Below are 72,089 nucleotides of genomic sequence, written 5' to 3' on the forward strand. Positions count from 1 at the left end.
CTGGAAATGAGGAAAATACAATCTAAATACAGCCACTGCTCTGGGCAACAGACACTTAATAATCATGATTGCAATGGGCCTCACCCTGTCAATGTATTAAGTTGAGAGTAACAGAGGAAAAAGTAGAAGCAACAAAGATAATCAAGCTTCTGCTTTGCATCGAGGGTGTCATTACTGTAACTATAACACGACGTCACAGCTTTGCATCGAGATTGTTTGTGTAACTCACGTGCGACAAGTAGCTCACAAACCTCCTAAGTGTAGAGGTAGAGGAATTGTCACAACACTACCAAGAATATTTTATTTTACTTAATTTAATTTAATTTTATTTATGCATACAAGAGCTGGGGTACAGGCCAGAGATGCGGGGGGTGAGAGGATTCACCAGAGACAGAGTGGGGAGCAGAACAGGAGGATCTACTAAAACACACTGCTGAGGGGAGCAGGAGAGGTCTGCTGCGCCATGTGGGTTGCTCCCTGGCTGGCTGGAATCAAACTCACGCTGCATGCGGATCGCTTCACAGTGTGGTGCTCAACACCTTGTGCCACCAGGGAGGCCTCTCAAGAAGATTTTGACTCCTTGAAATCTAAAACAGTTTTCAAGACTCTATGTTTGCACCAGCAAAAGTGGATTTCCAGATTTGTAGAACTTTGCAGACTTATAACATGCACCATGGAAAATGATGGGCTAGAAAAATAAAACCTCCTGAGAATGGAGCAAGGACTCATAGAAACATAGACAGGGTCAGTGAGCTTTCTCCAAAAAGAGCAGAGCAGGATTAAACTACAAAATGTCCCCATTTTCAAGGTAGGGACTGCCAGGAGGATTTGGGGATGCTTGCATACCCTCCTGCTGTGGTCTCCTTTTCTTCCACTCTCTGGTTGAGAAGTTCTTTGCAAAGGTGGAAGGGGAATAGATGACTTCCTTTTTTACTTGTAATATTGGAACTTGAGGGGGCATGTTCAGACCTGACAGGGACCTGAGCAGGGCTTGGGCTTAATGAACTATGAGAATAATGTGTGAGGCATGAAGGATCTGACTTGACTCTCCTGGGCAGGTAGGAGTGGTTTCTTGCGAGACGGAAAGAACGAAACCAATTTCTTGACAGTGACCAGGGCAGACTATAAACCACATGCATGTTTTTTAGTTCTTCTTGGATACACAGTTAGACTCTCTTTCCACCTTCCCAGCAACTCACCAAAGGAATGTGAGTAGAAGTGATATATTTCTATCTTTAAGCCTGACCCATTAAAAAATAAATCTCCCATAGATAATGTCCAATTTTCTGCTTCCATCTGTTAGCTGCATGTAGAAATTTCAAAGAACTTGGAAGTAAGTGGAGCCAAAAATGAAAAGAATGTGGTTCCCAAATATTCTCAGTGATGCCAAGGCCCCTTGCTAACCCATAGTTGACAGCAATGTACACTCTCCAGCAGAATGAAAGCATTTTTCAAATGTAATTAAGTCTCTAATCAATTGACTTTAAGTTAATCCAAAGGGATATCATCCTGGGTGGGCATGATGGAATGACATGAATCCTTTATAAGTTGATCTAGATGTTAGCATCTCTCTTTCCACTGTTGACCTTAAAGAAACAATCTGCCATGATTTCTACAGACACAAAGAAATAAAGTCTCCCAACAACCTGGTGGAGTGTAGAAGCAGCTCCTTCCCCAGTTGAGCCTCCAGGTGAGAACACACCTGTTTGACATCTAATTTCAGTCATGAGAAACCATGAGCAGAGGGCCCGGTTCATAAGTCAAACTTGTGACCTACAGAAATTGTGATATAATGAATACCTGTTGTGTTAGGTTGCTAGTTTATGGTAGTTTAATATGAAACAACTGAAAACTAGCACAGTTACCTCCATAACTTACATCTTAATTTGGGGACGGGCAAACACAGGTCACTAGAGTCTTGTCAAAGTGAAGAATTGGTTTCATTTTCTGAAACCAATCAGGAGACTTTCAATTGAAAAGAAGCCCCTGTAGGTAAGTGCTTCTATTGAGTCTAACGTATGAATTTTTGGCTTTACCTTTAAAAGTTTACCACAACTATGGATCAGCTGAACTATAATTAGGTACACATTTTTCTTTATAACTCACATTTCTATTTACTTAAATCATATGAAGATAGCATAGCTTAGTGACACCAGCAGTAATAAAGGAGAAATGCCCAAGTTTCAGTTCTTTTTTTTTTTTTTATATAGAGGTATGTTTTTATTTATTTATTTGTTTGTTTGTTTTGTTTTTTTGTTTATACAAGCACTGGGTACAGTCAGAAGCGCAGGAGGGTGAGCGAATTCACCAGAGCCAGAGCGGGGAGCAGAGCAGGCAGAAGGACCGAAGTACACTGCTGAGGGGGGCAGCGGGCGGCAGGAGAGGTCTGCGCGCCATGTGGGACCCTCCTCTGGTGGCCGGGGAGCGGCCGGGGATCGAACTGGCGCCGCAGAGGCCACAGGCAGCTTCGCAACCCAGCGCTCAACCACTGCGCCACCGGGGAGGCCCAAGTTTCAGTTCTTAATAGTAAAATTTTATTTCTTCTTGTAAAAGATTCCAAAGGTAGATATTATTCAAAAATGTTCCCTATGCAGCTGTCCTCCATGACTGGATTCAGGATCTAATGTGTTCCAACTTGTGTCTCTTTGGTCTTCAACATACAACTTCCAAAATCACCCTGGTGCTCAGTTCCATAGCCACCATCTTGAAGAAAAGAGACCCAAAAATCATGCATGAGAAGTGCCAGGGTACTAGCACCGTGTGTTTCCTCTGTCCACAGTTCCATTAACTAGGCACAGGCTATGCCTAGTTGTAAGGAACCCAAACAAGGTCCTGATGTCTGAGAAGACAGGCGTGGGGAGAGAAGAGAGTGAGTTTGGTCATCAACTAACTTTCTCTGCATAGAAGAGGAAGGTCTATTGTCATACATAGAAAATTAACTCATTTAAAAAATTAGAAACTAAAGTGAAAATTAAACTAATAAATAATTGGTAGCATCTAAAATCCTGAGCTCCAGTTCCTCCCTGATGGAGAACAGCAAATCTAAGCATTCTTTTTTCCTGATGTCAGTTGCCCTGAGACTCATTATCCTCAAGCCCTGTCTATTGAATGAGTTTTAAAACAAAAAAGAAAACATACATTTTACTGTAGCTCAGAACCTCTATCTCTAAGGATAAAGTAGATCCAGTATCTTCTCTCCCCTTGATTACACACTTAAACTACCTCCTTCCCCCTTTCTCCCCCACACTCAGCAGACACACCTGGGAAAGTCCTAGTGTGAGTAACAGTTCTCAACCTGCATCCCAGTGACCTTGCATCCCAGGTGACATTGGCAATGGCTTCACACATTTTTGATGGTCACAATTAAGGGAAGGGATAATACTTACATCTCAGGTGTAGAATCCAGGGATGCTGCTGACTATCCTGCACTACACAGGAAATCCTCTCCCTCCAGTAACAAAATAAGTGTCCCTAAATACCAAAAATCCAAGTGCCAAGATTGAGAAACCTGGTACAGAATAAATATCCATTGATTTAGAAGTCCCTGGGATGCATTTGTACAGGAAAAAAAACCTTAATTATAACCTGTGTATCAGGCAATTTTTTATATTCAGCGATAGAAGAGTGAACAAGGCGGTCAGATCCCCTTCCTCGCAGTATCGAGTTCTGCCTTATCATACATGGGGTTCTCTACCCACCTGAAAGTTGAGTTCCTCACCTATGACATGCAGGTGATGCACAGGGCTCACATGGAGCCTCAACAAGACAGTGAGGTGGAAGAGATGCTAAAATCATACTCTTCATGTTTCATGGAGCATGCATTTAACAGATGCTGCATTCCAAAGTGAATAGCAGACCAAAAACTACGGAAAAATAACTGGTGATGCGACTATCACACAATGTGGATATGAAAGAGGGCCTGGAGTAGTGATCCCAGAGGGATCCCCCACGATTGGTGTTTGGGGAATGACCTGTGGGCTGCTGGGACTGTGCAGGGGCAGGGGCCTGACGAGAAGGCCTAAGAGCACAGTGGGGTTGACCTGAGTCTGCAGTTCAGGTGGGACCCCAGGATGAGCACCACCCCCTTTCTCAGGATGTTGGGGTAACTGTGGACTGCAAGATCAGACCGTGACCTCTGGGAAGTCACCCGCTCCTTCTGAGACTGTGTGCGTGACTTAAGCTGTTGATAAAACAAGTTCAAGAATGTAGGCTAGGTCAGGCTCTAGTGAAGAAACCAGCAAGTCTACAATGTCGCACTGCAAGTCTGATTTCTTCACATACAACATGTGTGACTGGGCCTGCTGGGGTGTGTGTGTTGGAGAGGGCTCTGCTTCACACACAGGAAATCTCACAGACAGAGACTCCAGCTCATCATAACCATTTCAATACACGATTTAGAGCTTCCGAGGCACATAAAGGAGAGCTGGGGCATCACACACGGGCTTTTATCAACTGACCTGGAGTCGCACAAATGGCACAGATGGCTTCTGATCATATCCCAACAGGCAGAATTCACCAAGATGGCAGTAACTCAGTCCTACAGGAAGCTGGGAAGTCCTGTTCTCCTGTGTCGCCAGGGAGGGCGAGATGAGTGAGTGCTAGTCAGCTTTCAGCTTTCCCAGTTCTAATTCACCGGGACTGGACATTCTTAATGGCTGCCTTGGCACTGGCTTGATACGCTTCAGGTATACCCAAAGACGCCAGAAAAATGGGGACAGAGACAAGATTGCCAGCACTACATAGGCCGAAAAAGAAATCCATGCAAAACACAAAGCTGTTTTCTCATTAGACTCCAGAAGTGTCTATCGCGTGCTTGACTTTACTGTAACACAAGTAAATCACTAAGTGCGTGGAGTCCCTCCCAAGGGCACCACAGCATGCTCCCCCTTCTTCCGCTCTCATTCCCTTGCACAAATAAAGTTCCAATACCTTTCTAGCCTCTGTATGGTAAAGGTAACATCATTTCTTTAGCACCTTCTAGATGCCAGACGCTTTGCTGAGACCTCTTTTCATCTTACAGCGTCTTACAGATGGCACCACATTCCCACAGGGGCTCATGCAGAAGATTCTGCAGAAGATGGGATTTGCAGAGTCATTATTTCCTGGGTTGATAGTTGCACTCAAATAGTGGGCAGACAATATCGCTAATAAGAAACAGAGAATGCTGTTTTTATATCAGGACAAATAGTATATTTTGAGGCAGCTTTAGCCTTGTAAAAATACAATTGATATACAGAAATCACACATATAGAGCAATTCCACCTCTATGAGTCTGGGCATTGACTCACACCATGACACCATCACAACAACCAAGGTAATACACCTGTCACCTATGTCTTATGTGGATTTTTGTTTTTGCTTTATTTTGCAAAGACTTGCTATGAAGCTGATCCTCTTGAACTTATTTTAAAGTGCTTAATACCATATTAGCATCTCTTGGTATTATGTTGTACAACTGATCTCCTCAACTTATTAATCTTGTGTAACAGAAACTTTGCAATCACGGAAAAATCACTTCCATTTATCACTCCCCAGGCACCGCAACCACCATTCTATTCTCTGCTTCCGTGAGTTTGACTATTTTAGATTCTCATATAAGTTCAATCACACAGTATTTTTCCTTCTGTGACTGACTTGTTTTATTTAGCATAATGTCCCCTAGGCTCATTCATGTTGTCATAAATGACAGGATTCCTTTCTCTTGTAAGGCTGAATATCATGCCATTGCATGAACATTCCACATTTTCCTCTTCCATTCATATTATCATGGGCTATTGAGTTGTTTCCATGTCTTAGTTGTGTTGAATACTGCTGCTATGAACACGGAAACACAGATGTCTCTTTGAGATCCTGAATCGATGATTTTGGATATGTAACAGGAAGCAGGATTACTGGATCATAGGGAAGTTTTAGTTTTAATTTTTTGAGGTATTTCTAAACTGGTTTCCAGAGCGGCTGTCCCACCTACAGTCTTACTGATACTGTGTAAGAATCCCAATTTCTTTACATTTTTCCCAGCACTTATCTTTCTTGAAAATATCCACCCTAACAGGTGTGAGATGATAGCTCATCTGCATTTATCTGATGATTAGGGATAGTGAACATCTTTTCATGTACCTGCTAGCCATTTGTATGTCTTGTTTGGAGAAATCAATTTTTTAATTGAGTTATTTTTTATGTTGAATTATAGGTGATACTTACACACTTTGGTAAGAAGACTTAATGTGAAATCTATCATTTTAACATATTTTAAAGTGCATGATGCACTTGGTTATTCACCTGTAATTAGATAGATGCTTTACAAATATTTTCTTACAATCCATCTGATGCATTTCCCCCTCTTTTGATTGTTTTCTTTGTTATATAGAAGGTTTTTTGTTGGTTTTCAGTTTGATGTAGTCTCATTTGACTATTTTTGGTTTGCTGTCTACGCTTTTCATTGCCAAGTCCAAGAGAGCATTGCCAAGGTTGATGTCCAGAAATTTCCTGCTTATTTTATCTTTGAATAATTGTACAGTTTTAGGCTTTACACTTAAGGCTTTGACCCATTTCTGAATTGATTTTTGTGAATTGTATATATTAGGAGTCCAGTTTTAATATTTTGCATGGGGATATCCAATTTGAACTTACACATCAAAAAGCTTAAGAATTTTACAAAAAAAAATGATACAAGTAATACACTAATTCAACATTGTTGCAGAATGCAAAATCAATGAACAGGAGTTATTTCTATGTTTTAATAAAAAAAAGAACTGCCAAAATTCAAATTAAGAAAACAATCTTATTTATAATAGCATAAAAAGAATAAAATATTTAAAAAATAAATTTAAGAAGGTAAAAGATTTATGCCCTTATGTTTTATAAAACACTGACAATAGAAATTAAAACAGACACATGGATTTGAAGAATTAATATTGCTAAAATGCCCATATTTTGCAAATAAATCTATTGACTCAATGCATTCTCTATCAAAATGCCAATGACATTCTTTACATAAACAGGAAAAAATCCAAAAATGTGTCTATAATCACACAAGACCCATAAGGCCCATTTGATCTTGAGAAAGAAGAAAACTGTAGGCATCATCCTCTCTGATTGCAAAATATATTACAAGGTGACAGAAATTCAATCAGTATGATACTGGTACAAAAGCAGATCTATAAACCAATATAACAGAATAGAGAACCCAGAAATATGTATATATATAGTCAACTGATCTGCAACAAGGTAGCCAAGAACACAAATGGGGGAAAAGATAGGCTTTTCAACAAACATCCTTATATTTGACAAGAAAGCATTATTTGTGGAGGACTTTGTGTTTTTGATTTTTCAGCTCTTGAAGGAGAAATGTCAGAAAATCATTTCAGTTTCTAAAGGGGAAATCATCTTTGAGTCACTGAAAGAAAATCATATCAGACAGTAGGCATGGGACCTTCTGATGAACACACAGGGATTCTACCCTTCCAGGGCTGTAGATGAATTCTATATTTTGGGTAGAGGGCAATCAGATTGTTGGTATTTTAAGATTAAAAATATAAAAGTTGCCTGAGTTCTACGACTCTGACTCTCTGGAAAGGGAAGTATATAGGGGCTTAGGATCTACAAAGACACAAATGATAGTCCCAACAAGCCCAGACTTGGGGAACAGTAAGTGACTTGCAGAAAGGTATGAGATGCTGGGTCAGTTTCCTCAAGTCCACGTCAACCAGACACAACATGCACTGGGGTGTCCTTCCCAGCTGTCTCCCCCCTGCAGTGCCATCCCAATCTCCCTGGAGCAGCTTCACTAAATCTCTCCTCCTGCACTGAGCTTGCCTCAGTTGGAGAAGTGTGGTCACTTCTTTAGGAGAACAGATACACTCAAAAAGTATTCCTTCTCCTAAGGTTTTAGGGGAACCTGAAAGGTGAAAACTTTATTTTAAGATATGGAAAAAAAATTTTCAGGAGGAAAAGGAAATTGTCTAGAGAAGAACCATAATATGGCTCTTGAAAGTCTCCCAGATGAAAGTATGTCAGGACCCGTGTCAGCATCATCGTGCCCTGCACTCACTGGGTTCTCTGTGCCATAAACTTTACTTCATGGAACCTTCTCAACAACCTTTTGATGCAGATGTTACTTTAAGTTTTGTAAACAATAAATTTGGCCCACACAAGGTTTAGCAAGCCTTTCAAAGTTGGGGTGCTAAACCCAAGTGGAACTAAGAGCCAACATCTCCCACGTCCTGTCTGTTCTCCTGGTCAGTCCTATGAGGCTCCAAGGGCGATGCAGCTTCACATCACAGCCCCCCCCCCCCAGAGTGGACTCCAGAAGCCCTCCGTCACCTTCCCGCCTTCACAAGGGAGCTCCCTGACACTCCAGAAAGCTCTTTTTGCTAGAGGGGAGTGATAATTTCTGATTCATCCCATAGAATTCATGAAGGATGATTTTAATTCCAGGTCAAGCAAAACAGTTTCTGTAAAAAGCCCAAAACAAAACAAAACGTGAATGATCATTAGTGTACTGATTGCTTTGAATCTCTCCAGAAACAAGGCAGGCTATAAATAAATACATGAGATAATAGAAGCCATAAAAATAATACAAGGCGCTGAGACGAGTAGAAAGCTGTGTTTTCTAAACCAATGTCTCGTAGGACACAGAATCAATGACATTGTCCTTGAGGGAAAAAAAGTATCGCATGGTTATGTAGTTTGGTAAATGGTCTGAACTGTGAAATGCATGTTGCCATTATAAGGATGCAGAGAGGTGTGGTAAGACTGTAGTTAACTTGACTTAACCCAGTGTTTTCGAACTCATGCATCATAGAACCCTCCTTCTTGTATAATAAAGGACACTGATGAAATATATTGGGCTGATGTTCTTCCTGTGAAAGAACATAGGAAATGCCAAGGGATTTTTCTTTCTCCCTCAGCCCTTTGCTCAAGACCCTTTATGTAAAGCCACTAAAACCCGCCAATCTGCCCTAGACAGTCACTCAACAAACTCCGTAACCCAGGTAGGAGGGCTTGATGGCCTCTGGATGTCCTTTCTCCAGGCCACTTTCCCTGAGTTTTTCTGCTCAACCTCACGTTAGTTACTCTGCTTCTTTAGCGGAGCTGTTTTCCTGGACTCAGTTCTTGACTTAGCCTGGTGGCTCATCTGGTGGGTCCTGCCCTCGGGACTCTGGGTGAGGGGCCCCTCAGCGGGTCTCTGGCTGTGGATATCACATACTGGCATGCAGGTCTTCACAGAGAGACCACACAGAACTACGGACATGATGAGAACAGGCAGTTATGTTCCCTCTGTTGGTTGTGAATTCAGCCTTGACAAACGGGCATGTCGTGTGCATGACAGGAGGAAACTGCAGGCTGGACAGAAGGGCATCTAACAGAACCACACCTAGATTTGGGGTGCGGAGGAGACTTCAAGGAGAAATGGCACATGCTTCAGAGTCAGAGGGAGAACAGGAATATTTAAGTGAAGGACATCGGAGTGGAACACGGTGTGGCTGTTTTAGTCAGATGGAACCACGTGGGCAAAATTTCCATGCTGAGACATCCCAGAGGGCAGAAATAAGTCCCTCGCACTGAAACGTGTGGCTTGAAGAGCTGAGTAACAGGGAGTGAGGCTCTGGAGGAGAGGACAGAAGAGGTGGGCACTGGGCCAGTCACTTGGTCCCTTGGCCAGGCCTGCCTCCTGGGCCAGTCCTCGCCTGAGGAAGAAGAGGAGCCATCAGAGACCCGAGCACTGCTAGACTGAGCATCAGTGATACTTTCACGGCTTAAAAACTGTCCTTGCGCTCCTCAGCCAATTTAGTGAAGTCCCGTTGCTGTTCAGGAGCCCTCACCCCGCTGCTCAGAACAGGAGCAGGAGGGAATGTAGGGGTGCTGAGGCCAGAGGGGTGGGAACTATGGGGGCTCTATGGTAAACACTGTCCCCGGCTTGCCCTCACCCCACCGTCTCATCTGATGCATAAGGTAAGTGCTAACATACCCGTTTACATCCGAGGATGCAGGTAACGAGGCAGGTCCAGCAACTCTCCTAAGGGTATAGAGATTGGAAATCACAGTTAGAGCCTAGATGATATTGTAAACCAGTGTTACCTCGATTTTAGATATATGATGACTTAAAAAAAATTCCAAACTCTTATCTACAGAAAACCCACCCTTTCTATCATGCTTTCTAGCATCCTCTTTATCAAGCATGTTGGCTTCCTGGTTGGTTTATTAGAAGCAATGGTGGTGATGTAGTAGCATGTAACGCTGATTAAATGTCTTCTTTGAACATTTATTGGGTGCTTTATATTCATCTCATTTAAACCTAACTACAGCTTAGTTTGCTTGAAATAGATTCAAGAAGGTAATTTTTCTGAGGCAGGGGGTTATGATATGGAAGAAGCAAGATTACCATTTAGGTTTTCCCAAGTCCAAATGCACGTTCTCGCCATCCAACAGCAACGTTGCATTTCTTAAGCTGAACTAGCTTGAATTTTCTAGCTGAAAAAATTTTGACAATAAAGCAGCTTCCCATCAGAGACCTGCAGGGTGTGATGCAATTGTTCATAAGCGTGCAAATCAGCAGAAGGAGAGCAAAGTGCAAGAGGTCCCCACATCCATTCTGGGTTTATTTTACTTCATTTTAAGGTAGATAATCATCATCCCATTTATTCTAGGCACTTTTGTTGATGACATACTCATTGCCATAAAACCTGAAAAGTAAGATCAATTTTATGAGCAATTAAATGGGGTCTATCCAGAGGTAATTAATTTTATGATGGAGGTTGAACAAGGTGATGGGAGAGCCTGTTTTAGATGCATTGATGAGAGGGAGGTAGAATGGCTCATCAGCTATGAAATAGTTTCAAATTACCTTGCTTTCAGGTCATTATTTATTTATTAAGGCTGCTGCCCTGTTTGCATGATGAAGGGAGAGCTTATTGTTATCCAGAGAGTCTAGGGAGTGAGCCACACTAGCTCTTGTGAGTGTAACAAAAACCTGGGCTATTAAGAAACTGGACTTTGTTATAAGACAGATGTCCTTTGATCTACAATTGAGGGGACAATGGAGCCATTTATCAGTGAAAGGAGTTGGGACTATCTGAACACAGGAAATTGATAGCAAACAGCTGAGAAACAGGTGCTTGGAGGTTATGGCCCTAGTAGAATAAATTAATCCGTGCATCTATTTAACCAGTATTTTCTGAGACTTTCTATATGCCAGTCACCATACTGAATATTGGGGATTCAAAACAAAATTAGACACAAAAATAAGGGAGCATGTGAGTCTGTGATAGAAACTTTGTTTCTCCTTGGGGTGATTCAAATAGTTTTCTTTAAAAAAAAAATGCCCTTGAATAGGCTTGCCCATCTTGAAATCCAGCAGTTACAAAAACCGTGAGTAATGGGACTGGCTTCCGAGGCTATTGATAACACAGCCTTTGTCCTTAGGAAGGTGTCCCTGACACAGAGAAAGACAAGTTTAATTGTATCACCAGGGACACTACAGCACAATAAAAACTGCCAAAGGACATTCACTCACCATAGTTTATTGGTGTTATTAATCCTTCATGTCTTCATGAATTCTCCTCGTCACTGGCGTGTTCAGGTACGGACAGAACATGGACCTGAGTCAAACTAATCTGTCCTACCCTCACTGTGATCTTGGGCAAGAGATTTAACCTTGAGGGCCGTCCTCAAGCTCCCCTGCAAACGCTTTGTGGTTGCAGATTTTGAGTGAGACAAATTCAACCCAAATGGCTTGGGGGAAAACAAAGTAAAAATAAATAAAAGTTTCCCAGGGTCGCACAGCTGAGATGTCCAGTGGACGAGGGTTTCAAGAGCAGCTGTGTTCACACTCACACATATGCGCTTCCTCCATCACTGGCTCGCAGGCCTCTGTTTGCATTATTTTTCTCCAGCAATGCTTCTCAGGTGGTGGCTTGTGGTAGGGCCATGTTACATTGTCTCTTTGCTGAGAGTCCCGCAAGGATAAAATCGCTCTCTCTGACTTGCTCAAAAACACATTTTCTGGATTCACTCTGATATAATCAATTTGGGTCTGATGTGCCGTATCAAACCGCTCACTATGATTCCAAGTTCTTGGCCATATGTCCATCCCTAGACAGGGGGATTGGAGGAATTCTTGAAGAATCCCATGGATGTGGAGAAAGTCATTTACTCAAAGGGAATTATGGTTCTTGCTTTCAAGAGACAGACATAATTTCCTAGGCAGACACATAGAGTCTGCTGTACATGTGATTTTTTTTTTTTTCCTTCAAATTGAGACTCACAAAATTGTTGGGAGAATTGGTGTAGATGTGTACAAAGTATTTTACTCTGTAGGTAGCACTGAATAGGTGTTCAAACAATACATTATCTATCTTCTCTTTGAAATGGAAATGTGTTGTTTCAGGCCTTTTTGTCTCTTCAAACTGGTGGCAGAAGGTTTTTGGTTTGATGTTCAATAGATGTTCTGAGACTCATTTTTCATGTATGTGTGGGTTCCCCACAACAATTCTCAGGACACCAGCTGGGTTTCCTGCAATCCAACTCAATTATGACACTACCTACCTGGGGGTTACATCATATTCCACAGATCAAGTGCTCAGTCCTACAAGTCCCTCCCTTGCCCCCACATAGACTTTAGCTGATAGTGAAAAGCCCAGACTGCCACCTGAGCTTCTGGCCACTGGCTCTGAATGAGGAAAGTTTCTTTAACAGATTTGTTGAGAAACCTGGATATTCACACACACACACACACACACACATATATAAATATATATATATATATATATATATATGCAATCATTATTTAATAGCCTACACACAAATGAACTCAAAATGGATTAAAGGCTTGGACATAGATCTGAGACCACAACACACATAGAAAGAAAACAAAAGTAATGCCCTCCCACACATCAACAGCAGTTGGGGACTCAAGTCCAACAGCAAAGGAAACAAGAGTAAAAATAAGTAAGTGGCGGTATAGCAGATTGAAAAGCTGTTGTATAGTGAAAGAAACCACGACAATTATAAAAAGGCAACCCTCTCAATGGGAGAAGATATTTGCACATCAAACATCTGACAAGGGATTAATATCCAAAATATGTAAAGAACTCATTCAACTCACAACAAAAAACTAACACTCCAATCAAAAAACTTGCAGATGATTTCAAAAGATACTACTCCAAAGAAGACATGCCAAGGGCCAAAGGCACATGAAAAGATGCTCACCTCCAGTTATTATAGGGAAATGTACATCAAAACCAAAATGAGATATCAACTCACCTTAAGAATGGCTGACAGCAAAAAGACTGGAAACAACAGGTGTCGACAAGTGTGTGTTGAGAAGGAAACTCTCTTCTACTATTGATGGCAGCATAAATTGGTGTAGCCTTCATGGCAAATAGTATGGAGATTTCTTAAAAAACTAAAAATTGATATGACCCAGCAATCCCACTCCTGAGTATTTACTTAAAGAATGTGAAAGCAGTAATTCAAGAAGACACTTGCACTCCTGTGTTGATAGAGCGTGGATCACAAGAGCTAAGACTGGTGAATGACCTAACTGCCCACTAACAGACTGGGTAGAAAATGTCATTGTCTATAACTCAATGAACTACTTACTCTACCTTTTAAAAAACCTTGACTTTTGCACCAACATTGATGGAACTCAGGGGATGATGCTAAGTGAAATAACTCTGAAAGTGAGAGACAATTGCCAGGCTATTCCCTGACATGTAGGTATCCAAACCAAACAAATTGATAGATCTTAGACTCTGAAAAATATGGTGGTTACCAGAGGGGGAAGGTCAGGGGGCTGGAGGAAAGGGTGAAGGATCAGTTTAATAGTGTGAAGGGCACTGGAACTTTGGTGGTGGGTGAGGGATGTGAAGCTGTACTGAAATCTATAAAGTATGTAAATCAAAATTTTATTAAAACAAATAAAGAATCCTGGCCTCAGAAAGAAATCCTTCACAGACAAGAACCAGATCCTGCCTCCCTCTGTGGCTTGTTGCCTCCCACTTGTAGGTGCAGACGTGAGGACTTAGCTCTGGGGTGAGCAAGTTAACATGGCACCCAGTCAGGAGGAGCCTGCTGATGAGGAAATCCAGCCCATGAGTCCCAAAAGCAAACCCAACCTTGAACGTCAGATTGAGTCTGCCATTTCGGCTTACGCCATGTCTTTGGTAAACTCTCATCTGAATTGTTTCAACTCTATGAGTGGTTAATACCAAACATCCACTCACAGTCCAGAGCATCAAAGAAACAACACTGCCCCCCAAGAGCAGCGAGAAAGAAGAGACAGTCAGAAGCTAGAGCCCCGAAGATACTGTCTTCTAAGGAAAATCTTTGAGAAGGTTGCTGCTCATTGTCAGAGATGTGACAGTTCCGTCAAGATGTCTTTGCTGATTTTAGAGGAATTTTGTCCTGGGACTAGAAACTGCTTCCTTTTGGGTGATTTGCTAGTAGTGGGAGAAAGGACGAGCAGGGGAAAGCCTGCAGCCTGAGGCAGGCACAGAGAGCCAATCTAAGAAGTCAGTAGTCGGGAGCTGAGGGCATGACTCAATAACCCCAGACCCCATTTCTACATGCTCCTCTCATCTGCAGCCAATGAACATCACAGCCTGAATATCCTGTCTTACTAAGAATGAATATGCCTCTCCGTAAGCGTTTTTGTCAATTCCTTTAGGTGCTAATCTCCCTTCCTGTCACGCATAGGTAGCAAATCATTACAGAATTATGATCTGTGAGTCCAGAGATGTATAATGCCATTTGAGCAAAGAAAATACTGAGAACTGTTTGCTACTTACTGGGCAGGATTATGGTGTGCAAAGGGGTTTTAAGTATTTAGATGTCTCAAAACTCTAGGTGAGGGTTCATCAAGGTCAGTAAACTAAGGAAAGCTATTCATACAATGTCACAGGGGGCAGCTCTTGACAGGATATTAAAATCAGTAGCTCCACTGTCTCTGTTGCCTCTGAAAGAATTTTCCTCTCTTACATCTCTTACCTCTAACATTCTACTGATAGACGCAAACGGTCAAGGAGAGGACAGGGAGCAGTAGGTAGAGAAAGATGTGTCTTCCAGGGTGAATCTGAGCTATGCAGTGGGCCCCTTTTGTGGACTTACTGAGTGTCATCTTCTGTGTTTGGACCTTGAAGAGAATTAGCGTCAGATGTTGGCTGGGTGATCATCTCTGAAGAGACAGAGACAGCTGGTAAACCCCAAGGCCAGCCTTTCTCAGTCTTTTCATCCTTCTCACTTGGCACATCCATTCTGTCCCAAAGCAGCTTTTTACTCAGTGCCCTCTCATTTCTTGCTCTAACTTAATCTCACTTTTGCCCATTGTCCTCTCTACTGCTAACGCTGGCTTCAGCTGCCACTCTTATTTTTCTGGAGAACAGCGAGGTCTTCCTCTTGGCTTTCCTCTGCCACTCTTGAGACACTGGGTCCTTAGCTCATTTTTCCCAGATGGGAGGTGGGGTCTGTCCTCTGTGGGGTAAATAATACCTACCTCTTTCTGCACTGCACTTTAACACAAAATGTGGCATGTGGTTAAAAGTTAGGAGCATTTGAAAAAAGCAAGAAAATGAGACTCGTGATCAAGAGAAAAATTAGTCAACCAAAGTAGCTTTGATGTTGGCCCTCATGCTGAAATTAGCACATTTTAACTTCAAAATAAGTATGAGAAACATAGTAAACATATAGTAGGAAAAGATGGCTTGTGTTAATAGAAGAAGAATTTTAGCATAGAGGTGCAACTAATAAAACAATCAAATGAAATGCTGGAAATAAAAACAACAATGTAATATTATCTCCTTTGCTTCAAGGCAGCCTGGGTAGCTCAAAGGAGAGGACCGCTGGGTCTGAAGACAGTAAACATCAGCCAGGCGAAAGCACAAAGAAAAAAGGGACATTTAATAAAAATGAACTCTAACATCCAATAATAGTTGTGGGAAAATATTAATGACATGACACACATAATTGGGCTACCAGAAAGACAGAGGAAGAGAATGGGAATGTTTCCAATAAATTTCCAAAATTTTTGAAATATATGAACTCACAGAACCATGAACCATGAAGCTCAGCAAATCTCAAGCAAGATAAGGACAAAGGAAATCACACATATGCACCTCATAATCAAATTGCAATGTCTTTAGAGTGCTGAAGAAAATCAAAAGGTCAACCTAGAATTATTTATATAGCAAAATTACTCTTCAAAAAGGAATGCAAAGTGAAGACATTTTCAGATAGACAAAAGGGGAGAAATTTGTCTACAGCTGACCTCAACTGCAAGAATGCAGAAAGATTTCATATAAAAGGCAGATCAGCAGAACAAAATAAAATAACAAAAGGGACAATGTGCCTTTTACTACACACATGCAACACATATAGACATGCATAAAAACACACAGACACACCACACACACATACACACATAGACACTACTTATGTGCACATATGCATGTGCACACCCAATACAAATGCATGCACGCATACAAACACCACACACACGCAAAGGCAGATATGTATTCATGTAATTTCTTTAAAGATTAGTGACTTAAAGTTATCCTATCGGTGATATATTGTGAGGTCAGAGCTTAACCTATTCAAAAATCAGTGTGGGAGGAAGGCTGAGACATGGGAGAGACAGGGGCCCACCAAGGACACAAAATTAAAGAAGCACTCACCTTCAGGGGCATATTGTTTCCCAGGTGCCTCTCCCCTTTCCCTGGTACTGGCCCTGGGGTGGAGAAGGTAAAATGGAACTATAGCCAAGATAAGAATCTTAGATTTTTCCTAAGTTTTTAAATTTTTATTTAAAGAAGAATGTGCTCGGGTAAACATGCATGTAGTAAGATCTAGAGCCACCATTAAAGAACAGAAGAGGCATTAATAGTAAATCAATGATGTCACAGGGAATACCAGCAAACAAAACCTCAAACATGGGAGGTTGGAATGGGGATGCAGAGAAACAAAGAGTAAACGGGATAAATAGAATCCAAACAGATGACGGGCTCATGGGCACATTAATTAACCTACATGCCTACAATGGCAAACATGGAAGATGCTCATGAACCCAACAGCATGGACTTCCTTTCTGAAGGCTAATCAGGCTGTCCCCACTGCCAAATGCCCAACTTGTTAGCAATGGAGGCCAAAATGAGCCACCACGATGGCACCATTTTTCAAAAGACTAAATATCCACTTGATGTCAAGCTGATGGCATTGGGCCATCCTGGAAGGGCCAGAGGTTAATTCTCAAAAGAATACGTATGTAGTTTGTATCCAGGCATGTTTTCTGCCCTTGATCACTGCCAATATCGAGTGCTTAATCCAGACGCATGAACTCCCACAGAAAGTCAGAGTAGGGGAGTCACTTTTTGAAGAGGAGGTGTGGGAGGGGCCATGATCAAGGGATCCAACGTGATAGTTCATATCGCTTTCTGACCAAGCTGCTGGCTGGTAGGGCTCTGGAACAGCTGGCAGAAGACACAGTCCAAACATTAGCTCAGAGGCAAGTCTCACAGGGTGCACACGACTCCGTACCCCAGTCCACTGAGTGGCGCTGTTGTCAATGGGAAGGGTTCACCGAGCTCAGGAGCTAAGCTACCAGAGCAAGAGGACATCACTTACCGTCACTCCCAGTGATCGTGCAGTAACTGTGTATTTCCCCTCCCTGCCATCCTTGGCTCCTGAATTGGAGGTCCTGGACCTCAAAGGGAGCACCCCTCCACCAGGGCCACGGCATAAGCCTCACTTAATTAAAAGCTATGACTGCCACGCTTGCCTGGCTTCTTGTAAGGGCAAGAAAAGGAATCACCACCTTGGCAGCAGCAATGGACAGGGGTCATTAGGACGGTGTCGGGCACAGGGGGGAATGTAGAGAGAACCCCAGTGAGCCATCTGAGTGCTTTTTTGTTGTTCCTTGACAAACTGGATGGGCATGGCAATCCCAATCTGCTGAGGGATGATGACCAAGGGTTTGTGATGAGGGTCCAGATTGTGCTACTAGGGATTCCCTCAAGTGAAGGTGGGAGATGAGTAAAGAATCTAGAATTAATAGAGGAGAATGGTAATGAATGCCTATCAAGGCTGGGATCGAATGGTTGGTGTGGATATGCTTCTCAAACTTGCCTCTTCTAAGTTTCTCCTCTGACAGACAACTCTGTAAAGATATTTTAGAAATCAATTAATCTCCCGCATGACTTTAAAGATAAAAAATGGGAGAGTTCCTCCATGGATTTGATGAAGAGTTGCTGTTTAACTTCTCCTTCTACCTGATCCTGCTTCTTCTTCTCTATTCCTTTCCTAGATGTGATTTTTAATAAGCATTTCATACCAAAATCTCATTCTTTTTCCTAAAGAAACTAATTTCTCTGTTGTTGCTATAACACAATGCCATATGTTCAGTGACTTACGATGATACACAGTCATTATCTTACAGCTTGGTTGGCCACACCTCTGACACAGGTCTTACTGGGGTAAGGTGAGAGTGCCAGATTGGCTTCATTTCTAGATGTCCTGGGGGGGGGGTTGTTCCTTTGCCTTTTAGAGGTCATCTGCCTTCCTTGGTTAGTAGTCCCCTCCCCCTGCTTTTAATTCAGTAACACCACCTCTGTGTCATACTCTTCACTGCTAACATCTCCCTCTCCTTCCAAGTGCAGCAGACAAGGCTTCTTTATGTTTAAATACCCAGATGTTGTATCCGCCCAGAGAGTGTAGGACAATCTCCAAAATCCAGGTCCATCTGCAAAGTCATTTTTGTCATGGAAGTGATACACTTACAGCTTCTGAGGACTAAATGTGACCATCTTTGAGGGACCAATACTCTGTTGACCACAGAACCAATAATCTTCCAATCATCTTAGCTTTCACATTTTTTAACTTTAAAATTATGTGGGAGATTAATTGGTTTCTAAAATATCTTTACAGAGCTAATAAGTCAAGGACTCAGGAGCTTTGCACACCCCTCCCCAAGTTGTACAAATAGCTTGATATGGTGCATATGGACTTTTATCTGAAAATGGGATGATGGCTGTGAACTTTCTCCAAGATTAAATACCACTCTAAACCATACTCAACATCTGTCAATGATTCAAATAATATTACACAATAATTAAAGAAGAGCAAGTCATCATTGCATGAGAAATTCAGCTTCAAAGTCATCCTACACATATGAATGAAGGTTGCATGAAAAGAGAGGCATTTATACTGTTAATGTTACATCTTTATGGCCAGCTTTTACAGGCTCCTCACAGAGCTCCAGTAGTGACTGTACTTAGCATTTTACATAGATTGGTTAACCTTGGTCTTTTGAACAAGCCCGTGAGATATTCACTTTAATCATCCCAAATTTACAGATGAAGGAAATGAGATTTTAAAAGGTTAAACAATTTGCCTAAAGTTACATAACTGATATTTATACAGGCAGTCTGATCCCAGCATCCACATACAACCTGATACTGTTTCCAGAACTTTCATGATCCTAAGAATCTACTAGAATTGTGTTAAAATGAACACAGAGACAGTTTCACTGCCAAGCATTTCTCAATGCCTACTTTATGAAAACCTTCACAGCTACCAATGATTCTGATTTACCTGTTCAGTGTTCCTTTCCATACCATGGAAGTACTAGAAAATGCTCAGGTGATGTTATGTCATTAATAAATAGTTTAAAGCGTGATTCTTTGGGTATTAAAGCCCAATACAGGTATGAGAGTCTTAGGGAGAAACTCTAAAATGGCGGACATGGGTAAAATGGCAGGTGGTTCCATTGGGGAGAAAAAATAGCTCTTTTCCCAATGGGCTAAAAATGATAGCCCATTCTTCCCACATCATTGACTCAAAAGACTATAATGAAACTATAATGATCCATCATGTCAGGGAATACTACTGCTCGGGGAGCACTTGATCCATGAGCTGTTGGCACAGTGTACCATGAGGAACATTAGGGCCAGCTTACCCACATGCAGTGTTGGGGAGTCAGAGCTCCCCAAGGATCAGCTTTTACCTGCTAATTATGAGGGCTCCATTCCTGGGACATGAAGTTATGGTAGGTGCTTATCAAAGAGGTCACTACCCTATTTGTATTTGTGTGTGTATGTGTGTGTGCATGTGCTGGGGGTGTGTGAAGAGTGGAGAGACAGAGAAGAGAGGGAGAGAGAAAGGAGAGGAGAGGACTGACAGAATTCTATTAAAGGAATTTTAAAAACTCCAGAAGTATCCACCCTGACTTGTTATTGTTAAGTGAGGTCAATCAACCCATAAGTGATCATTAGGGTGAATTGGATATATGGGGCAAAAATTCACCCTTGGTTCATGTGAAGAATGTTTGTGTCCCCCAAACCTAATAGGTTGAACTATCAACCCTTACATGATGGTGTTAGTAGGATGAGTTTAATTATCCTCAACCAAAAAAAAAAAAAAAAAAAAAAAAAAAAAAAGATAATCTACTACAAGAAGGTTTCCCTGCTATTATAGACTTTGAGCTCCTAGACACACATTTGAAGGAATTGCTGTGCCCACTGTTCCTACTCCTCACCTGACCTCCCCCCCGAGGTGGTCACGCCGGTGTGTCGCTAACATGGCCTTAGCAGTATCAGTGACGGTGCCATATCTGCTGACTGAACCCCCCCATTCCATTTGACTTGATCCGCAGCAGATTTTGACACACGGACACACTCCCATCAGCTGGTTTCCAGAAGACTCCCAGCTGTCGGTCTACCTCACTGGAAATTCTTTTACAGTCTCCTTCCTGGCCCCCACATGCTGGAAGACCCCAGAGCTCAGTCCTGGCCCCACTTTTGTCATCCCCTAAATGACCTTGCTCAACTGTGTCCTTAGACACCACAGATATAAGGCTTGGAGTTAGCTTTCCTATCCAATCCAGGACTTTCCAATATTTCCAAACCTGCATGTGACACCTCACCCAGGCAGCTCAGAAAACAAGCTAAGAATTATCCTCACTGCCACTCCCTATATTTACATACACCCCACATGCAAACTAGCAACTAGACCTTCCACTTATGCCGTATCGTCTCTCACCTGCATCAGTGCCATCATCTTTGCGTTGGCTCCCTGTCGTCACCCCCACTTTATAACAAAGTTCCAGAACATTCTTTAAAATTATATATCTTTACATGCTTTTGCCCTGCTCAGAATACTTGCATTATAAGACTAAAAATCTATAAATGTGTTTTATCCCCTTAAATAATCTTACCCCTTCCTGACCGCTTGCCACCACCCATCTCCACACTCTGGCCACAGTAGCTGGCTGCTCAAACCCAGAAGTGTTAGGCCTAGTTCCACACCAGGACCTTTGACATGATGTTCTCTCTCCTCCACTTCGTTGCATGGCTTACTCCCTTAGTTCACAGATTTTGACAGAAATTTCGGCAACTTACAAGCCTACTCTGCCCACCCTGTTTAAAGCAGCTTCCTGCCTCCTGCTGTCCTCTCCCTCTTGAAGCCACTAGCTGCTTTATTTTTCTGCAGTGCAATCATCTTTCTTTGAAATGATAACATTTATTGAATAACTGATATAAATGTTTATGAGCGTATTATTCTACTCCCAACTCCCATAATCATGTGCGCTCTAAGAGAACAGGCTTTTGGTTTCCCTTCTACATGTCCATATACTTAGGGCAATTTGGACCACAAGAAAGGATAGATAAGATACACAAATGTGTGTATACACAAAGATATATACTATCTGGAGGGTGAGATTCATCTCCTTACTTATACTAAAGGAATGAATGAATGTGTAACTCCAAGACACTGGGTGTGTGGAGGTGAACAGGCTGAGCTCCAGCCACGCTGTGTTCCTGCCTGACCACTCTGGGTTCCTCTATCAGCTCTAGACATCAATCAAGAACTCTCTGGGCTGCAGCTAACAAGGAGCAGACCTCTCTGCAACAACAAGACCTTTCAGAATCAGGTCTCAGTGGGCCTTTCTGAAATAACACAGATACAGCGCCGTAAAAACAGCCTGCAGAAACAGCATTATAACTCTCTTTACAACCAAAGTCTATCACAGGAAATGCCGAGCAAACACATATAAATAAAAATGAATTTTCAGATTTATCTGCTGAGACTGTAACAACCTAATAAGACTTCCCCAGCAAAAGCAGGGCAGGAGGGGAGGATGGAAGCACCTCCACGTCTTCTTTTCAGTCCACTTACAAAGGCCATTCCTCCTTACTTCCAGCGAGGGTTTTTGTGATCACACACAGGGAGGTCTAGCTGCCTTTGATTGAGGGCGAGAAGGGGAGGAGCCGGGTTGCTGCCTGGCACAGTGCAAGTTGGCCTGCCTCGCTTCCAGTTTGAGACCGAGGTAGCCTCACCTGCACACCGAGCCATCAACAGCTTAGAGGAAAAAACACTCTGAATTATGTGACATGTGTGTGCACACGTCCGTGAGTGCGCTTACGTCATAATCTGCTTACGTCAAGAAGACATTATACAAACTAGTGGCATTTGTTGTCAGCTATTTTTTGCTTCATTTTTCTTTTCTTTTTTTTTCTTTCTTTCTTTTTTTTACAGAGGCATGTTTTACAGAGGCATTATTTTTTTTTATTATTTGTTTGTTTGTTTTTTGTTTATACAAGCACTGGGTACAGTCAGAAGCGCGGGAGGGTGAGAGAATTCACCAGAGCCAGAGCGGGGAGCAGAGCAGGCAGATGGACCGAAGGACACTGCTGAGGGGAGCAGCGGGCGGCAGGAGAGGTCTGCGCGCCATGTGGGACCCTCCTCCAGTGGCCGGGGAGCAGCCAGGGATCGAACTGGTGCCGCAGAGGCCGCAGGCAGCTTCGTAACCCAGCGCTCAACCGCTGCGCCACCGGGGAGGCCCTGCTTCATTTTTCTTAACTCTACACCCTGATTCTAATAACTAGACTCCAGTCTTCTCCTCTTCACCTTTTGACCCCAGTCTCCAGGGTTCTCATGATACAGACAAAGGGCCTCCCTGGTGGTGCAGTGGGTTAAGACGCAGCACTATGAAGCTATCCACAGCCACTGCAGCATGAGTTCAATCCACGCCTGACCAGGAAGTTACCACAGGGCACAACAGACCTCTCCTGTCTCCCCACTGCTCCCCTCAGCAGTGTATGTCAGTGGATCTGCCTGTTCTGTTCCCCACTCTGTCTCTGGTGAATCCTCCCACCCCTGCATTTCTGGCCTGCACCCCAGTTCTTGTATGCATAAATAAATAAATCTTTTTTTAAAAAAGATACACATGAGATCTTACCCTTAGAACATTCATTCTGGGCATGGTTTGTACATCTGAACTACGGTCTGGAATTCACTTCTGGGCTTTCACCCTTCATGCCCAGTGTCTCCTCCTGGAAGTCGCTGTCTCTGCTCTACTGCAGAATCCAGCTTATATTGATTCACGGAGAGAGTACCCATCCTGAGTAGTGATGGTCTAAGGTACAGTGCTGAATAGAGTAGGTTTTCCCAAGCCATGGGTTATTCTAGAAAAGAACAAAGTTCTGGGGTCAGGGAGAATTAAGGCAGCTGCAGTGATGGGCCATCAGTACATGGCATTTTGGAAGCTGTTTGGGAGAAATAGAAAATGTTGAGTAGAAACACAAGGCCTGGGGCAAATCCCTGAGTCTGTCGGGCTGGGGCAGGGGCAGCAAATGCATGATGGAGGCAGGAGAGAGAGTGAACAAAGGGGTGAAGAACCAATGAACATGAGTGGGGGACCCCATAAACTGAATTTGCAATGTATCCTGTGGCATCTGATAGGCCAAGGGCAATGCTTGCATCCAGGGATTTAACACAGCCCCAGCCACTGTGAGAACAGATTTGGATGAAACTAATAAGAAATCTGACAATTTTAACGTTGCTATCTCTAGCAAGACTTTTATTACACACAGCGGATTAGGATTTCTATTCAATACAGAAGACTGAGCTGACAGGACAATTTTCTTTGTCCAAGCCAAACCAAATAGTTTGCTGGATCAAACCTAACCAAAATTTATTATTTTTTCATACATAAAATGAGCTTAATCCAATAAAGGGATGAAAAGCAAACACTGGTCAGGCGATAACAAAACTCAAGGACGCATGATGCAATCAGGACCAAAATGCAAATTTCACGCTCGGGGGATAGATTTTTAATATCCAGAAAGGTCACAAAGTCCAAGCCACAGTCCCTGGGTGCCCAGAGCTATCTGCTAGAGGACAGAAAGCAAAAATGCCCAGTCTTTATGTGAAATAGGGACACAACCTCTGCCCACTGGCTCAAAAAAGTGGCAAGAAAACACAGAGGGCTACCTCTCAGGCCCAGACTCAGACCCAGCTTCTAAGGGCACGTAACCTACACAGAATAAATCACTTACAAATTGCTCTGGAATCAATGAAATCCACGCACTCCCAACTCTCTGAAGCAGGTAGAGACACACCCGTCTCATTGGACATTCCGTGACTTGGGGCCCAAATGATTCTCCAACGCGCCTGCTACCCACTAAAGGTGAGCTCCATCAGTAAGTATAAACCCCAAGGGAGCAGCAGCACCAGCAGGGGCCAGTGGCAGAAGGAAGAACTACACATGATGCACAGTCAGCAGGTAGGTATTGAGTGCCGACTGCATACACATTAATATACTCTGCACAGCAACACACTGCAAATCAAGTACGAAAACAACCCTCTTTGTGCAATGTATATTGTCTGAAAGATGCTTGTTAATAAACATACAAGCAAGAACTTAGAGCTGATGAATTATCTGTAAATTATTTGCTTCCTCCAGAAAGTCCAGAGACTCAAAAATTCAGAGAAGCCCCAATTCTTCAGTGTCTTTATTTATTTTTAAAATGAAAAGTTACCATCTTCTGTATCATTTAATTACAGATCAGTTCTGTGCATCAGCCCTGATGCCTGGCTTTGGCCATCACATCCTGCTTCCATCTCTAATCTCCTCTTGCATTTCAGGTGAAGTATGCCCAGGAACGCAAGTGCACACAGTAGGGTTAGCCAATCTGTGTCTGAAGCACAACGCTCTACTTCGCAACTGAAGGGCCTTAGGAAGTTTGCTAGCCCACTATACTATTTCCAGCAGTTTAAAATGTGGGTCTCAGTAGACAGGGACTCATAGAACAGTTATGATTTATCCATGTAAAGCCCTAAGCAGTGTTTGGCACGGGGTAAGTACTCCATAATCGTTCACTATCATTGTTATTGTTATCATTGTTGTTGTTGTTGTTGTTATTGTTATTAAACTGTTTTGGCGCATATTGGTTAAAACTTACCCATGATAAACACAGATGATTCCTAATTATTCGTTCAAAGGATGGGATCCCTCTCAAATTCTTGGAAACACCACCATTCAAAGTCTTAAATCTTTACAACTCTCATGAAATGCTCTTCCTCCCCTTCTCAGACAGCTTTACAAACAGAATGATGTGTTTGTTGAAGTGATGGGGGATAGTAAGGATTATTCCAGAACCTGAATAAGCAGAAGGGTTCGATACATTTTGACCAACAATTTAACTGCGATAGAGAACAAAATTGTTCAGACACGTGCTTCGGAACGATTTAGGATCAAACGCCTTTGAAATGTACATCCATTCTGTCCTCTAATACCTCCTGAAGGTTGATTAACTCACTAAGCTGGCTTTTATGAGAAAGCCCCTGCTATATCTGTGTGTGAAGTCATGCTGAAAATGACAGAGTGTGGCATTAGGGCGGTTAATCTTACTTTGTGGCTGTTCGATGTCAGTAGAATCTGATACGCCGAGATGTGACGTCGGGGCCAGTGAGGACCTCAGAGGACGTGTGTAAGCCCTTTCCAAGATGCCACGGACAACGACGATGACGACAGTGATGATGAGGCTCCAATGCCAAGGAAAATGGCTATTTCCAACTGAGACATGGAGCCATTGTCAATGACGTCAGAGGCAGACTCTAATGTATCCATAAACTATTTTGAAGTATGGCAAATATTATCTTCCCCTTATAATTCAAGGAAGTAAGACTCCGGAGATTAAGTCACATTATCAACAATGGGAAACCCAAGGTTGTAATTCAGTCTCTCTGATTCCAAAATTTCTGCATGGCCTCTTGCTGTAAGATAATCAAGTCTAGGAAGTCTGTAAAAAGATTTTCTCTATGTTACCCCTCTTCAGTTAAAAAAAAAAGTGATAGTAAGTGCAAGAAAAACATAAATATTATAAAAACAGATCTTAATAATAACGTACCTCCACCTGAAAAATTGTTCTGGTGATTCTGGTATTTCAATGGCGTGTTACCTGTGCTGCTGGGTTTCACAAACACTTTCCACAATGTTCACATGAGCCTAATGAAACAATGTGGCTTGCCTTAGGTGTTCGCTGTAAATTAATTTGACAGCCAGTAAAAGTCATTAAAAAAAGAAGAAAACTCTAGCTTCTAAATTATGATGGGCATTTATTTGGAAACTTGACAACACTGTTTGAGCATCTGGAGGACACACCCTGATTATAGTTTACAACTGTTTAGCCAGCTGTTTCATTCTATGGCCCCTGGCTGCTATCTACACTCATATCTTAATCATTTCTGAGCTTTGTGAAAAGATCCCAAGAGGAACAAATAACAGGACCACAACAATGTTGCCTGGAGGCTGTCAGACAAGCTGTATGTAGAATCCTGAGAGGTCAGAGATGAAAGAAACTTAAGTGATTTTTTAGTTCAACTACTTCCTTTTACAAATAACAAACTGTTGCCTAGAGAGGAGATGTGAGCTGTTCAAGGTCACTGTATTAGTTAGGATAAGGCCAGGTTATGGTGCAGCAACACAAAAGGTCATATTTCTGCACAAAAAAATATTTATTATTGGCCTGTTATATTGCATGACCCAAAAATAGTTAACCAGATAGCCAGACAATAACCTCCCACAACATGGGGTTGACAACTGTATCATGGTAATAGTAGCACAGAGCAGATTGTACCCAGGTCTCCAAATTTCTTGCAGGAAGAAATGCTCATCCCTTTTGCTTCATTTTATTGGCTAGTTGACTTCCAAGGGTGAAGAGAGATGCCTTGCTACTCAAAGTACATCCACGGACCAGCTACATCAGCAACTCCAGGGAGCTTAGAAATGCAGACTCTCAGGCTCCACCCCCATGACTGAATCCAAATCAACAGTGAATCCAGGTGCTTTGTGTGTCATGCAACTGCCTTCTCGAATTCTGTGACTCACAGGGGAGGCACTGTCTTGCCTTTGAATGGTGTGGTGCATACAGTATGGGTCCTAATTGTTACAGCAAACTTTTTTTTAAAGAAATTCCTCTCCAACATGTGGGAAGGTTAATTCTACGGACTAGGTCCTCACCTCAGGAGGTTCAAGTTGACTTGGGTGCCAAATTCCTGTGTCGAGAGATTAACACAAGAACAGTGCTTCTAACCAGTTGCAGCAGGTGAGTAAGGACATGAGTGAGGAAGGAAGCAGTGGGGTGGTCCTGCCAGACCACACAAGACTAGATCCGCCTGAGACTCCCCACTTGACTAAATAGGACAGGAATTCAGAGGAAATAAACAAGTGAAAGGTAAGTTGAGAAGAAGGAATTGAGGACATCGTCCACCTCTGGTCCCAGGCAGGCCTGGCCAGTTGCTCAAAGTCCTCACTTACACCAGCCAATAAATCCATGTAAATGCTTAAGCTTGCTTTCATGGTGTCTGTGTCTAGGACCTGAATGGCTTCCAGCTAACTCTGCTGGGTATTTTATATTTCTGTCCACTCTGGACAGAGCATAGCTGGGACAGTCCTGGACAGCCTTTCCTGACACCCCTTCCATAAACAGAGATGAGTGTCCCATGTCTTTCCGTGGTCTTCTGGGCATGCCTCCTCCAGGACAATTAGCACCCGCCACAACCCCAGCCTTCACCGGTGTCTTTCCCACTGGACAGCATGTTGACGAGTGCCTGGCTTCTAACAGGCACTTAATAGATTCTGAATAAGAATTCACTGGGAATAATGTACCTGCGTTCTACACATACAGAGAATGTGTTTCAAATCCTTGTGAAATGTTCCAATTAGAGGCACAGGCCTGGATGGTTAAAGGATACAGTCTGAGGAATGTGACTATCAGGGGTGTTGCTGTTGTATGAACGTCACGGAGGCCCATGACACACACCTGGATGGTCCCGGCCATGACAAAGGTGTGTACGGGCCCTTGTCTACACAGTTCAGCCTTGACCCAGACCTTCTTAGGCCACACGTGACTGTATTTCAGCAGAATTGGACAAATTCTCCCGGGCAGGTCCAATAAAAATAAAGGAACAATGTAATCACCCACTCCTTTCAGCTTCATTAAGTAGGGAATTGGAGGTAAAACTGAGAAGCCAGACATCACTTGGGAATTTGATACATGTCTTTTTAAGGACTTAAAAAGAACAATTACCAAGACAGGGTCCCGCAGTTAAAATGAATCTTAATTGAATCGGTCTGGAAAGAGAAGCCTGAATTCGATTTAAAGGGAAAGTTTAAGGGATTCTTCATAATTAGGTAAGTTAATTCAAAACATTCACAGTCTAATAGTTTCATCTACTCCTAGGGTAGGGATGAGAGGAAAGAAAGCAAATTAGCCAGAAGCGCCTCTGTCTGCGCTCTGTCTTGCTTTGGCTCCTCTCCTCAAAGGGTTAGGACCAGGAGTGGCAGAGAGACAGGGAGACAGGAGCCAAATGGTGCCTCACCCTGGAGACTGGGTGATGAACATCAGAGAATTAACAGATGCTGCATTCATAAAGCCAGAATCAATTAAAACATCTAAAATTATGTTAAATAAAAAGAGAGTTCGGTGATCTTCGCGGGAAGATCCACCAACCCCTGGAGGAGTCAAGTCCACTCCCACTCTACCCTGCCCCACAAAATGAAGCTCTGAGAGAAGCGGCAGCGGGCAGCCCCCAAGATGGCACCCACCATCCCTGCACTGAAGACCTTGTGTGGTTCCCTCCTCCAGAGCCCTCGTCTGGGATTGTCGACTCACTCCCAACAATGGCCTACAGCTGAGTGGACAGGATACTGCTTCTAACTAGGGGATAAAGATGGAGGCTTCCAACTTAGGCACTTTCTCTCACTCTTTATCAACCCTCTGTGGGAAGCCAGCCTATAACCTGTGGGAGTCCTGGGGAGAGACCCATGGTGGGGGATGCAAGCCTGCAAACAATCGGGTTCGTGATGTTGGAAACGGGTGTTCTCTTGTAGATCAACACTTTATTTATTTTATAGATATCTTTGTTTTTTTATTCTATTTTTATTTATATATATTTTACATCATTGTTCATTTTTAAATAATGTTTGCCCCCCACTACCTGGTGGAGTCCCCATAGAGTTTCCTTCCCCAATGCACCCGTGTGCACCATCACCACAGTCCCCTGTGCTCCTCCCTGTTCTCCCTCCCTCCCTCTGATCCCTCTCCCTCCTCCTCCCCTGCAGGATGTCTCTGGTTTATAATTGTCTGTTTGTTTTTGTTGTGTTGTGTTTTGTACTGTTACTATTTTTCCCCTGTCTTATTTGGATCCCCTATATTCCCGCTATAAGTGAAACTATCCAATATTTTTCTTTTTCCTTCTGGCTTATTTCACTGAGCAAATCCCTTTCAGCTCCATCCATGTTGCTGTGAATGGCCTGAGTTTATCTTTTTTGATTGCTGAATGTTATTTCATTGTGTATATAGACCACATCTTCTTAGATCAAGACTTTAAATGAGACCACAGCCTTGCTTGAAAGTATCACTGACACCTGATGGACAGGTGCCCAGTGACCTGAGCGAGTTAAATGTGAGATCACAGATGTTTGTTGTTTGAAAGGGAGACACTCTGGGGTAACTTGGTACATAGCAATAGAGGTCTAATACAAAGTGTGAAGACTAAAAGGAAACTTCAAACTACATAAGTTGAGCATCCTAACTTGCTCAATGGCCAATCCTTGTTTTCTGTGTTTGTCTTAAAAGGGACATGGTGCCACGTGAAGGGAGTAAGACTCAGCAGGACCAGGACAGAACAGATCTTCCTTTCCGAAGGGCTGCATGCCTGACCGTGAGCACATCTGGACCCCAGGCTGGAATTGAAATCCTTAGACTTCAGGAAAATGCCATAGCCTTTGGGAGAATCCGACAGAGATTCAACCCTAGTTTCATTTGGCATAAGCTATAAAACAAGTTTCTTAAATGCCCTGAGCCTCACTCCCAAACATGGAAAGAATTTTAACACCTCTCAAAGTAATTCAGAGGCTCTACTGAGAGCATGGAGGTAAAGTTCTGATGTTTGGTGCTCAGTAAGCACTCTGAACATCTCATTACCTTCTGGCTACTTGAGTTTAATGTCAGACATATTTGAGATGGTTCCCCTTGACTTGGCAAAGTGAAGTCCAGGTAGCTGGTAAAACATTATTTCTGAGCATGTCTGTGAGGAGTTTTTCAGAAGAGATTAACATTTTTGAATTGGTGAATTGAGTAAAGGAGACATTCTTTCTAATCAGTGGGCATCACTGAGTCCTTTGGAATGATATAGGACAAAAAAGCAGAAGGACAAATCCACTCTTTCTGCTTAAGTTGAGACATCCGCCTGCCCCACCCCCAGACACTGACATAGATGCTCATGGCTTTCAGGCTCACCGACCCACATCGCAGCTTCACCGTCATGACCAACCCCAGTGTCAGGTCTTCAGACTGTGAACCACACCACCAACTTCCCCGGTTCTCCAGTTTATAGGTGACATGGTGGAACTTCTTGGCCTTCAAATCTATTTGAGTCAATTCCTATCATAATCTCTCTCTGTCTCTGTCTCTCTTTCACTGTCTTTCTCTCAATAAAGGTAAGTATCAACTAGGTAGATCAGATAGATAGATAGATAGATAGAGACAGATTTCCATTTCTCTGGAGAACCCTGACTAATAGAATATGTGACTACTCACAGGACACTACCACTAGGGTTAAAAGCCTGGAAGAATGTAAGGAAACTACTTTCTCCCATAATGGACTAAGGTATTATTTAATTTTTTTTTCTTTTTTGTTCAGAAAGAATAAAGCAATTGAAAAAGTAAGATTGAGCAAGAGCGGACACACACATCTCTAAATCCTCAGAAAACTATTATTGATATAAAGAAAGCATTTTATTTTTCAGTGATCAGAAGGTGCCGAGAAAGATGCAAGTTGTAAACACACATCTAAGCATATGTACATGTATGAATGCATGTGCATGCATACAGGTGCACGTGTGTGTTGTAATAATAACACAACCCTGGATCCAAACAAGAGAGTGAACATTGCATTTCTGGAGGATGCGTCTTTTTAAATACAGAAGCTATCTGCCTAAGGCGCTGGCTGCTTGCATTTATCACCCTGGAATCAGGGTACCAGCAACTTCTAACAGACATTGTGGAATTATAGTCAAACTAAGATATATGTCACCCGGTAGCTCCTATACCACATTGCACCCAAAGTAAAAGATTTTGTCTTGGGATCTCACCACTGGCAGCCTCTTCCTCACCGCTTGGCTCTCATGAACCCTTGCCAACAGCCTGGCCTATGTTGTTCATGCCCCTTCCTGCTATTTCTTTCTTTCTGCTGCGGCTAACTAATTCCATGCAGGTGCCATGGTGACCTTCGGATTTCCTCCACATGAGGGCATGCAAGGAGCGATAAGTGGCTATGGAAGAGCAAAGATGTCAGAGTGGTTGGGGAGGATAGGCATTTGGCTCAATCCCATGTTTGATTTCCACATAGAAGAAAACACAAAATGTTCCCTGACATAAGCTTCAGAGATATCTTTGCAAATTTGCCCCCAGCAGCAGGGGGAAATATGTATATATAAACAATTGGGACTGCATCAAATTAAAAAGTTTCTGGACAGTGAAAAAGGTCAGAACTAAAATGAAGATACACCCCACTGAATGGGAGAAAATACTTGCACTCTGTGTATCAGACAGGGGACTGACAGCAAAGAGTTACAAAGAGCTTATACAACTCAACAAAAAGAAAACAAGTAACCCAATCAAAAAACGACCTAAATAGGCATTTGTCCAAAGAGGGCACAAGAAAAAAAAAAAAAAGTTCATCAACACTGGCACAGGAAATGCAAATCAAAACCACAATGAGATACTACCTCACACCTGGGAGAATGGCCCAACTCAAAAAGACCAGAAACAACTAGTTCTGGTGAGGAGCTCTCTCACACTCTTGGTGATGCAGATTAGTCAAGCCTCTATGGAAACCAGTGAGGAGGTTTCTCAAAGACTGAAAATGGATTTGCCCTACAACCCAGAATTTCCACTTCTAGGTATCTGCCCAAAGAGCCCATAAGCACTAATTCAAAAGGAAACCAGCACTCTTATGTTTATTGCAGCACTATTTGCAACAGCAAAGATATGGAAACAACTTAAGATCCCAAAAACAGGTAAGTGGATCAAGAAGATGTGGTCTATATACACATACAGGTGTATTATCAGCTTTCAAGGACTGGTTTCAAAGATTGTCTTTGTCTGACACTTTGTTTGGTTTTTCTCTATTTTACATACAAGTGGCATCATTCAGTATTTATCTTCTTCCTTTTGGCTTATTTGACTTAGCAAATCCCTTCCAGCTCCATCCATGTTGCCACAAATGGCATGAATTTATCTTTTTTGAGCACTGAGTAGTATTCCATTGTGTACAAATAGATTTTTTTTAATCAAATACAAGTACTCTCACTTTTGTGATAACAATAAAACCCCTCTCAAAATGATCAAATAATGCAGAATGTTACCTCCTCTTTCCCCCCAATAACATCATCCTCATAAATTAACTTTATCTTTGCATGTGTTCTGTAAAGGAGGAAACACACCATGAGTCCTCAGTAAAAAGAATAAATAGATAAATAAGTAAATTAACACTGTTTGCTGCCTTGTAAAAAATAAATAAATAAACCAGTTTCCTGCATTTTATCACACAAATGCACTTGAGTATGTCTCTTCATTTCTTGGAATGTCCATTTCATGGATTTACCAAGACAAAAAGCAGAACAGATATTGATAACACTGCTCGAGGTAAGAGCTCTGTAAATATTAGCTCTTGTTATGGTTATATTATATTGTATTTATATGTAAATCAATTATATGCATGTATCCCCATGAGGTTATTGAGATAACTGAATAAAATAACCTACATACTACAGCTGCTATAGAGGCAGACACATTTCAGAAGCTTGATAAATTATTTCCATTTCTTTCCCTTAGTCTCTGAAACCCTCCAAAAGGATAGAAATTTATGTCACTGTAACTAAAATAAGAGAAGTGACTGGTCCAGAAAACCACCCTGTTTCCCTAAAATTACTCCAAAAAAGCTGCAGGAACACTCAGACAACCTTCACATTTTTGGAGGGGCCCTGGCAGTGCCCTGTTTTCCTAGAGCTTTCCTTGATATTCAAGATTTTTTCTCTCTTTAAATTTTCCATTTATTTTAAAATTATTTATTTAATTCAGGCAATGTTGGTTTACACAGTGCACAGTTAATCGGTTCCCATCTCTAAAAATGTCCGTTATACCATACCCAGCACTGTAGAACTCATAACCTCCGCCACAGTCAGGGCCCCTCCTCTCACTGTGTCCTTCCTCACCCTCCCCACTTGGTAGACTTGGCTCTGCAGTCACATTTCTAGGCCTTGTTTTGGGTTAGCTTTGTCAGTTCCTTTGCTTTGTTTTCTTCATGTTTCATATAGGAGAGAAATCATGCAGCATTTGTCTTTCTTCTTATTTTGCTTTCTAGTTCCACCCATGTTATCTCAAGTAGCAAAAGTTCATTGTTATATCTATCTATCTATCTATCTATCTATCTATCTATCTATCTATCTATCTATCTATCTATATATATATAGAGAGAGAGAGCTGAGAAGTACTCCACTGTATACATGTACCACGTTTCCCTAGCCCACTCACCTGTTGTTGAGCACCTAGTTTGTTTCCATATCTGACTACTGGAAATAGTGCTGCAATGAACATAGGAGTGCATCTATCTATTTGAATTAATGTTGCTTGCTTAGTTTAATTCTTCAGATCGCTCCCTAGCAATAGAATTGCTGGATCACATGGTAGATCTATTTTTAATAGGTTAAGAGACAACACTGGGTTACAACACCATTTATATTTTATGGGTATAGGTTCACACACCAACACCAAAGCCCCAATAATCCCCATCATAATCCTTTGGGGCACCCTCTTCCCCTTTTCTTTCCATCTGCACCCAACATCCAAGAATATTATCATCCAACTTTTCCTTCTGAGAAGAATAAGAAGAATGAAAATACGGCCTCCCTGGTGGCTCAGAGGTTGAGCGCTGGGTTGCAAAGCTGCCTGCAGCCTCTGCAGCACTGGTTTGATCCCCGGCTGCTCCCTGGCCACCAGAGGAGGGTCCCACATGGCGCTCAGACCTCTCCTGCAGCCCGCTGCTCCCCTCAGCAGTGCACTTCGGTCCTTCTGCCTGCTCTGCTCCCCGCTCTGGCTCTGGTGAATTCTCTCACCCTCCCTTGCTTCTGACTGTACCCAGTGCTTGTATAAATAAATAAATAAATAAATAAATAAATAAATAAATAAATAAATTTTTAAAAAAAGAAAGAAAGAAGAATGAAAATCAAAACAAAAAATAAAAATAGCAAATAGAATTAGCCCCAAAGTTTTTCCCATCCCCATCTTACCTAGAACAAAATACACTGAGATTATATTCATTCAAAAAACCTTATTGAGACAAAGACCAATCTGTCCACCAAAATTCTTTGTTTCCAGCCCATGATGTAGTGATCTTGCTGCTGAAAACAACAATCCCAGATGCCTGTTGTAGGTTGGCACCTGCAATTGAGTTCTGACTAAGGGTGGGAGCTTTTTGTATCTTTTCCTCACTCGACCCATGAACACCTTCTTCACCTGTCTGCCAAATGGATGTTCAAACTCAGTGTAATCTTGAAAAGCAAACTTTTAAGATGGCAAATTCTTTCTGGTCTGGGTTTCCAAATAAATCAGTAGGACAAGTTACCATCACCAACAAAAATTTCAGTGCAGCAGTGATAAATTTCTGTTTTTAGGCCATTGAGATTCTGCGGTCTGTTACAATAGCTGATGTTTGCCTTTGTTAAAATAACAAACACTGACAATAACACATATTGTACTGGGAACCTATGAAGACTGACTATAAAATGATGGGCAAAATAAACACACCCTCATGGAAACTAAACATGGAGGAAGAAAACATAGTTCTAAAAGTGAAGGTGCCCAGATTAGACCATCCCAAGATTCTCAGAACTGGTCTCCTCAAAATGCTACCTCTGGGTTGCAGAGTATTTGAGTAGAGAGCAATGAGGGCCCTGGAGGCTGAGGAGAAGTTCTTGTCTTCCTCTCAGTCTTTCTGCCATTTTCCTGATTGAAACCATTGCTGTTCCTGTATAATAAGCTAGAGGGATGTAGTTTGGGGGTATCATTCAAGTGTAAGTTTGTAAGCATGTCCTCTCTGAGAAACTCACCTTGTTTTCCAGAATAAAGATGAAGTCACCCCCTCCTTTTCATGTTAAGCCCCCCTCCTTTGTCCTTGCTGCCTCAAGACTCTGGCCTCCTCCTTTACCTCAGGATTTAAATTCCTGTCTCCCCAGCTGAAAGTGGGGCCTGCGTAATCATTGAGCCATGTGATTAAATGGATTGTCTTCCTCTGCTCACCCATCTGAGGTTACCAAGATCAGAGGGATGGTTTTCTCTGCACCCCAACACCACCACTGCACTTCATACAGTGTCTACGTGGTCTGATAATCGGGGGGAATCTAGAGTATGGATGAAGTTGTCCTTCAAATCAGGAAAGCAGCCTTTCTGGACTTCTAGGCAGTGAGCATATTCAGAGCAAACTTCCAACCAGCTGGTTTTATCATCTATGTGCAGAATGTTAATCACCTCACCTCAAAAGAGCCTGATCCCTCCAGCATCCTCCTGCTACCATCTGACTTCTGGCTCCATCGCCTAACTGAAGGTTGGTCAAGAGGTATATTATTCCATTGGCATAATCCAGTAATGGCCCCAAGACCAAAGTTGGTCCTGTAAGCAACAGTGCTTGGAGGTTGCTGAAAATGTTGAGAAAGAGACTCTTTCTTTTCTAGCTATTCAACTGTAGGCTGCAGACTGACATCCCTTTAAAGTCATCTTTCTACTACATTAGGTCCGGTTACCCAAGAGCAAAGTCAATGCATAGAGAAGCAGGGCTGAGAGAAGAGAGACAGCCACTCCATGATGGATTTTCGGATCTATAAGTCAATTTCCCCTCACCCAACTCCCCCCCTAAAACAGCTTGAGTTCTTTGTGTCAGAAATCCATGTTAATATAATCTTACCTATTATGTTCATTCACAAGTCCATGTAATACGCTCTCTTCTTGGGATATGTCAAAGCCACAGCAAAGCGCAGAGGAAAGAATGCAGCTTTTACTCCATCGTTTAATAGCTCTGTGAACATGACGGAGCCAAGTCCAAGTATCCCGTTATTAACGCGTGGCTAAAACTACCAGGACATACAGGGCCGCCGGGATGAAGCGTGAAATTGCTGGTTTGGGTCCTGACATGGCGGAGGGAGCTGTCACCGTGACCTAGATGCTCCTCTTAGAAATCATGCATGAAAAACGTTCCTAAAAAAGTGAAACATGTAAGTGAACACAAAAGCTTAAAGGGAAAAGGGGGAATATGGGGGTGACAGAAATGTGCACTTTAAGCTCATGAGCTGATCCTGAAGTTTTCAGGGTCCAGAGGTGGAAGGCACAGGGGCCAAGGCAGGGTCCTTGACCCCAGAGAAGGACAGAAGATAATTCGTCTTCAGTAATTATCCCTGATGTTTAGAAAATTACTGATATTTTGAGCCTATCCCGCAAATTTACATATTTAATTCTTAGAATTGATAATCATTATTTTTAAAAAAAAAAATTGTGTAGAAGAACTGGAGTGTAGGCCGGAGATGTGGGGGCACGAGAGGACTCACCAGAGACAGAGTGGGGAGCAGAGTAGGCAGATCCACTGAAATACACTGCTGAGGGGAGCAGAGGGGAGACAGGAGAGGTCTGCTGTGCCATGTGGGTAGCTCCCTGGCTGGGATCAAACTCAGGCTGCTATGGTGATAGAGCTGAGACTTAACCCCTAGGCCACCAGGGAGGCCCCCGATCATGATCGTTTTTCTACAAAGTGTGATATTGCTCATCAGTTAGCCATGGTGCTGATGTGATTTCTCCCTTTTGGTCTTTATTCTATTTCTCCTTCTCTCTCTGGTCTAGCCATGGGGACAAGCATCCCCGGAGCCAGCAGATCACTGGGTGTGGGGGTGATTATTCCTGACTTTCAGAAGCATTCATAACATTCTTTATAAAAGAATTATAATAGAATTATTTAACTGCTTTATTTTACTTTTTACCTTTTATTTTAACATGTGCATTTAAGGCTGTACTTTACATTTTAACATCGTGATCCACATTCACTCAGTTTGAAATATTGTGAACTTTCTATTATGACATCTTTTTCAACCCGTCTATTTTTTAAATTTCTAAACGTTTGCACAGTTGGGCTTTCTTTTGTATTACTTTCTAATATTATTACCTTGTGTCAGCAGCATGTAGATTTTAGGGTACCAACTATGATTTGTAATTATGGAGGCTTGTGTTATGAGTTGGCATATGATCCATCAGTATAAATGCTTCATATTAGCTCAAAAAGAATGTATGTGCTTTATTTGTCTGGTGTGAGGTTTCCTAAGTATCCACTAAGTTTGTTACTTGATCAGAGGTTGGTGAACTGTGACCCCCGGGCCACATGTAGTGTATAGATGAAGGTCATTTTGTGTGTGTCCTGTGAGTTAAGAATCTGTCCACATCTTTAAGGCATTATGTATTTGAAGGGGGAGTAGACAGGGGAGGAAGATATATATTTAACTATTATAGAGACTGGATGTGGTCTGTAAATTCTAAAATATTTATAGGAATATTTTTACAGAAAACGCTCGTCAATCTCTTTTATTGGTATTTTTTGTTTGCTTGATTTATAATTTTCTTACAAAGACGGGCTGGAGTCTTACAATGGAATGCTTTAGTTAATCAAATGTCATTTTCACTTCTACTTTTAGAGTCCGTGTTTTGAAGTACTCATAGGTCCTGGATTATAATATCTTTCTGGTGAATTATTCATTTTATCATTTATAAAGGTCAGCTTTATCCATATTAATGTTTTCTGCATTCATTTAATTAGTATCTGCCTTTCCTATATTAAAATAAAGCTGGTGTCCAAATATTGATATCAGAGGTAATATTCTCCTAAGGAAGAATTTTATTGTGGCCATTAATGGGAGAACCTTAGATTTTGGAAACATCACCTCAGAAAAATTTGGGGAGTCCTTTGCACAGGTGCACCAGGTCTGCGATGAGCTCCTGCCAGTGTGTTGGTTTAGATGACCGAGCAGTTCAGGGAGGGTTGCACCGGAAGGGTCTGTGGCCTGGGGTTTCACAGCATGTCTCAAGGAGCTTCCTTACTTTTTGCCCCACCCGGAGGTCCCTCTCCCTTGGCTGCTGAAAGCATTTCCTCGGTCCCCCCTCCACGTGGCATTTGCTCTGCTCAGGCTCTCGGGGTACACAGGAAACTCAACTCTGTTCTCTGGTCAAATAGTCCTCTGTCCTTCTCTGGGGTCAAACCTCCAAACCACAAACAGCCTTATGGGATTGAAAGGTGGATGGAAGGGGAGGAAGGTATCCTACGGAGACACCTTAAATACATTAAAATTAAGCAATTCTGTGACAAAAATCTAATTTAAACAAAGATAATTGTAAGTTAATTCACAGCCCGAGATACGTGTGTGTATATGTATGTGTGTGTGTGTGTGTGTGCGTGTGTATTTTTGTTTATATAAAGTGCTGAGAGACTCTAAATTTTGTGACTATGGACACATAGGGCCTTCGTGTCACATCCTCCAGATGTGGATTTGCTCTCTCAGACCATGGGCCTCAGTCAACCACACCCCTGACCCTCAGGGAAGATCTCCATGTGGTACCATGTGAATCCTCTTTATGTAACAGGAGTGGAGGGCATCTGTTCACAACCATGGATCCTCTGGTGGTCTCAGACCATCCAGAAGCTTCTGGTTGAACTGGCAGTTGACCTGGCTGAAGCACAATCAAAAACAACAGTTTGAGTTGAGTGTTGAGGAGCTCGGGTGCCTGCTTCCACCACCCAGTCTATGCTGGGAACCAAACATCTCTCCATGTCCCCACATGAAGCACAAGTGTCCAGGGGTCCAGGGACAGAGCAGCATTTCCGGGGCCCCATGAAAGAAAATGGGGGATCTTCAAGTGTGACATTCTGGCCTCCAAATTTATCAGGAGTGGCCTTCTGGCAGACAAGGGGCAGATCCCGTCAGGCATGGAGTAAGTTGTCGTTCTGAGAGTGTAGGCCAGAGATGGAATGTGTCTCTTCTTTTTTCTTAACTATATGTCCACTTTTCAAAGGTAACATATATAATCAATACACAATTGAATATCATTTTAAAACATTTTCCTAGATACATGTATACATTTATCAACTGATTAGACATTCTACAATATTCTGTTTGTGGCTGCATTAAGTTTTAAATCCAAATATTCAATTTTTCTGATTTTGATTTTTATTTTAGTTACTCTTCCCTTCTCTTGCTAGAGCAAGTCACGAAGCAAGCAGGCATCCCTAGGACATACTGTGGAAGACTCACACCCACTAAAATCCTGATCATAATCCAAGCTCTAGAATGTTGGTAACACTTTTAGAACCATACATTGATGTCAGAGCAAACTTATTATACTGTTTATAAATCTTACTCCGCTTTGCTGACTCTGAAGTTGAATACCACCTGTTATTCTTGAATCTCCTCTGCTAGTCCCAAGAGAGAGTCCAGCCCCAGGTAAGAGGGTCCAGAGCAGACGAGGCCTTCCCAAAGCCAATCTCTGGTGACCCATTTCCACCTTAATGATTGGGTATAGAAGCAATTTTGTGGTATGAAAAAAACAAAACATGTATCATTCTGCTTCTAATAGACTCTTGCAATAAATTATGGCTGTGTCTAATTGCCTGTGCCAACCAGCACATCGCAAGAGGAGGGAAATGACAATGCATTTCTAAAAATAGACTTGACTGAGACTGTCGATGTATGAAGCTGATTCTCTCCAAGCAGGTGCAGGCAGCAGCTTGTGATGATCAGGGAAGAGTTATCAGCACTTAAATATATGCGTACTACATATATGGGAAGCATAGCTGTGGCTTTCATATTTGTATTTCTGCTTTGGTTTCTATTTGCTTCTCTGGCCCAAAATGCATAACTGACATGCTCGAGTCGGAGGTTGATCTCAACAGACGAAGCAGAAGAGAAGGGTTTCTGGGAGGCTTCGAGCCATTCTTCTGTCTCCAGCCCCTCGCCGAGGCCCCTCCAGTGAGGCCCTCACTGCTCTCAGAACTGACTCATTCTCAGCTGGGTCATCTGGAACTCAGCATATTTGTCCTTTAGGGAGAACGTCTGTAGGTGACAGGATGATCCTTTGTACCACTGGCAAAAGGAGAAGGTGGACATACTGGACAACTTCATGGCGAGATGCCAAATGGCCATGGACCCAGACATCGGTGGCAGCCTGCGGTATGCATCTTAATAGCTATAGTTTCAATAAATGACTTCTCCTTTGTAATCACTAGCTTCCTCTCTCATATATGGGAAAATGAATGCCTGTGTCCCAGCATATGTGAGGCTGACAAATGAGGGTTGCATACAGTACCTACTGGTGTAGAAGACAGTTTTGGTGTTATTGTTGGAGCTTTAAATCAAAAGTTTCTTTCAGGTATATAGAATGAGACAAATCCCTTGAAAACATTTCTAAATGGAATGCTTACCGCTTTGGGAGGGTGTGATCTTATTCATCACGCGTGTAAAGCCATTTCGTGTCTTGTCCAATATCATGGAATTGGTGAGGTGGTGAGAGTTGGATGTTGTCTTCTGAATCAAATTTAGAGATGGCATCTACTGTCCTCCTGCGGTACCTACAGGGGACCAAGTGGAATCACCCCCTCAATGATTGTACACAGCCTTAAGGATACAGGCGCTCATGCCTTTACACTCACCTGCTTTCTTACTTGCAACTGCAAAAAGAGTTAAAAATATGCACTGAATCCAAACTGCAAGAATAGTACGCAGGCAGGCTTATGATTGAGGAATATATTCGGCCACATTTATCAAACTCTTCCTCCAAGCCACATAAGCATATGCAAAATATGACTATTGTTCAAGCACACACAATTTTATGTAATAAGTGCTCCTCAAGATTGTCTTTAATGAATTTGAGATCACATCTTTGTTATTTAAAAGCAATATGTAATTATTCCCTGAAAGTGGGTCTCGAGCTATTTACCAGTTTCTCCTGACTGTGACAGTAGTGTGTCCTCAGAGGCTTCAGGAAAGGTTTATGTAACTCCCATATGAAGTTATACGTATTTGTAGTACACATTAGTTAGGCTGAGTATTAAATGAAATGTGAGTTTTCTAGGATGCATCTTTTCAAACGTTACCTCTGAAACACAGAGGGATTATGTCTGAGCTCCCCAGAATTTATAAACAGTCTCCATAGACTGTTTACAAAAAAATAGTAGCTATTTTGTAAACCTAGGAAAATGACAGAAATTCAACGAGCGTGTCTCTCCTCGAATTCAAAACATCAAAATAACGTCTGGAAAATGCTCTGCTGGGATAGTGGGAGGAGTTTAATTACCCTCTCTGTGGTGTTGAGAAAAAAAATCATTTTCCTGACTGACTACTCCCTGGAAAGCTTGGCCCATAACTGACGGGCCTTTTCATTTTGTTGATTTCCTCTCTGCTGCCTTCAAATATTTTTTCGCCTCCACCTCATCTTCCACCTCCAGCCTTTTCGTCTTGCCCCACCCAAGGGTGGCAGATAGAATATCAAGTCACACAGAATCGCAAAATGAATTCTTTCCCACGATCTGATTTTCAATCAATTCCCATCTACTCTAAAGGAGTTAAACTGAAAATGGAGGAGAATGAAATTACATTGTTCTTGTTTTTTTCTTTTTTGTAGCTAATGCATAGTTTGCTATAAGAATTCCAAGATACAGGTGAATAAATAGGAATTATCTCTGAATTATATACAGAGTATGTGTTCCTATAGTAACATGATTAGAATTGTTACCAAAAATAAATTTTGTATATATAATATAAAGCTATACACTGAAAAACGTGATAACAAGTGTACAAACATATGTATGTATATCAGGTACGTGTATTGGTTCAATCTTTCAATAAATCAGTATACTTATCTGGTAGGCAGGAGCTAGGTTCTGGGATTGAGGGATGAATAGATGCATTGCTGGCCTCAAAGAGCACACTTATAGGCAAGGAAATGAAGACACAGGGAAGTTAGAAGATGTAAGCTATTTTAAGAGTTAGGTCTGGGCACCTGCAAATAGACTGCGTGAAACACCTTGTTGTTGCCCGAGTCTCCTGTTTTCTAGCAGGGACCCCATTAGACAGCCTTGTCATCAGACAGAGGTCGACCAGTTGATGAGTGGAACATCTCACAGCGTGTGATTTCAGGTCAAAGTGTCAGCACAACAGTCCTTTCTCAAGAGAGAATTTGCAAGATGCTTGGGTGTATATCATTATTTTTTTAAAGAATAGATAATAGCTCTCTTTCACAAAGCAGATGGGGAAGATCACAAATAAACACAAGATCAGGGCACCATTTTGTTATCAGTCTTCTGTACATAGACAACCCCACAAATAATTTTAAAAGCTACATATCTTATTCCTCTCAAACTGTTCCTTATTGTGTTTCCTCTTCCACTGAGACATCCAAACAACCAACAGAGAAATAAAAATACCAAAATGCACACTTAGATACACATACACAGAGATACACATGCACACGTAGACACTCACATATACATGTACGCAGACATATTCACACAGACACACACACATATTCACACATACATCCATACAGAGATACATGCACAACAAGACACGTGTGTACATGAATACACACACTAAAACATACATGCACGCACACTTTTGTTTGTACACTTTTGATTATACACTTTGACTTCAGGCGTGAGGAACCTTTAACGCAATTCAGGTTCCCTGGGGTCACGCTGGATAATGTCATGAGTATTGAGAAAGGTAATGTGGGGGGAAGTAGGGAAACCATGTAGAGAGAAATATGGGAAGCTCCAGGCTGAATTGCTTGGTGAGAGTGTGTGTGCGTGTGTGTGTGTGTGTGCCCGCGCACATGCACCTGCCGACAACTCATAGGGACTGATGCTTGGCAGGTCGTTCCATAAAAAAGAAAATCTTCACTGGATTGAAGCTAATCCCTTAATCCCTTCCATTTGTACATCAATTTACAGTTCTCCAAGCACTTTCCCAACCATTATCACAGTTAATCTTCACAAATGCCAGGAAAGAACACAGGACAGGGATTAATGGCCCATTTAATGCAAAAAGGAGAGAATGTGATTTTGGCCAAGGTCACAACAGCAGGATGGGGGTAGAAATGGCTGAACTTTCAGTTAGTTCTTTTACTCTTAGTCTTGGCCTATTTATTTCATTTTATTTTATTTTTTTACCTTCTAAAGACTGGAGGTAATGTGGACTTTAGGAAGAAATAAGTAAAGAGATGATAATTTTATGTATCTTGCTAAGTTTGACCCACTAGGTGAAAACTGACTCCTAAGAAACTGCCTGGCTCTGATCCTTGGCCTAGACTCCAGAAGCCGGTCCTGAGGGCCTCTGCTCACGTGTCTGCTCCCAGCAAGGTCAGGCTTGTGCCCGGCCATCGCCAGGGTACACGCTTCATCCTGGGGGATGGATGTTACCAGCAAGCCTCGCCCCCACGTGAGGCGGGATGTATTCCCCTAAATGCCACGGTGTCCCACCATGGGCCGGCTCTAGGCCTCTGCAGGACAAGCCCTTTGAAAAGGGGGCTCTCAACCCACCAAGCAGATGGGACTCAATTGACAGGACTCCCCAGTATGGGATTTTAAAGCATTCTCTCTCCAGGGCAACCACTTGAGTTCTGAAGAACATGAAACTGGGGGCTCCTGCCCACATCAGCCTTCTCACTTGCCTCTCTGCCCACGCTCTCTGCCGGAACAGGAACTGTTTACTCAAGCACACTGCTCTGGGCCCCGCTCTGGCTGTGGACCGGGCTGGTGGTCTAAGGTGGAGCAAGAACAGGACGAGGGAAAGTGATAAAGAGGAGAGGTGCACCCTTCACGTGAAGGAGAGGAGTCTGGCCATAAAGGATCACAAGGGACATTTTCGGCCAAACTAAGAGTCTTTCCTTGTATCTTGAGGGCAGTGTAAGTCAGTGAAGGCATTGACACAGGAAATAGAGAATACGGTCAAAAATATAACCATAATCTTGCTCTGGAACTACCAGATTGTTGGAGTAGGCTGTCACTAGAAGGGAGGAAATTGGTTAGTGGATTTGGGCTGGGTGAGGTGGGGAAATGGACATTAGACAAAGCGAGTTGGAATTTTTAAGAGGTTGAGCTTGAAAGTAATGATAACATTGGGGAGCGAGAGAGGTCCCAGGCGCTGGGTTTGCTACCATCTGTAGAACCCTGATGAGCTGGATGTGCCTTGCCTGAGATTTGCCCCATAGGGAAGCAGGTCATGAATGAATGTCAGGACTGCCATGTCCCTGGCTTCTGTCTGCCCTTGTTAGACTCTGCATGGCCGTCAGATGGGCCAGGGACAGAACCTGTGGCCCAGGACATTCTGTGCTTGCTCACGACTGTCCCCACAGCCCAAGGGGCCTATGTGCCCGCCTGGTCTAGTGAGGTGGTCATCGTGGCATCCTGCCCTCTCGGACCTGGTGGTTGCTTTGCTTTCTCTGCCTTCTGACTCTCCGTCTCTTGGTGGCCCTTGGTGGTGACCCTTGGTGGCCCTTGGTGGTCTCTTGGTAGGCCCTTGGCCCAACCCTCCTCGCTGCTGTGACCATCTTGGCTGATGCCCAGAGAGGCCAAGTCTCACCAGGATCCAGATGGCCCTGGGCCCAGCCAGCCAGCCCCCCAGTCTCAATGGGGTGACTCTGGCCAGTCTACAAATGATGAGCATCCTGGGGTCTTGTGTTTGCTGTGTCCTCCCTGGAGACTGTAGCTTGGCCATTTCTCTCTGAGACCACCGAGCTCAGAGGGGAGCTTTCAGGACCTGTCTGCTCAGCTGCCCCAGCACAGCTTGCGATCCGCCTCTGGCGCGCCCATGTTTCCGGGTCAGGGGAGAATGTTTCATTGTACCCCGTGAACGAGGCCCTGGAGGTGGACAAATAGTGTCTGTTGTTGGATCCTCACAACAAACATGGTTTATTCAACAGACAACAGATGTTTAATGTGCCTCTAGCCATGTGCCAGACACTGTCTGGGAACTGAGATTCATGACAGGGAAAAGAAGGAGAAGCTACCTTGTTGGCTACGAAGCTGAGGTTCAGTGGAGAGGCACTGGTTGTGAGCAAGCAAACGTACTTCCACTAGTGATGAGCTCTCTTTAAAAAAATTAGGATGAACAGATAGATGCTAATGATGTTAATTTGGGGCTAATTTGGGGAGCATAGGTAGGGAAGGTCATTCTGAGCAGAGGTGTCTGAGCTGAGAGAGGAGTGAAGCAAGTCAGCCCTGCTCCCTGAGAAGGTGGCCGGGAAAAGCATTCTAGCTGGAGGGAATGGGGTGCAGACTCTCGGAGCAGCGACTGAGCTAAAAGGAAGGACCCATAGCAAATCTGTCTTGGATGTGCTCGCAGAAATTAGAGCTCGGTTCCAGAATTCTGTTCTGGAAGAACGTATTGTTCTTAATTTCCCAGTAGATGCCTCGCTTTTTAGTCCTTGGAGAAACAGTTTGCTGTATTAGAAAGAACACAGCTGTGGAGAAAGGCATGATTAGGTTTGAATATCAACTCCATCTCTCTTCATTTCCATCAACTTAGTCAAAGTATTCAGCCTCAGTGTCCTCACCTGAGTAATAAGGAAGAAAAGTTTATCTCAAAATATTTTGGAGTGAGATCCAAGTGAAAAATAATTAGTACATTCCCTAAGATGTAATGTGCATTAAATCAATACTAGTTCTTCCTCTCCCTCATTAAAGAACTTTAAGTCTATTATCAATAAAAGCATCATTGACATGGGCCTCCCCAGTGGCGCAGCGGTTGAGCACTGGGTTGCGAAGCTGCCCGCAGCCTCTGCTGCGCCGGTTCGATCCCCGGCTGCTCCCCGGCCACTGGAGCAGGGTCCCACATGGCGCGCAGACCTCTCCTGCCGCCCGCTGCTCCCCTCAGCAGTGTGCTTCGGTCCTTCTGCCTGCTCTGCTCCCTGCTCTGGCTTTGGTGAATTCTCTCACCCTCCCGCGCTTCTGACTGTACCCAGTGCTTGTATAAACAAACAAACAAACAAACAAATAAATAAATAAAAATCTTTAAAAAAAAAATTAAAAAAAAAAAAAAAGCATCATTGACATAAATCTCCTGCATCCATGTAAGGAAATACTTTTTATTAATGAAATAATGCATGGCTAAAAAATTGAACATCACAATATTTATGAAATCTATTAAATGCTTTTAAATGTGAACATTTTTAAAAATGCATCTCAGTGTGGGAGTAGCCTGCTAAAATCAGCCCATTTCAATGGGCCTGGAGGATTAACAAATAGGTTAAAATAGCAAGGTCAGGCCAAGGAAAATTGGTGCTTTATCTAAAGAAACAATGAAAGGATATGCTAATTTCAGATGATGACTCTGCTTTGAGACTCACATGCTATACCTGAAATCCTAATACTACCTGGGAAGTCAGGTTTCTTATCGGGACTCAAGCACTGGAAGTGACATACACCCAACTCTAACTCACAAGACAGATGACTTTGTGAAGTGCTGACTGTGAAGGTCAAGGTCGGGTCGGTACAGGGCATGGCTGCATTCAAAAGCTCAACTGAGGTTTTGAATCTGCCGTTGGCTTTAGCTCTCCTGCTCAGCGCCCCCGATTATATCCTTCGGTGTTGACTTTGTCTAGGAAGAAATGAATCACCACTGGCAGCCAACATCCTTATGACTCAGGATCCCAAATTAAAGTTTCCTCAATGTCTGTAGCCCAAGCTCAGGGGGACCCTCATTGGCCCTGCTCGGACCAGAAGACTTTATTCTCACACCTTCCATGCCCGAGGTGACAAGGTCCAAGGTTTCATCCTGCAATGTTTAAGGGTTGATGGGAAATAGAGCCTTGATTGACAGTCCTGACAGGACCACATGGAGGCAGCAAGAGAGCTGTCAAAGGAAGGGCATTAAATAGATGTGCTGTCCATGCTACATTAGATGGGGCACTTAATGTGTGTGTGTGAGAGAGTTGACACTTGGATATGTAAATCAAAGATAAATTTTGCCCAAAACACAAGTCAGTTAGTTCAGAGCAAGGATTCAAAATGGCAACCAATTTTGAAGCCTGAGATTGCTCCAGTGTGCTTCCTGCTTCTCTAATCCTCCAGTAACGTAAATATATCCCCAAATAATTCTTCAACAAGGATTGTTCTATTACATGAACAAAGTCCAGTTTCTGAGTGACATTTCAGGCACTGTGTATTCTCTCTGTTTCAACCCTACATATTATGTGCCAATATATAGAGGTACACTAAACAGAGGAGACATAACAACTGTGCATATAATAGCATATAATAATATAAATCATAGTATACATGTATACATCTGTTAATACTTATGTATGTAATATGTTATTATAAATTGTGGCTTCTTTTTTTTTATTTCATATGTGTAAAATGCAATCTACTAAATAATGAAATTACCAGAAAAAGAGCAGCCAATTGAGAGGAGCCATACCATGCACAGCTGAACTCAGAAATCTCGGCTGGTGACCAGTGGTTATTTTCCAGTCAAATCCAAGGGGTCACACAGAATGCCAGAGAAAAATGAGGGGGCTATACTGTAACAGCTTCCAAGTGGACAGAGCCCACAGGCTCACCGTTATTGAAAGGAGGGGCAGAGTCAGCCAGGCATGGGTACCCCATCCATCCAGATCTTTCTGCACTATTTGAAATGAGTTTTCATATCACATAGTCACATGGATATAATTAATCACATAACGTTAATAATGTAACATAATCCAATATAACGGAGTGGCTGCTTTAATAGAAACAGGCGCGGCGCACTCGGCCTGATGGCAGCCGCCGGCAGTGCATCTCAGCAGATGGTGGTGGAACGGTCATGCTGGCAAGTGAGCTGCCATGTCTGGTTTGGGCCTCCCCTTTAAGCGAATAGGATTTTGGAACGATTCCACACAGCTGAGCACAAGTAGTCCTGACACGTATTTATCACAGACAGGGGCCAAGTGGTCAGGACCCCAGAAAAAACTTGAGATTTTTATAAAATTGCCCAGAATCAGCACAAAAATGGACTGAGAAATTTATTGACTGTGCTCTCTGGGCTCAGCAAATGGACGTCAGGGACAACGGCCAGGGGCACCAGCTCCACCGTCACCCGGCAGCCCTGACCACACACTTCTCTGTGCAAAGGCGCCACCTGTGTCTGCCTACCTGGAGGAACGCTCCAAAGTTAGAATAATCACTTCTATTGATTCTTTGAAGTTCAGTGTTCATTACATTTCTCTGTTTTTTGCCTCCCCCAGCATTAGCACCTTTGCCTTTTTGAGTCTCATCACACTGAAGAGTGTTGTGTATCTGGCCCAAATTCAGCAGTGTGGAAGTTTGTTCACGCAACAAACATTTGTTGGGCAGTGAGTTTAAGCCACTCCCAGTGTCACACCAGACTTGTAGAGTGAATAAACACCCTAATTGCAGATGATACAATGGGCTCTTATATAAACATTCGTCTCAATTGCAAGCGAGCTGTGTGCCCACGGAGGATGAGTGGATGAGGGGATGGTGAGTGTACGTAACGGAAGACGACTCCATGCCAGGATGAAGCCTGCTGGTTGCAACAACCTGATGGCCCCAAGGGTGTTGTGCTCAGTGACATACATCAGACAAGGGGAGAACAATGCTGTACGATATCACTCATACATGGTAGATAAAGAAATACATCAAAGGGAAAAACAAAGCAAAACAAAAACAAACTCAGACCATGAGATGAAAAGGAGGTTAACAAAGGGAAGTGGAAGGAAGTAGAAGGGGTGACTTAACTGGTAAAGGATGGAGACTAGCCCTCTGCTTGCCAATCTAATGTCATCGACACAGATGCTGACTTGTCAGACGGTACACCTGACCTATTGGGTGTTATGAACTAACATGACTTCAGTCAAAACAACTCCACTCCACTCTGGAAATTTAACCTTACAGCAAGTTAAGTGTGTTGAGCATTTGGGAAATTAGAGGAGCTGTCCTGATGAAATCGGAGCCTCAACAAGAGGAAAAGCCAAGCTTGTTCATGTCAATTGGACTGTTTTTGATGAAAAGCAGGGGATGGAGAAATTTTGTCTAGTGCTCATTGAGGTCACTCATTCTACGAATCTTATAGATTCAGGAAACAATTTTTGAGTCTCTATTATGAACAGATGTTGTGCCACAAATTTGGGGATCCCAGAGCGATTAGATGCCTTAGAGGCAAAGATAGTGTTGATTAATTATTAGTCAGATAATAGACGGTCAGGCGTTAGATAATAGATGGCCAGTAAATGTGCTTTGACAGAGTGGGATTAAAACGGCTTTAATTTGACTCTTTCAATTTACATAAAACAGGTGTGAAAATAATGACAGAGCAGTCTAGAAAGTAGTTTCTGCTCTGAATTTGATACAAATGAAGACCGAAGGGAAAACGCTAAAAGTGTGGTGGATCAGGAGAAGGAGGAAGGTTTGTAAACCATCTCTTAGGTTTCCAAAACTCTTCACCCACACAACCTTGGCAAACCACTCAGTTCAAATCAGCTTTTGTTGATTGCCCACGACACCCCGGACCTTGGGGATTTCACGCTATCGCACACCACCCCGGCCTGGAGGAGCTCCAAAGTCCCCGCCGTGAAGGGAGGATGATGGTTGTAGACACTGGGCTCCAGGAGGTTGCAGTGAAACAGCATGTGTAAAAGCTCAGTTTTAAACTAAAAGGTGGTTTTCAAGTGTGCATCGTTGTCGAGCCTTCTATTCTGGGAATTAATTAAACAGAGAAAGAGGACTTTGGGATAGAGTAATGAGTAGAAGCTCTTCCACGCAGACCAAAAAATAACCTGAGTTCTATTACATTTTATCTATTGAAGCATCTTGTCACACTTATGAGTGTTTCCAAAGAGAAATAGAAAAATGTACTAATTGAATAAAAGCTGGATGTTTATTATTTCAGAAATGTCATTCAAAGGACTTTAGAAAACACACTCGGCTAATTAGCTATTATGATCAGGTATCTATGGAAACAGCTGTATATATCAGGACTCAAAATTGACAATCATTTAACCATCTAGCAGGGAAGAGGAATGCAAAATCAAGTCTAGTTCAGGGGTTTCTTTCAACATATGTAGTGGGAGCAATTTGAAGAGAGCTTTAAAGGGAAAAAATAACATTTAAATTAAAAAAAAAAAAAGCTGCAATGCTAGGGTCACAGTGACCGTCACTGAAGATGAGTCTTGTGGATCTGCAATAATTTGGGGGTCCCCACCTCTCGCCCATCACAGGGACGTCCACTGAAGTTGTGTCACCGCAGGCCAGACCTGGCCCTCGCAGTGACCGTGTGTGCCCAGCTCCCTCTGATCTCTGCCTCATGCCCCACTGATCTGCTACCAGGCTGTGCTTCTCCAAGTTCACTGTCAGGGAGACACACATCAGGAGCTCTGCCATCCAACTCATGCTATATGACCCCTAATATGGTGCTTATTATAATTATTGTAAGTACCAATGTCTTTTATTTATTTATTACTCACTGGAACAAGGACAGTCTCTTCAATAAATGGTGCTGGGGAAATTGGACTACCACATGCAAAAGAATGAAACTAGACCATTATCTCACACCCTGAAAATCAAGTAAAATGGGTAAAATACTTGGATGTAAGACCTGAAACAATAAAATACATAGAAGAAAACTCCAAGACACAAACCTCAGAAACGTATTTGGGGATTCATCTCCAGCAGCAAGGAAAACAAAGGAGAGCATACACAACTGGGATTCTGAAGAATTCTTTAATACCAAATTCTTAAGAAAGAGAAAGTCTGCCTCACTCACCATTGCACCCCCAGCACCCACCTACTTATGCAAAACAGAAGTAATTACATGTATGGCACATAATAATTACTCTGAAATTTTATTAAAAATGTAGCTATGAAGAGTCAGTATCTCTGTGCATTGGATCCAGTCAGTTGGATCCAGTCAGTATCTCTGTGCTGCGTTGGATCCAGCATTTTTCAAATTTTGATGTGGAAAGTTATTTAACAGATGTTTATTGAGTGAATTGTTTGAATGGATGGATGGACAGGTGGATAGAAATAAATAAATATATCAGTTAGCCATATAACTAATGAATGGACAAATGAATACATTTCCAGGCTGACACAAGAGCTGAGGTTGGGTCTTTCTGCTCTTCCAGGAGGGAAGCCAGAACAGGGAGTGTGTCTTCCTTTGACATCTCTCTCAATGCAAATGCTCTAGGATGAAATAATTCTCGGTAATTATCATTATATTTTATATGGCCTCCGCAACACTCCCAATAAAGCTTTTGTGTTAAATCTTTATAGAAACAAACAATTGGGAACTAGGAGAAGTCTTAATTGACTTGAAAGTAAACACTAGGTTGCCATTTAAATAACTATCATATCCCCAAATGTGAACTCCTCAAGACCAACACTGAATAAATTCCTAGAACACATCTATTAGATGAAAATGAATAAAACAGTATTTATGAAATGAGTAATTTGAATTTGATTAATGTTTATAAATGTGTTTACATATGAATTGAATATTAACCTATAGCTTGAAAGGGTTTAATTAGACTGAGAATATTGTTTTGGAGCACAATGAAAAATAACCCATTCACAAAAGGAAAGTGAAAGATAGCTGCATGCACAAATGAGGTCAATTAATTAGGCAATTTGCATACATTTGGATGGTTATTTTCAGGGCATTTTTTTTGACATTTGGCTCTTCCTTATTCCCTTACTGTGTTTCCAACCTTCTCTTTTTTTTTTTTTTTTTAATATTAAATTTTATTTTTATATTCCCCCATACAATTGCAAACGCCCCATTCTGACCCCAATCCTTCCCACCCGCCCCCCACCCCCAAAAAGTGTCTCTGGTTCATAGTTTTTTGTTGATTTTGATTTTCACTTTCTTATATTCATTTTTCTGGTCCCTTATTTAAGTTTTCTAGATTCCTGCTATGAGTGAGACCATCCGGTATTTTTCTTTTTCTTTTTGGCTTATTTCGCTGAGCATGATCCCTTCCAGCGCCATCCATGTTGCTGCAAATTGCATGTGTTTATCTTTTTTGAATGCTGAGTAATATTCCATGGTATATATGTACCACAACTTCTTGATCCAGTCATCTATTTTTGGGCATTTGGGTTGTTTCCAAAGCTTAGCTATTGTAAACAGTGCTGCTATAAACATAGGGGTGCAGGTGCTCTTTGGAATTGATGTTTCTGTGTCCTTTGGGTAAATACCTAGGAGTGGAATTGCTGGATCAAACCTTCTCTTTATGTGATGCATCAATCATTCATCGGTCCCTCTGACTGCATCGTGATGGGCTGAGGAGCAACTCTGGAGCCCAGTGTTTGCTTAGAAATAGTCACCTCTGCACAAAAGACACGATAACTCTTCCAAATGAACCCTTAGGTTAGGTTTGGGCAGGGGAGTATGCTTCAGGTGGCGAGAAGGCAGGGGTGTATATGAGAGGCACTGATTGGGGTCACATCACCTTGTCAAGAGGAAGAGTTACAGTAGCAAGAGCTAGCAATGGGCACCGTGTGAAGCAGGCGGACACACGCGATCTAATAATCGACTTGTCACAGTCACTATTAGGGGGACAACACTATGTCTCCTTTTAATGATGGTCGGGTGAGCTTCAGGGGCCATTTAAATGGGTTGTCTCCTTTAAGTCAGAAGCAGCACAGCCAAGACTTCAAATCCCAGATGCCCATTTTTGGCTCCACCACCTGCTAACTACGGGGGTCCCCTAACATACCCACTGAGCACCTCACACTCTGGTGACTTGAATTCAGCCCTGGAGGAGAACATTCCCTATTCTAGAGAGGGAAACATCATCTGGCACTAACGTCTGTCTCCCTCCATGTTCAGATCAGAGAGTTCACAGACTCACTCCTGACAGCGCAACCGTTCCTTGAAAGCTGGAAGGGAAAGTCTCCCCAAACATACCCCAAAATACATACACCCCAAACGCACGTGCCTGCAAACATGCACACCCCCTTATCCCACACCCCCACATCCAGACACACACACACATCTCCGTGGCTGTCATCTTGACCTTCCCCAGCGTCCCTCCTCCCCTACTGTCCACTCATGACCGTGGCCCCTGCCCTTGTGCCCACCCCAGGACGGCTCAGGCAGGGCAGCAGGCCGGGGAGCCCACATCGGTGGGAGGTGCTCTGAGCGCGCTGCGAAAGGGGCCCGTGGGGGACTTGCCTGAGCAGGTGATCACCCTTGGGCTTCTTTTCCTCATGCACTAACCAGGGAGGATGGTGTCTGAGCCCAAGTATTGTGACGGTCAAGTGTCTAGTTTGCAAATGGCGCCTTCCTCCTATGATATGATAGTGGTCCCTTCCTCCTCGCCCCAGAGTTCCCGTTCCCTTCAGCCAGCGCCCGCTGAGGCTGTGGTGACAGACGCTGACCGGGGCGGGCTCGGCCTGCATCGAGGCCAGCTCACCGCCAGCTCCAGCCCCCAAGGCCAATGGAAAGGAACTTCTTTGCTTGCTCCCTGCCTTCTTCCTTCTCACCCCTGGGCCCCTGAGCCCCACCTTGTCCCGTTCCTGCCTCCCCAGACCCAGACCCGGGAATCCCAGGCTCTGCATCTGCCCTTTGCCCTGCCCCGACTGCCCCCTGGCACTGCCCGCACTGTCTGTGGTGGCCACTCTCCAACTCCCAGGGAGATCTGCCCCTCTCTCCACCCCACCACGCCATGCGTCAGGCCTCCCGGGAGGAGAGTCACTGCGTTTGCACAAAAAGAAGGCAGCCAAGGAGTCCAGCTGGGGGCTCGGCTCTGAGAACTCTGGTGGCTGAGACCCCAGCTTTGTTTCCTAAGACACGTGCACCACTCACGCCGCCACCAAAGGCTTGCCTTCTCCCAGAGAGATGCCAGTGCAGGGGTGCCAGGCCTGCTCAGCTGCAGCCCTTGCTCTGTTCCACCAGAAGCTCCTGGGCATTTCACCTGAACACTGTGGTTGCACCCCGAGCTGGCCAGGTGCTCTTGTTCTTTCTGTCTGCCCGTCGGTCATCGACTTTTCTTCCTCTCTTTCCCAGGAGAGGAGGCAGACAGAGGCCCTGCCTCTGAGAGTCGGGTTGCCTCCCGGCGACAGGCGTGTGGGCCCGAGAGCTCCCTTCCGAAGGCCCGGCAACCAGCCAGGCTCCCTGCGCAGCTCTCTTGAGTCCTGGGTGCTGGCAACTGTCAGCCAAAGACTCATGTTTTCTGGAACTTAAGCTCCCGTGCAGCTGAGCCTCACCCTCTCCAGCCAAAACTGCTTAAAATTTTGACTGAGTCAATGTAACCGAAGCTCAGTCATCTGAAGCCGAAGTTCATTTGCTGAACCGTGTCCAGGTCACTACCCACCCTAAGAAAACGACCTCACCGGTGCCTTTTTAGTTTAGGTTTCAATATAAATACAAATTTGTGTTTATTATGATCGACCTTTATTCTTTAGTGCAGATTATTTTCATAAGAAGCTAATTCCTATGGCCTAAGAATTCTAAATACCACATTGGACAAAAGTCAGAGATACCAGCTTTTTAATCCAATTAGTAAATTGGGTCGCATAGGCTGATGAGGTTTATTAAAAGGATTAGGATTATTAAATTTTATTAAAATTTAAATTAAGCTGGTTAATAATTAAACTGAAAGGTTAATTAAAATAGCATAATGATCAGGTTTGACAAGAAAATCAAAGATAGATTTGGATGCGTCGTCAAAGCTCTCACTAAGTAAAGCTGGTTAGCCTGTCATCATCAGCTGCCTCGCCTCTACCCTGCCCTTCATGCACATTCTAGAAAAAACGTCTACTGCGTTGTCAAGCCCATGTTAAGTGCTGTACAGAAAGGCAGAGGCCGCTCAGTCCTGAGCTGCAGGAATTCCCATAATTCAATAGCTCATTTCATATTAGACCTGTCTGCCCTGCTGGCCCCTGCTCCTTCACTGGCCTGCAGCCTCCCGCTGATTCACTCTACTTGCCCCCTTGGGTGTGTCCCCTGGCTCCCTGCCGCCCCATGCCGCCTCTTCCCAGGATGCACAGAATTCCCCGATGCTAATTTGGTCAGTGCATTCTCTGGGAAATGAGAGATGAAAGTGGTCGATGATAAGGGAGCCAGGAAAGCCCTCTATTGCAGAGAGACACAGGCAGAGAGAGGAGCGAGAGCATTGGGGTTGGGTTTCGTGGTGTCTTCCCCCTAGGCCCTGGTGTAAGGCACACTTCAGACACTTCATACCCGTGGTGGTCACTTAAGGGAAGAGAGATCAGTCCCCAGCCCCTTTGCCCCCTTTGCTGCAAGGCTTGCGGCGCTGTCCCCAGACACACCGCGTCTAACTTGATTCCTCCAATTTCCTCCGTCTGCACAATGGCCAGCCTCGTTGATAGAGTCATCTTTTCACTGATTCCCTGGGGACCAGAATGACACCTGCAGTGTCTCGGACCCTCTTCCTCAGGCCGAGGCCCTGGCTGCACCGACCTGCCCATCCCTGCCATCCAGACTCATCGCATCTCTGTAAATTAGGGGTACGTTTTTTATTTTCCATAGGCGCGCAAGGTTCACTCGCCCTTCCCCAAACCTCCTGTGCCAATGCCCTCTCTTCTTTAAATCTCAGATACCACCTCCTCCAGGAAGCTCCCCCGACCCTCCCAGGCTGAAATAGCTGCCTTCGCAGTCAACCTTGCCAGCACCTTTCTTCTTGGATTGCAAACCCTGTGCTACTCTATTGACCTTTCTGCTCCTGCCACAACCCCATGTGATTCCTGGGGGAGAAATTACTTGATTTCAACATGTCATTGATGGTAACACACATCATCAGTTTAATAACACCCTTTTTGTTGATTAAATAAGAAACCCTACTGTATGAAATATGAGCATTGATTATAAAACACACTCCATTTTCATAGCATCAAGATATAAAAACATGTGCAATTTATTTTGAGAAAATTTGATTTGTTTATGAAGTTCTTCTCTTAGCAGCTGACACATCACAGCAGTGGCAGAAGCTGCCGATACCCACATAACCCAGGAGCTGACCCACTTCTCCAGCCCCCACCCAGCCTGGGCCACTCCCCAAGGTGGGATGTGAGCAGGGGGATGTGCCACTTGGGCAAGAGACAGAGACTTGGTCTTGCCCAAGATCTCATTCAGGAGATGTGGAGTGAAGGACCGGATTTGGTGGAGGTACAAGTTAGAGGTGGTCTTGCCCCTGCTCACCTTACCCAACCTGCTTAAGACCTTGAGGAGAACAAAACAGACCTTTGCTGCGTTAAGCCATGAGATTTCCTGTCTTCTTGCAGCTGCAGTTGTCATCACACCATAATCTGCCTCACTTTGTTAACGCAATGGGTCAAAATAAGTGCTTGATAAGTGATTGCTTGAATCTCCAAATTAGAATATCAACTGCCACGCTACGGGTAAATGAATCCATGGGTTTGATTTAGCTTTATAAGCTAAAAAGTGTGCAGAAGTGAAGAGCTTTTATTTTCTGAATGCAACCGCTGGTGTTTTATCCACCGTCTATTTAAATACTCACAAAACACTGGATGATGTCAGCTCCCTGTGCAGGTGAAGAGTCTCAGCTTCAGAGACTTTAAGAGTCTTGTCCAAAGCAAAACACTTGCAAATAGTTAAGTGGCAGCATCAGCTTCCCAAAGATCCTTCAACATGAGTTCACACTCATTTCCCACTCACCTGCCAGAAAAGAGGGTTTCCCAGGGGTCTATCACTGCTGGCTCCTTGGGAGTGCCACCTGCATGCACAGGGAGGGGGCACCAGCACAGCACCCCACACGTGGAAAGACCATCCACATCACTGCCTCCGCGTTGCCTTGCAGGGAGACGCTGCTGAGTGTCTCCTGTGAGGGTTGCACACTTCACAGGAGCAACCAGCCCCTTTCCCCACCCAGAGCCCCAAGTCCTCATAGCTGACCCTCGAACAGGGAAGAGCAGGTATCACTGGAGTGATGCCTGGGCCTCCATGAGGACGCCCCATAAGGATGCAACTCAGGGACGGCGCCTCCTCTGGGAATTGATGCGCTTTTCTGGGCCTCCACAAGGACCCCCTGAGGATACAACTCTGAGGGTTCCTCACTGGAGAATCTGTTAGTGGCCAGGCTTAGGGGGACCTGAGACATTCCCAAACTTGCGTGCTCTGAATGGGGTTCTCCCATGCATTGCACGGTGACAAAGCACACACCTGTTGTGTGAGCCCTTCAGTAGAAAAGGACTTTCATAGACTGAGTGTGCAGCAGAGAGAAAAGAGGAAGGAGACAGTTCCCCAAAGAAACACCCAGCATTACCCATCACCTCATGGGCAAATGCTCAGCCAAACAGGGCTGGCCCAAAGCAGGGCCACGGAGACCCAAAATCCTGTCACCAGTCTAGAACTAGGGGGGACTCATAGGAAAGGGGAGGGACCATGCAAGGCTGGAAGGAAAAGCGCAAATCAAAACAAAGACTGTGTTGTCAGCCTCCCCGTGGGTCTTTCACTCACATCTCTTCCAAGTGTCACCTGCCATGTCCCCCAAGTCCCTGGTACAAGTCCAAGGCCGAGAAGGAAACACAGCTTCCTCTCCCCATGCCTTTGCTCCTTTCTTCAAGTCTTCTCTACCAAGACCATTTTGCCTCCCCTGTCTGCTCACCACACTCTTCCTTAGGTGGGGCAGGAAACACAAAAGCCCCCTTTTCTAGGTTACACTGGTACATACGGTTGCTACAGTCTGGGTCTTATGAGAACACCCCATACATGCAACTCAGCCAGGGCACCTCTCCTGAGAATCAACGCATGGGTCCAAACGGGGTGACCACCACAGGTGTGGCCCCAATCTGACCTGTCAGTGTTCTGTGAGCCACAACGGTGGCACATGAGACGAGCCAGCTCCAAAGCCAATGATTTCCACATGGTTCCCACAAGGCATAGGATTTAAATTAAAAATGACCCATTAATAACTCTTTGTAAGTGGCCACCTGAACCCAGACTCTATGTCAGGTGCCCTTAGTTAAAAGGCTGAGCAATATTTCTAAACCAAACAGACATGTCCCTGACCCTGATGAGCCCTTCAGCCTAAGCGGAAGCAGGCACTGAACAAATAATCACACACGCGAAGAAAACCCTCAGGCCCGGGCAGTCAGAGTCCAGCAGCTCAGAATCAAGGCTCTGGGTCAGCCCGCCTTGCTCAGACGTCGTCCCACCGCCAACTAGCCCAACCCAGTAGCTCAAATGCTGCAAGCCTAGGAGACTGCTTGCAAAATGGAGATAGTGCAGCTGTCTACTATAGAAGGTGCTGTGAGGAGTAAGTGTTTAGTCCAGGTAAACTGTCCACGAGCTGTCACCGCACGGCAGAACCTCAGGAGAGGTTACTAGTCATCTTTATCATGGCCAAGTGCAGGGGGCTTCAGTAGTGTGTCCCCTGTGGTAACCCCAGTGTGTGCAGCAGGAAAGGCTTCCAAGGAAATTAGATCTAACGTGAAATCTGGAGGATGGGTGAGGATTGGTAGATGGAGGGGTCTGGAAATGTTTTCTAGACTATTCCATGGGAAGGACCAGCTGCTTTAGGACCAAAGTTACTAATTCAAATGAAAATGCACTAATTTTAAGTGTGGGAGAAACATGAGGACGAGAGAGAGTATGAGGGGAGGTGGCTAGGGACAAGGGTGTGAAAGGAATTCAAAGCCCAGAGAAGGACTCGGGAGTGCATCTGAAGTCCATGGAGAGTCCCTCAAGGGCTGTAGACTTGCTTCACTGAGATTTCTGACATCTGACAGATGTCAGATGGGATTTTCTGACCTGGGATTTTCCAGGGTCAGAAGGCTGATTGCTTATTGCAGACTTGAAGGGTTCTGTCCCCAGGCATTTGAACTCAGCAAGTAGTTTCAGTACATCCCTCAAATTGACCACCCAAATTCTGCCACAGCCCATTTCACCATGACCTTGAGCCACTCTCTGCTTTTCTGGGCTTCTGGGCTATTATTCCTGTTCCCCCAATATCACACCCCCTACTCTCCAGAGCTTAACGCCTGAAACTCAACAACCAGGAGAATCCCCCAAAGCAGCGACAGATGATGACATCCCTGCTTAAAACCATCTATTCACTGTCCTTGTCACTTACGGAAAGATACCAAACCTCTACCGTGTTCTCAGTCCTACAATCTCCTCTTACAATGATTTCCGTTTCAATGTGGAAAATGCTTCTTAAGGAGAATTTTTCAGACCACTCTGGGTAAACAACTCTGTGGCTCCCCTCCCCACAGGACGAGAATCGTGGTTCTTGATACATAATTCTTGATACACTTCTAGGAGACGTTCTGTATTTCTCAGGATCCAGCTGTATCTCCTCTGGTCAACACTTGTTTTCCTTTTCTGGAAGATAAATTCTATCGGGCAGCATTTTGTCTGTCCAAGCTGTCCCTGTCTCCATGGTAACACAGAAGGATTAGGGCACAGACTGGAGGCAGAGAGTTGGGCTCGGTCACCCACTGAGCGGGCATTCCCCACTCGTGCGGTCAACGGTCATGCTCCCAAGTGGGTCTGATCGCTTGACACTGGCTGCGGATTGCCAAGTACCGCAAGGTTCCGCAACAAGGCAGCTGTGCTCCTCCCAGGTCCCAGGGCTGGGCGTGACGCACCCGGCTGGCACCACACCTTTACAGCATCGCTGTCGTCACCTTCACCACCACGTACCTTTGTCATCACCACCAGCGGTGCCAACCTGCAAAACATCTGCTTCTCTCAAACATATCGCGTGTGCCAGACACTCTGCTGGCTTTGTGTTCCATCCTCCCGACGTGTGCAGGTTGACACCATTTTCTTTATTTTTCAAGTGGAGCGATTGCTGCTTCGACCTCAGGAAGTTTGAGTGAAGTATCCACAATCACGTAGGTAACACGAGGGAGTGGGTTGCATGCCTGGGTCAGCTTGCGCCCAATTCTGCTCTTTCCCATTTTTCTTGACATTTTCTCCTGCCATTTGGCTGGGTCTCCAGAAATCCAGCTCACCACCACCTTGAATTTTTCTTTTACTTTCTCTAATTTTAGGTGTTCCACAGATTATGATTTTTAATACAGAATATGTTTAAATCATATTTTTAAATCATAATATGTTTACTTGTGGCATATGTGATGATTATCATTTCATAACTATAAAGTATGCATTTAATTTTGTTTTTTAGATTTTAGTTTTATTGAGGCAGCGCTGGCTAACAGCACCGTGTGTGACTCGGAAGTCCAGGATCCCACCTCTCGAATGTGTGTTACTGCGCCACACCCACCACCAAGGCCCCGTGGTCCTGCACCTCCCCCTCTGACTTTTTCCTCTCCCCTCCCCCTCTGGGAGACTTAATTCTATCGTCAGATGTCTAGGGTTTGCATTTGGTTGGATTTCAACTGACTCTCGGTTTCGTTTCTCTCTATTTCGCAGAGAAGTGAAGCCATCATTGTTTGTCTTTCTCCTTCTGAGTTATTCCAGTCATCGTTATTCCCTCTGTGACATCCTTCTCTTTCCTTCTGCAGGCGTGGTGGCTTGGAACCAGCTCTGACCCCCGTGCTCTCAGCCACACGGACAGAGCCCTCGTGACGCTCAGGTGAAGCCTGGAGGCAAGAGGACCCCGTTCTCCCTCTAAGTGGGAGGACACGTGAGGCTGTGCTTGTGAGGCTGGCTTGGTGAGATGGAGCCTTTCACACACGTTCATGAAGGGCTCTTGGCATCCACACATGTCCTGCTCTTGTCACCGGAATGTGCTCACTATTTGAAGCTCAGATGGCCCAATGTCTTGGCGTGCATGTCTCTCAGAGGCTGGCAGGACCCTGTAATTTCTGGCCAAGGTCTGTGAGTAGAAATTAAGAGATCTTCTTGAAGTGGGTGTGATGGGAAGATGCTTTCTGCTCCCATCATGTTAACCACAGCAGGATCCAGAGCATTAAGCTGTGCTTCTGGAATTACACTAAGAACAAGCTAAAGAGCTACAGATTTGAGTTAAATCTTTGACATCTCAAGAAAAAAAGAGAAAAACACACCTCCCATTTTCTCTCCCTTGTCAGACAAATTGGTATTCTGTTGATCTTGTTTTTGAAATATCTTGCAATGCAAGCCATTAGAGAGAGAAAACACTTATTTGTCATCACTTTGCTATGATGCTTGCAAGTGCACTGTCAAGGATGATTTTTCAGACATAATCCAGCCACGTGAGGATTGCTATTTGTGCTAATTAGTATGTGACAGCTTGGATTTCTCCAGAGGGCCTCCTAACTCTCGGGGCTTATTTAAAGCGAGAGAAATGTTTCTATAGAGGTGGTAAGTGGCATATGGTCCTAATAATGCCTCTGCCAGACCTCTTGCCCTCAGAAGTTTTGTAAGATATTTATCACAGACAAAGCCAAGTCCATTTTCTGGAGGTCAGGGCCTTTTCTCCAGCCCCACACAGGCTGTCTCCTACTTAAATTTTTGAAATCCAAAGTCCCAAAGGCTGAAAGTTGTTCCTCAGAATTTTGCAGTAAAACATTACCTGACTCGACATGAATTTCCTTATAGTCTTTTAATGATTTATCCCATTAGTGGGCACGGGCTGTGGTTTACTGCAGAAATGTGCATTCATTGGCTCTGCTTGACCCTGCTGAGGACATGGTTTTTCTGAAATTAAAGGGAGGGAGGAAATAATGGAGGGAGGAAGGAGGATTTTTTTTTAAAGGTTTATTTTATTTATTTATGTACACAAGAACTGGGGTGCAGGCCTGATTCACACGTCCAGGTGACCCTTCCTATTTCCCTCACAGTCATTTGCACTGTTCACCAGAACTTCATCACATCGGAACTCAGACTTAGAATTAATTGCATGTCTCCCCTACTTGATTATTAAGTTTTCTCAATCATTTATTTATTCATTCGATTAGTCAACTTTTAATGCCAAATTTTATAGTAGGTATGTGGAATGTCTGCACACACACACACACACACAATTATATAATAGATCATTACAGATATCTTTAAAATATATATTAATGCCTCCATCTTTGCAGAAGAAAGACTGAAAACCGAAGCTCAGAATCTTTAGACGATTGGTTTAAGGATGTAAGGAAGTTGCAGTGGCAGGATTTTAACCTAGGTCTTTCTGCCCCAAAGTCTATGTTTTGTGGACACTCCAGAGCGTGCGGGACGCACTGTCCCATTTGCCTCGGTGTGCTCATGCTGCGGATATTATTAAAGTGGCTTTTAAACAGGGAGTTGGGTATTTTGTTGACTGTTCCATTAGATGACTCAGAGGAACACAGGCTTCTCCTGCCGACGCTGCTTGATATTAAGGTCTTTTATTTGGTTTTAGCTTTTGACCTGTTGTCTTCTCTACCGACCTTGTTTGTTGATTTTCCTTTTATGTATGTTCCCAAAGAAAAGATAGGATCAAACCTGGTGCTGCTTAGCTTTGGAAACATATTACTTTTAATTCGCAGACTAACTTTACAGTGAGCGCTCAGTCAGCCGCTTGCATATCCCCAGGCAGGCCCAGTGCTGACCTGCAAACCCATGGTCCACTAGGCAGGATGCACCCAAGAAATGGACCCCAGGGCTGAGATTCATTCCTAGAAGTGCGGGGTCCTGTGGGCCCCGATCTCAGTTAATCCAAGCTGATACTTTAAGGGGTCTTTTCCAGAGATCTCTTCCAATTCACTTTTTTGCTCAACATTGTATAATGTGATTCCTCCCAGAAGGCACGTGTGGTGGCAGCTCATGCCGTCCCCTCTTGACGGTATCTCAGTGGAAAATCTGCGCTCTTATTCAGTCCATTCTACAGTCAATGTGCCCTGGGCTGCCTCTGGTGCCTTTCGTTTCTTCATTCATTCCTCACTTGCTTATCTGAAATTTATTCATTGAGAGCCCATTCGGTCTGATGTGTTGTTCCAAACTCTTGGAAAACATGAAAGCAGGTGGAGTAGTGTCCTCATAGGGGTTACATTCCAGAGCTGAGGCACCAACAAAATCAACGTGAATGTACATGTGTCAGACATGGGATAATAAAGCAGAGAAAGGGGATTGTTATGGCAATTTCCCAGAGAAATTGGGCGGCACTCAGAGTTGGAGAGAGAGAGATTTATTTGTCACACTGGCGGGCCCAATGGGATTGCTCCCAAAAAGTCTGAGCCCCAAATTGCAGTAATGGAAAGGTTTTATACAGTTTGCATGAGGAAGCTGGTTACCCCATCCATCACACCCTTCCTTTATTGTTTGGGTAGGGGGTCAAAGTAGCCACAACTCCTACTGTGGGCAAACAGCACACCACGGGAGCATTCCACTCCAGCAAGGAGCCGCAGATGCCAAGCAGCAGACGTAGCAACTTTCTGCTTCAGGATGAGGATTGTTGAGTTGAACAATGTAGATATTTTATATCGCATAGCGAGAGGAAACACATCGATAAGGTGACCACTTGCTTAGAGTCCCAAACTTTGTGCTCTGTGCAGAAAACAGAGCATAACAGCCTTACTCAGTAGGGCTTGGGAATGTCCGAGGCAGGGAAGTGGGCTGTGTTGCCTGGATCAGGTGACAAAGGAGCCGTGTGGAAAATGGGGTTGGAGAAGTTTCAGGGAGGCTGAGTCATGTGGGACCCTGGAAGCTAAGACAAGCATCTAAGCATCTTCGCTATTCCTCTCGGTGGGAGGGGAGCCCTCCGGGAGCTGGGGAGATTGTATGAGTGACCTGATGTGAATTACCATTTAATAGAGTTGCTCTGTCTGCTGTGTTGAATGTGGGCACTGAAAGGGTCAGAGATGAATCAGCGGGTCTGGTTGTGTGTACTGTGACAAGTTCTGGGGTGATGGTGAGCTCTACCCTGCAGTGAGAAACAATCCAGTTATGTAATATAGTAAGAATGGATGTATTAGTGGGTTCACTTTTTCATACCTCCTAGCGTCGAGGCTATCATTGACTTTGGGTTTATTTTGACCAGAAGAATAGTACCAAACGGAAGCAGACAGGAGGCTGAAAAACTGCTTATATATTTCTCCTTTCTTATCACTGTAATATCAAACATGTCCAGCTACCCTGCTCGTGGGATGTGAGAAATGTGAGGGGGAATTGAACTGTTCAAGCCCAGACCACCAAAGCTGGCCACCGGCTGACCACATATGCAAGACTGGGCAGAGATGAACTAATCAAAACCACTCTGTAGACCTGCAGGCTTGTAAAAATAATGAATGATCACTTTTTAAAGTCTAAATGTTGCTTATTATGCAGCATTAGCTCACTGACATGCATGTTGTAAAGGCAGATCTGATAAGGGTAGAGGCTGGTAAGACCATCATTTCTTTCATTTACTTATATTTATTCATATAAACAGGGAATCAGGTTGAGGTGGCATGGGGATTACAGGAGGAGGCTTTTTAAGAGAGGAGAGAGTATAAAATATTCATCTAGAAGAATGGTAAAGAAAATAAATGTAGGTGAATCCAATAGGTTAACTGATTGATACTAAAATGCCAGTTGGGATCAATGTTTCAAGATGCAAAGGGAGACAAGGCACGAGTCTTACATGTTTCTTCCAGACATATTGTGTTACTTGAAAGAAACAAACAGGAGGCAGATTTTACTTAATAAGGCTGAGTTTTTTAGGAGGAAATGGTGTCAGGAGCCAACAAATATTCTCTATAAAAAAGGAGATATTTTTAAATAAATATTTATTAGTTTTGTGTGCCAGAGTGTCTCTGTAGTGAGCCCTGAACTCTGCCACTGTAGCTGGAAAACAACCATGGCAACCACAGACAGAAATAACACCGAGCAGCAGTCTGTGTTCCAATAAAACTTTATTCACAAAGCAGGTGATCAGCACCTGCACTAGAGCATTGAGGACATCTGGAAGGGAGTGATTGTGATGTTAGACTATGTGATCAAATCAGGTAAAAAGGAGAGAAGTGAGGACATAGAGTGAACGCCTGCCTTTGTCAGATGGTGCCAATGTACCTATGTTTGTGCGTAAGCCTTGAAATGCTGTGGACTAAAGCAACATAACCAGGTAAATAGCAACTTGTTTTCCTTACTATCTAGATTTTATTCTTCCAATAGAAGATTAGGGAAACTAGTTTCCCTGCATCCTAATCCTAGCCAACACTTAATGTTTATGGATGTGTTTCTCTCTCTCTCTCTCGTTTCCTGGGTGATGAGCTTCTGAAATGTGTAATAAGTTCTACAAAGTTGACTTGGCATCTTGGTTTAGAAGATACTGAAAAGGATCAATAGGTCAAAGGCTCTCATTTTTTATTCATTGTATTTGTTTTATTAACATTTGTTCCATACATTTAATTGTGAATTTATACCATACGCTTGGCCATAATGGTTTTAATCACCCCCCTCTGAATGCTTAACTCTTCTGACTTTACATCCTATGTACATCACCCCCTACCTTGTAGGGTTTGCATAAATTTACCTCTCTGGATGCCAAAGATCCCCAGGACAATTTTTATTCTACTGGTTCTCTTGTGATAAGACAAACTTCTCCTTCCCTCTTACCTATATTTTAATATCCTATTTTTTAATCTGTGATAAAGAATGAAAAACATAAAAACGGACCTATCTCAACCATTTCGAAGAGTGCTCTTCAGTGGTATTGATATGCTTACATTGTTGTATAACCATCACCATCAATCTCTGTAACATTTCATCCTGTAAAAACTCTGTGCTTGTCAAATAATAACACCCATTGCCCCGCCCCAAGACTCTGGCAACCACCATTTCCTTTTTGTCTCTATGAATTCAATTACTTAGGACACCACACAGAGGTAGAATCATAGCATGCAATATTTATCTTTTTTTGCTACTGGCTTATCTCACTTTGCAAAATTTTCTAAAGACCCAACTGTATTGTAGTATGTATCAAGGTAGCCTTCCTTCTTCAAGGCTGAATAATATTCCAGCCACTGTGTGGCTCTACCATGCTTACTTAATCCATCTCTCTGTGGACAACTGGCTGGCTTCCACATTTAGTCTGTTGTGAATAATGCTTCTGTGAATGTCATAGTAGTGTCCCTCATTGTTTCCCTTAGGAAGACAGCAAAGTAGAAAAAAAAGACTTGCTGCTCCAAATGGTGGGCAGGCCAGTGGCAGGATATAGATTCCGATGTAAACTGCCCAAGCCCAGGGTCATGCTCTTTCCATTGATCAATCAATATGTTTTTATTGAACACACACCACGGCCAGGTCCTGGGAGAGATGCGGGAGGTGGAGAAGCAAATGAAACAGACCCTCCCCAGGCTCCTTAATGCACATCCTACTGAAGGAGCCACACAATTAACTGCTGAACAGACCTAAAGATTGTGTAAGTTCCAGAAAGAAAATAGGACAGGGATTTGGAAGCCAATACCTGGTAAGCAGGGGCTTTGTGATGAGCCTCTGTTAGACACCGTGGCCCTTGAAAAGAGAGACCAGAGAGTGAGAAGAAACCAGGCGTGAGAGAAAACAGGACATGGGGCCTCCAGAGAGAAGAGGTGGTGGGGCATATTTCTAGGATGGGAACTGACTGGTTTTACCCAGGAACCCCCATGAAAACCGTGTGTCTAGAGGATGCTGAGCAAGGAGGAGTATGACCTGCGCATGAGAAGAGAGGCAGGTGCTGAGACATGCAGGATCCAATTGAGGACTTCATCCCAAAGGCAGCAGGAAGTATTTGAAAGGTTTTAGGCACCAGCATGCTCTTATCTGATTACTGTTTACCCGTCTGATCCACTGTGTATCTGTATCACACCTTGATCCACTCATCAGGTGATGGTACATCTTGACACTTCCACCTCACCCTGATTTCTTTTCCTCATTTGGTTTAGAACTCAGATAGGGAAGCAAGGCGTTGCATGGCTGCCCTCCCAACCTAGACAAGAGGTGGACAACAGTGACTCAGGCTCCAAGACTTTCCAGCAAGGTGGTACCTCCATGATGGCTCCAGTAAGTCGGGGACCCAATTGGGCAGCACCACTCCTTCGACTCCTCTAGCCAAGAGCCATAATAGGCACAAGCATCACTCACTAGCCCTGTTCCAAATCCGCTATCAATAATTCAAGGAGCCAGAGAAGCTGAGTGTCTGTTGTTTTGCAAAATCACTGTTCCTTCTGCAGCGCACAGCACATCACTCTCTGCGGTCTTGTTGAGAGGCAACTTCCTCCTTGTCAGGTGGGAAGCAGACAGACTAAACAGGGAATGGCATTTTCTCTCCTGCAAGAAATAAGTAAAAATAAACACCCGTGATGGTAGCTGACATCAGCTCTCACTGTAACATTATCCAAAGGTCAGAAGGTGGAGCCAAATGCCAAACGCTGGGAGGAAAGGTTACTTCCTGATGTGGATGGTTCTCCTGATACCTAATAGGTTACCGGGGCTTGGTTGCCACAGAGATCGCAGCCTTAGGAAATTCTTCTTCCCTTCAGCTCTTGACATTATTTTTTTCTTGTTGTCATTTATCACAGAAGAAAGGGGAGCGAAGCTCACTGTCTTAGCAGAGTAATCTTTGGGCACTAGGGAAAGACTCTGATCTCACCATTAATAAGAAGCCCATGTCTGAAATGTTGTCTGACCGCATTTTGTAAGTGTTTTTGGAAGAATGATGTGAGGCAGAAGATGAGGGGCTTGGTGATGTTCCATTGTAGGATAACTAAGATAAAACAGTATGCACATGTTTTTGACCATGAGCGATCATCTTCCTCACATGCATCACTTAGTGACACTCCACACCTTGTATCCTGCCACTGCCCCTAATTCTACAAGATGGAACCAGGAAGCCATTGTTCCCTTGTCTTGATTCTTTTCAAATGGTAATTTCATTTACATCTCCCTGGGCAAAAACACAACCAGTGAACCATCCTGTCCTTTAAACACCTCAGAGCTTCTTCTATTTTTTGCTTTCTCTTTGACTGCTTCTCCATAAGAGAATTTTTGGTTTCTGTAGAATGAATACATTTCTCTACCATAGTGAACCAAATGTTTCTTGAAGAGTCCCTATATACACCACGCCCACTTCCCCTAAGGTCAGCATCTTGTTATGATAAGTATCACAATCCATGGGTCCCTCCCACAGACCATTCTTCACCTTCAGAATGCAACATACAAAGCTTTTCAAAAAATCTGACTTCAATTTACCATTCTAGACTCATCTTCCAAAATACCCTCCCTGTTCCCATTTTCTTCCCTATTTGCCATCCCCAGACAAGAGTCTTAACTCATACCTGGACGGACTAGACACCTGGGTATCCTCAGGCCTCTTCTCTCTCTCTCTCTCTCTCTCTCTCTCTCTCTCTCTTTCTCTCTCTCTCTCTCTCTGTGTGTGTATGTGTCTCTCTGTCTCTCCCCCGAACCCTCTTGGTGGTTGCCCTGTTTGGCTTCTCCTAACTTCAGAAGAGCCATGCATGGTCACTTCTGCCACATTCAACTAGTCAAGGACATGCCAAAGCCTGCCCAGGCCCTCGGGGAGGCACATAGATGCTTCCACTTGATGGGACGAGTGTCCTGCGATGTGTGGATTTATGTGGACATGTGTTAGAGTCACCTACTGAATAGAGGTGCAGTTGCTACATCTAACCCTATAACTGTCTGTTTTTATTCTCAGCGTTTTATAAAGGAAAACGGAGGAGCAGAGCAGTTCAGTAAACTCATAGTGTGAGGACGTGACCAATCCAGGACCGAGAGCCAGGCCTTCACTAGACCACTGAGGCCTCCCCCCACCGCACAGCACCCAGCGCATCATGGCTCTCACTTTGTATCTGATCAGCGAGGCAATAAATGGATGGATGAATGAACATTACATTCAAAAGCCAGTGTTCTTATCTGTTCTATACTGCCCAACACAAACATCACAAATTCCTCTCCTGGACTCTAGGTTCTGTGTATATATTTCCAAACACCAACATGGATATTAATTTATCCATTCATTGATTCATCTCCATCGTGGATTTATTTTGGACTGAATGGAGCAGACACTAGGCGGGTGCTAAGGATAAGCAGTGGGGAGTCCAGCGTGGCCCCTGTCGGGGCAGGCAGGGCTCACATTGTGCAGGAAGACAGTCCTGAGAGGGATGGTGACAGCATGGACTAATGAATTGCCTCCGTGATGTGTATCATGAGGGATCTGCACAGACTTGTTCCCACGTCATAATGACTCAGTAACCAGCAGCTGCGTCATTACTCAGGAAGCTGGGTTGATGTCCCACGAGCCCGGCTGGACTCCCTTTGTTGATGACATCAGAGTCCACTTAGCTGGCTGTGACCAGACCCCTTGGGCATAGAGGCTGACAGGACTGGCGAGTGGTGTCTGCTCCATGGTCACTTCATCCCATCACTTGATGGTGATTATAGGGCAGTGATTAATCAATCTAATCGATCACTGGTGAAGGCGCCATTCCTCACCCGCAGCCCTGGTCTCTGCTCCCTGCACAGACAGCTGCTTAATGACACCCCAGGCCCCCACACCAGTAGCCAATGGAAGCTCCTCCAGTCTCATCAACAAAAATGTCCCTTGGGGGACTAAGCTGTTCTGGGTTGACAAGTTGCAGCTGAGAGACAAACAGATACTTGTTTTGGCTTGTAACTGTGAGGTCTCAGAGATGTCACCCAGCCCCCCAAAGCTTAGGGTCCACATCTGTAAAATGGGCACATGAGTAGTGAATTCCTCACAAGGTTTTTTGTAAGAACTGGAGTAGGTTTTCCTATCATGTTTTGTGTTATTGTAATCTAAGCATTATAGGGTTTTTACACATTAATTCACTAAGCCTGATAGACTTCTCATGAGGTCTGTTAGTACGATTATTTATCTTCATTTTATGGATGGAGAAGACAAATTTATCTTCATTTGGATGGGGACACAGAGAGTTTAAGTAATGCACCCAAGGTGCAGAAGTACTAGATGGACGGGCAGGAAATGGAACCCCTATAGTCTGACCCTGAATCTCAAACACCATCAGTCATTACTTTCCTAGGGTCTGTAAAGGGCTTTGAAGAGAGACACGCTGCTTCCACACACGATGTCTGACATTACTGGCTTATTCCAAATGGCCACTGCTTGTCTTTCAGATAAATCCATAGAAGTTATGAGAGAATTTGGGGGTGATGAAACATAACACGTTCATGGGAAAGTTAACAATTACAAAGTATGCCCTTGGTGCTCAGCACCATGTTAATCCATGGAAATCCAGACATGAGCAAGGCCCAGCACTGTCCCTGTTCCCAAAGTTCATTCCAGCAAGGAGGCTCAAGCTCCCTCCCCTGCAGTGCAGAGGCCTGGGGGATGGACGCTAACAGGAACACCTCACCTGAAAGGGCATGGCTGGAAGGAAGCAGCAGGTACAATGATAACCAGGGACACAGTGACTGTTCGTTCTTGAGAAAGGGAGAAGCCCATTCTTAGAAGAAAGGAAATCTGGAGACCAGCAGATCCATGTAGATCCAGTGCCCCAGGGAAGAAGGGAGACCTCCTTCAAGGCTCTAACCATGGGAATCCCAAGTAGAGAAGCTTATAGCTTGTGTGATTTGGAAAGCTAAATCATAATTTTGAGTGTTAGTTCCTTCATCAACAAAATAGTGGTGATGGCACTAAGTTATGCAGACAACATGGAGATTAAACAGAACCAATCATGCACTGTGCTTAACTCAGGTTGATGACAGATTGCCCAGTTAATTTCAGATACTCTTATAATTACCAGAAAGCAAAAAGCACACAGTAGGTCTGAAAAATGAGTACCCTTTCCTTGCCCAGTGTTCTTTTCTACGCTTCCAGTCTTACCCCCACTGCCCTGAGGATAACATTACAAACATTGACCTAATAAAGATGCACACAGACCTCTTTTCATACACCAAGACAATGCAAAGCAAAACAAAACCCAAAAAGGCAAAGCAATTCTCTTTCATGTTTTGCAAGTTTCACTGGGATTTCCTTTCCAAATGAAGAAATTCTATTTCTATTCCAGGAAATAAAGATATTGAAAATAAGAAAGTTCCCCTTAAGATTCACTATTCTGTAGCTCAGCAGTTTTCCCTTTTTATTTTCTCATTTTCCCATATATCATCTGACATATTCCCTCTCCTGTGTCCTCTTGCCAAGAATATGCTTTACACATTAAGTGGGAAAAAAATAGCCACTCGAACCAAAGCATTCCCACCTTGTAAACAGCGCTCTTTCAATCCATTCCTTCATCCCACAAATCATTGCTGTGTGCCTACTATGTGCTGAGCATGTTCGAGACACTTAGCAAACACAGGTATTTTGTTTATGAGTCTGCTCTCATGTAACTCCCGCTCGAGCGTGGGAGCATTCCAAGGAAATATTTCAGTAATGCTTGAGGCTATTCGTAAAAGAAAAAGATGGTGGAAGCTGATGGGAAGTGGGTGCTTCCTAAGACACAGGGAGGTCAGAAAAGGCTTCTGTGCTTTGGGGCAATTTGAGTTGAAACTGAATGATGTCGAAAAGCAAAACATAGGGGCCCTGTGAAGGGCAGATCAGGCGGAGAGAGTAAGTGGAGACCTGCCGGGGGCTGAAGAACAGCTACTGTCAGCCTGGAGGGGCATCGGCCGGAGGAACAGCTTGGAGAGGCAAAGAGAAGGTCACAGAGCACCTCCTGGGCCATGGTATGAAGCTCAGATTTTTCTCCTAAGAAATGATTATTTCAGAGGAAAGAGAAAGTCTCGAGGGAACAGGTTTACATTGATATGGTCAGAGCAGCTGATGAGCAAAGAAAAGAATCAACACAGAGAGCAGGTGAGGCGCCACTACTCCAGA

At 43.7% G+C, this 72,089-nt stretch overlaps 2 long non-coding RNA genes across 2 annotated transcripts; one reads left to right on the plus strand and one right to left on the minus strand.

Annotated features, from left to right (window-relative positions):
• Positions 1 to 9,984: 9,984 nt before the first annotated feature.
• LOC129145384 (uncharacterized) lies at positions 9,985 to 22,331 on the minus strand. Its single transcript, XR_008550915.1, has 3 exons — positions 22,165 to 22,331; positions 16,671 to 16,723; positions 9,985 to 10,018 (listed from the first exon to the last, which is right to left on the minus strand). It is a non-coding gene; the product is annotated as an uncharacterized LOC129145384 (long non-coding RNA).
• Positions 22,332 to 65,176: 42,845 nt separating this feature from the next.
• LOC129145385 (uncharacterized) lies at positions 65,177 to 68,942 on the plus strand. Its single transcript, XR_008550916.1, has 3 exons — positions 65,177 to 65,354; positions 67,156 to 67,273; positions 68,928 to 68,942. It is a non-coding gene; the product is annotated as an uncharacterized LOC129145385 (long non-coding RNA).
• Positions 68,943 to 72,089: the final 3,147 nt, after the last annotated feature.

Source organism: Talpa occidentalis, unplaced genomic scaffold (genome assembly GCF_014898055.3).
Source record: "Talpa occidentalis isolate TD23 unplaced genomic scaffold, MPIMG_talOcc4v2.1, whole genome shotgun sequence".
Lineage (NCBI taxonomy): Eukaryota > Metazoa > Chordata > Mammalia > Eulipotyphla > Talpidae > Talpa > Talpa occidentalis.